The sequence below is a fragment of the Protobothrops mucrosquamatus genome, unplaced genomic scaffold, assembly GCF_001527695.2.
Source record: "Protobothrops mucrosquamatus isolate PMUCROS unplaced genomic scaffold, P.Mucros_1.0 scaffold94, whole genome shotgun sequence".
In the NCBI taxonomy this organism is placed as follows: domain Eukaryota; kingdom Metazoa; phylum Chordata; class Lepidosauria; order Squamata; family Viperidae; genus Protobothrops; species Protobothrops mucrosquamatus.
In genome coordinates this window covers 147,297-219,385 of record NW_015386469.1, presented here as the reverse complement: position 1 = coordinate 219,385, position 72,089 = coordinate 147,297, and the positions used below count along the sequence as shown (strand labels likewise).

General features: G+C 36.2%; 2 protein-coding genes across 3 annotated transcripts in view; one reads left to right on the top strand and one right to left on the bottom strand.

Annotated features, from left to right (window-relative positions):
• PPP1R12B (protein phosphatase 1 regulatory subunit 12B) overlaps positions 1 to 11,014 on the top strand; it is a 112,446-nt gene extending 101,432 nt beyond the window's left edge. For both annotated transcript variants that reach the window (XM_015812518.1, XM_015812517.1), the window contains one exon: positions 10,763 to 11,014. In XM_015812518.1, coding sequence (XP_015668004.1) covers positions 10,763 to 10,849 — 87 coding nt within the window. In that variant the 3' untranslated portion in view covers positions 10,850 to 11,014. The remainder of the gene's footprint in view (positions 1 to 10,762) is intronic.
• A 15,853-nt stretch (positions 11,015 to 26,867) lies between these two features.
• On the bottom strand, positions 26,868 to 44,314 carry LOC107284472 (synaptotagmin-2-like). The gene is made up of 8 exons (XM_015812536.1): positions 44,110 to 44,314; positions 42,898 to 43,058; positions 36,135 to 36,257; positions 35,067 to 35,234; positions 32,804 to 32,971; positions 31,976 to 32,093; positions 29,045 to 29,178; positions 26,868 to 27,074 (listed from the first exon to the last, which is right to left on the bottom strand). Exons 1-8 carry the CDS (start codon positions 44,312 to 44,314, stop codon positions 26,868 to 26,870), a joined length of 1,284 nt encoding a protein of 427 aa, XP_015668022.1.
• Between the last annotated feature and the right edge of the window lie 27,775 nt (positions 44,315 to 72,089).

Sequence of the window (72,089 nt, the reverse complement as noted above, 5' to 3'; positions counted from 1 at the left end):
ATCATGTGAATAGGAACATGTAAAAACAGGCTTCTTTCCAATATATCATCTCACATTTTATTCCACCTTTTCTTCAGCTCAAGGCACTTTATGTACAAATCTTCTTTATTTGCCCTTACAATAACCTATTAGGTGGACTGAATTAAGAAACAGCAACTGGCCAAATGTCATAATGGAAATTTAGTCTTCCCAGTCATAGCGCTGCACTTTAGTAAGTACCTCCCACAGGTTCTCTACAGTTAAAATCTGTATCTTTGAATTGGGACCAGAGACAAACTGTGATGTTGAAGATGTTTTAGTAATATTGTGATAAATAATGTCCATGATTTGTACAAAATGAAACTACCAGAACTACCAAACAGAGGTCATGATGACAAAGGTTATATATCGTCCATTTGCTGTCTTTAGAAATGTCTGCCTACCTTTCCACCTGTTTTCCAGCCAGTAGCTGTTGACAGAGGTACACTTGATCTGTAACCCTCTCTCTTGTGGATGGGAAAAGTATCAAGGGCTTTCATGTCATTACTGGAGATGCCAGTCCCGCTCTTCTCAAATGTATATCTACTTCTGAGAGTTTGGCATAAATTGAGGATTTTTTTCTTTAATTGGCCATGAAAATTCCCTGAAGGTTTCTATAAATAATCTTAAGAATTCCAACCTTCATGAACCCTAGCCTTTGGAAATGTAGGAATCTTACACAGAATATCTTTACATAGCAACTTTTCTCAACCTTTATACTCTCTAAGTTATCTGACCAAAATGGCCATGTTAAAACATGTTGTTTTATGATGGAACCAGCTGCTCACAAAACTATAGAAGCGCATCAATATTTTTTTCAAAGATCACTCAAACTTTTAGGTCCACCAAAACAAAACAATCCTTCATCCATTTCCTCTTCCAAAGGGACTATTAAAAAGGTAAAGGTAAATATTTCCCCATGGGTTTTACCTCACTAGTTGTGACTGACTTTAGGGGGCAGTGCTCATCTCTGCTTCTTAAGCTAAAGAGCCAATGTTGTCAAGAGACATTTCCACAACCATTTGGCCATCATGACATCATGCTGCTGCACAAAGCATATGGCTAAACATAAAATGCTGTTATATGCAGCATTACTACATGCTTATATGCAGTACCTATTCATCTACTCGCATTTACATGCTTTCAAACTGCTAGGTTCAACAAGTAACAGGAGCTCACTCCGTCTCACAGCACTCAGGTCTCGAACTACCGAGCTGTAGACCTGATCCCAAAGGAGAAGTTATTCCTGCATAATTCATTGAAATCTTGAAAATTAGTTTCTCTCTCTCATCTTCAGCCCTAGTCTTGAAATATGCCTATTCCATGTCACAATTTGGGAAAAAATCTCTTGATATTAGTGAATTCATTAATAGGTCAGCTATTGTCAGGCTTCTGGTTTTCTTGTTTCTTTATTGGGCTTTCAGTTCTTTTCAGACTTAACAAAAAGCTAGTTAGTGCTTGAGTGGTTGGAGCAGAAATTGTCCTCTAAAGTAGCTCCTCTTGCTTGATACCCCTCTCTCCAAACACCTGCTCTGAAGAACTGTCATTCTCCTGTTATAGCAATTTCTGATTGTTGAAGTCAGATGATATGTTTGTTATGCTGTCCTTAGTGGCCTGATAATGTAAAACTGAATTTACAGAATAACACTGCTTGTCTGCACAATAGATACTTTTGTGCCTTTGTTTTGTGTGTCTGTCTCCTGGTGCTTATTTTCCTATTATATAAGAAGGAATTACAGATTTGCTTGGCTTCTGAAATATTTCTGTTTCAAGAATAAGAATTCCTGAACCTCTAAAAACATGATAGTGAGGAAAGCAAATTCCTGACCTATTGGAGATAGTTCCAGTTTCAGAATAACCTTTAATGGAAACAAACTGATTTTACTGTGTGATTATTTTTTGAAGTTGAGTTCCATTTAAACTGTACTCTGTATCTTTAAAAGAAAACATTTCAGTAGTTCACATTGCAGTCCAGCTGCAAGAGAAAGGCTGCATCACCTAGCTAGGTATGATCATTCCACATGACTGAATGTATTTATAGATGAACTATTAAAAGAACCGAAATGGGAATGCATTTGATCTATTGTTGATAATGTGCAATATTAGAAGAAATATTAGAATGCAGTTATAGTTACATTGTGCCTTCCTACTGTGTTGGTATAACTAACAATATTTTTTTTTCTAAAAAAAGGACTTAAAATAACCTACTGTAAATGTGGACATTTCACCTCTTACTAATGAGAGATGAAGTATATAGCTGTGAAACTGACTCTGTTGGAGTGTTTTAACGCACACAATGTGTATGTGTGAAGTTATGAAAGCCGCCGATGGCCTTATTCATGAGTTATTTATTGAGGCAACTTTTTAAACAAATACAGTATCCATTGGTGGTCTGCCACTTGTGTGTGTGTGTGTGAGAGAGAGAGACAGAGACAGAGATAGAGAGACAGACAGAGAGAGAGAGAGAGAGAAAGAGAGAGAGAGAGAGAATAAATAATAGAGACCATTTTCATTATGTCTACGTTTTTTGAATGACATCCATTCTTGCATCATATGCTGTATTTGTCTGCAGCTTCTTTTTATACTAGAGTCACCTTGACTTAATATAGCAAATATACCTACATTGTACCTCAGTCTTGCCAATGCTGTTGTTTTATTTAGGCTTATCAAGCTTTCAAAAAGCTCACTTTTGAATCACATTCCTATTCTGTTGTATAGCAACTTTTTTTTCTTAGTGTCTGCAGCTCACTTACAAAGAGACATAAAAATCTAAACTGTGTCACAAAACACTTAAGGCTGTTTGTTACCACTTGTCAGCATAATAGGAACAAGATTACTGAACTATATATATTGTGATTTTAACCATTTGTGCTTCAGTGTTTTACCTCAGAGTAGAGTAAGACTGTTCTAATTTGTGCAAGCCACAGTTTCAAAGGAATGTTCTGAAACATTCAGAGGTAGTGCAGGGTGCTTTTAAAACTTATTTAGAGTAGGAGAAAATTAATTTAGTTTCTTTCCTATTCAAAACCTCTCATACAGTTCCTCCTTTAATACAAAGTTGGGAGATACGTGTGATAGATAAAATTGGCTGCCAGTACATATAAAACAGATTTTTTAAAACTGCTACCTTTTAATATGTATTAACTATCTATCAAAATAAAAGTGAGCTAAAATTGTGGTGGGAAGGAGGAGGAGTTGACAAACAAAAAGCTCATGCCCTGCCCTCCTTCTCAGGGTTGCAAATTCCAGCTAAAACCAGGTTTTTCCCCTCTAATTTCAATAGATTTGAGAGCATGGCAGATTTATATACTGTCTTCACCCAACAGGAAAATGAATCTCTTTCATAAACACATTGCAGTAATTACATGTGAATTGCTGTGATGGTATTTGGAAAAGTCCTTGGGAGATTAGGCTAAGATGGTGCCAAGGGAATGATCAGATAAGAGACAGCAGGTGACTAGTAGGTGGGGCAAGAGTCTCAGAAGAATTATTCTTTCAGATCTGCAAGATTTTGCAATGTAACTTTAAATGAAGTAGAATTAGTTAATCTGGTTGTGATTCCTATCTGATCTACTCTGCAAAGCCGAGATCTATCTTGCAAGACTGAAAGAACAATCCCCCCCATCTCCATTACAGCCTAAGCAGAGTCTCTTCTGAGCCTCTTGCCTCTCCCACCATCCAGCTGTGGGCTATGCTATCTCTTATCTGACCATATACTTGGTAGAATTTATATTCCTGGTTAGAATAGAGAGTGTTTTAAAAATATAAGAGTAAGAAGCACAAATGTTCAGATGCATTTTTGCTGAACATGAGTGGCTTTGAAGATTAGCCTAAAACATGGTTGACTGAGAAATTCTAGGAGTATGAAATAAAGTGGCTATATATGGAGCAAGATTTAGTTAATGTGTTTGAAATTGCAGAAATAATAAACAGGAGGAGCCTGTAATTTAATATAATTACAGTTATGATTTGTAATTTGAAAACTGATTGCTTCTACATGCCCTTATAAACTATTCTAATCAACTCCAAAAAAACACCAAAAGCAAGATTACTGTGTTAGATTTACTGAATAGTGATTTCTCTGGTAATTGTTATTACAAGGATATATTTATCCTGTATTTTGGGGTGTAAACATTCCGTTTTTCAACAGAATAATTTTAGCATTAATATGCTAGGGAATATAATTATAGTACCTTTTAAATTATTTTGTTCATTTGTGCATTCTGCCTCATTTACATTTTGACTTATTAGACAAATAATCTTACATTTTCTTAAGAAAACACAAATCTGTCATAGACAGGTTTAGTGGCCTAATTATATACTGCTTGAATTATTTAATTTTTTTCACCTTTTATTCCAACTTCCATACTGTTTTAGAGAAAATATATTGAATATATTTGAGCATATCTCCTTTTTAAAATATGGTTTCTTATATAAAGGTTATATCCTAAACTAAACTTTCTAAAATTCTAAAAAAAAAAAAGAAATAGACTTAGAAATCTCTTTATTACAATAGATATTTTTTGAAGAAAATAAAGGTTTTAAATTTTATTTGTATTTCTTAATAAAGTTGGTAGAAATATTCACATATTTTAAAATGGAAATTTTGCGTTTTAAAAGATTCAACACAAATGATGCCTAGTGTTTGAACAGTTTAACTGAAAAGGGCATTATAAAGCACAGCATAGACAAACTGATAGGTTGTATTTGTGAAAGATTTCAGAGAATCACTAACTTGTACAAATTCACTCTCCTTTTCAAATATTGCTAGATGTTCTGATACTTTTTGGCTCTTGCTCCTTTAATATACAAAGACGATTTTGATGGGAAGAGTCAGGTGAAGAGATTCATGAAGACACTTAACTTTTGTATCCAGCTCTTAGATGACAAACTTTCATTAATTGACAGTGGGAAAAATTTTATGCCTAGAATTGCCCTGATGCCTGTTACAGGTATAATCAAGTTTGTGTATGTGTGTTTGTGTATGTGTGCACATGCCAGTTTTGACTCCTGACAACAGCCTGGATAATCTGCAGTTTTCTTGATGAGGTTGTTTGGAAATGATTTGCCATTGCTTGCTTCCTAGGACTGAGAGAGTCACCCAGCTGGCTTTGTACCTAAGACAGGACCTGAACTCATGGTCTCGGGATTTCTAGCATGTTGTCTTAAACACTTCCCCAAACTGTCTCTATAATTGCATTTAGAGCTACAAAATTGTTTATTTCATGATGATAAATTTACCCTTAAATTTGAAAAGTGAGCAGAAGGAACAGCCCCTTTGGCTTCTTTTCAGTGTTTCTAACACTTCAGTGTGTTGTTGAGTTTCTTTTGCAATTTCACTGCTGTCCACCTCTCATTGCTGCTCTTTTTTTTCCTCACGCTTGCCAATTAAATTCACGTTTCTGTGCTTTTTATATTCTGTTTTGTCTTTGTCTATCTCCTCCATGTCTCACTTTACAGAACCTTCATCAGCTCAAACAGATTCACACTTTGAGACAGATGAATGAGCAACTGCTGGCCGAAAACAGGGCTTTGACCCGGGTGGTAGCCAGGCTCTCGCAGTCCGCTGAGCCCCCAGAGTCAGAAGAGCTATAGCACCTCCCCTTCCAGTTGATCTCACCTCTCCTTCCATTCTTCCAGGCAGGTCTTTGCTCTTATTATCTGTTCGAGCTATCTACTACGCATTCTATTTTCTTCCTAAACGTGTTTAATAAGGAGGATGATACCCCAATAGCAATGTGCCATTGAATAATTTCCTTTTCAAGTGCTCTTCCTTCAAGGTATAGTCCTTATTTTGGACTATACAGTTGCTCCTTTTCAAGGTATGCCTTTTCTCCGTTGAGTTTCATATCAGAGAAAAAATCTCCAATATAATTAAAAAAATATTTTGGCTTTACTTTGCCTTTTAAAGACAGTGCTGAATAAAGTGTGAATGAAAGAAGTAGAATGAACGATCAGAATACAGGTGTGTGGTTGTCCCAAGTGGTATAATAGATGCAGCTATGGTAGAATAATGTACTTCTGAAAGAATACATTAAAAAATTTCGCAAACTGCAATTTGTAAATGATCTGGGTTGGGACATACGGAGCAACTTAAAATTTGCTATGCTTTGAATCATTGTATGTCACACAGTCCTCAACTTTATGAGTATTTGTTTAACAATAGTTTGAAATTATGATGGCACTCAAAAAAGTGACTTGTGATCATGTAATCACAATTTGGGCGCTTGGCATCTGGCTCACATTGACAACACTGCAGTGTGCTGTGGTCACATAATTGCGATTTGCTATTTTCTCAGCTGGTTTCCCACAAGTAAAGTCAACAGGAAACTGGATTCACTTAATGACTGAATTTCACTTAATTGTGTTAAAAATGGTAATAAAATTGGGTTTGGTCATTTGATGATTCACTTAATGTCTGCAAAATTCCAGTGCCAACTGTGTTTGTATTATACTACATACTGTGAGCTATTAATAAGACAATGAAGCTATATTGAAACTACAGTTTGTAATTCAGTGTAGAAGTAGTTTAAATTCTAAACACAAGTCTAGTATAGTTTTCCTACTTTTGCCATAAATTATGCTTAATATTTTTCATATTTTATATATTAATTTGAGATATAAGAACCAGTAGTAAGTTACTTGATTCTTTTTTCATTAATATCTCGCAAACATCTAGAAAGTGACATTTCAATAATTGTAGATGTAGAATTGTAATGTGAAAGATGTAGAACTACATCTTTCACATTAACCTCTATGCCAGAGAAGATAGCTAATAATGCAGTTAAGACTCTAGATCAGTCAGGTCCTGTTCAAGGAGCAGCTGGCAGCAGTATATTCTCACAAATATATCTTGTGGACCAGTTGTATCACTAGACTACTACATTACAGTCTATGTGGATTGCCCTTGAAGAGCATTCAGAGGCTTCAATTGATGTGGAATTCATTAGCACATGCAATATTGGGTGTCATAGTACACCCAACTGACAAGGCTACATGAGCTACACTGATTCCTAGTAGGCTTCCAAGTGCAGTTCAAAGTTCTGGTTGTAACATTTAAAGCCCTGAATAGCATGATGCCAGGTTACTTGTAGAATCCCAATGATTTTTACTGATCTCACCAGATAAGAGAGTGAGAGTGAGTCATAATATCCTCGGGGGATCAGTGTCCCCCGCGATATGGACAGCATTGACCCTGATAGCCATCCAGAAGGCCATGAAAACTTCCTTTACTCCAGACACTAAGTTTAATATGTTAATGGAACTCTAGCATAGCCATGGCCATATTTAATATGCCAATAGTGGGCCTCAATCTAGTTTTCCTTTAATGGATTTGTACATTTTGGATGTTTTTATTTCTCTTCACTGCCCAGAATATCTTAGTTAGATGAGCAGCTACAGTATATAAATGTGTTCAGTGAATAAATAATGACTTCTAATTCTTGTGGTTCCAAGGAAATTCTGACGGTCATTGACTTGATCTTGAAAATCCAGTATTTCTTTCATATCCTCATGTCTCAATTCTACAGCTTTCAGTTTTAAAATAAAAATTATTGTATTTGACGTTTATCAAAGTTGTAGTTGTTGTTGTTGTAAATTCATCTTGTATCTGTCAATTAATTAAGTATAGATACCATCAAGTCAGGCTCAACTCCTAATGCTTTCATGGACAAACAGTCTCCATCTTGACTTATCTCTAGCAGTAGCCGAAACTGTATTCACTCCAAGATGGAAGTTGGATGGATAGAATCTACAGAGGTGATACCCTATATGATGATACCTGGAATAACTTTGACCCTTTGCATATCCAAGAACAGAATTCTCTGCGATCTAAGAGTGGGCAGAGGTCTCTGTGATCTAAGCTCTGCCACACGTGGATTGGACCCTTACTAATGAATATCACGGGGGGGGGGGGAGGACTGTGAATTGGTTTCAGAATGTAATCAATGCTTCTTTGAGAGAAGAGTAACTCTAGCAGAGATATCAGTTTTCCCACTCTTCAAGAAACCAGTCCTGAATCCAACAGAAAGGGTAACTTATCCTGTCCTCAAAGTCTGCTTTTGTAGAAAAAGTGCCAAGGCCAAAGTTTGTCTGTATTCATGGTAGTTTGAATTCAGACTTCAATATGATGTAGAAATCATATTGGTCCCAAATAGGACTCTCATAGGACTTGAATGGAAGGAGTGTAATCAACCTTGTCCTTCTAGATTTCTCAGTATTTGTTAACCACTGAGAGTTGGAAGTGCCAGATTACAGTGGTTCCACTCCAATCTTAGTGCATGTCCAGGAATTGTGGAAGGGGACTAAAGTAAACCTCAAATATTTTCTTATATGAGTACTATAAGGCCTTAGGCCTTTCCCTTTTCTTGTTTAGTATTTTCATGAAGGTGTTGTGAGATGCCATGCACCAGCTGAAATTGAAATTAGCATGCTGATAACCTCCAGTTGTGTAGCTTTACCCATCACTGCTTTTAAAGCCTTATATGGCCAGAGAGCACCTATCAAGGATCTCCATCTATTAGGAAGCACGATGAGAGGAGGCCTGGTGGCAAGAATTCTCTGTGAGGGATCCCCCTATGGAACAGCCTATCCCATGGGACTAGGCTGAGCTTGCTTTCATGGCCTCTATAATTAGTAAAGAAATGATTCTTCCAGAATACATTTAGCATTGTGGGACCGTTGATAATAAAATTAGTGTGTGTGTATCCATAAACATATGTACAGAATATAGGGCTTTTTTTGTCATAAAACGCCCAGAACGGAGTTCCGGCACCTTTTTTGGATGGAACCTTTTAGGGTAGGCAAGACGGGTTGTATGACGTGTGTGAATTTTGGTACCTTTTTTTTTTTTTTTTTATAAAAAAAGCACTGACAGCATATGTGTGTATGTACAGTGTGATATATATAGATACAGATAGCTCTTTACTGCCCAGACAAAGTAGATAAATTGCATAACTAAAATAACCTACAGCTCTTCCAAGAATTTTCTCAAATTTCTTAAAATCTAGTCATTCACTTTATCTGTAGCTTTCCCTTTCTTACACTTTTGTCAACCTTGCAAAGCCTCCTATTACTCCTCCCAGCCCATCCATTTGCATCAGATGCTCAAATTAAGCAAATGGTTAGTCTTTGTCTGGTCCCAGATTGACTATTCTTTTGGCAGTCCATGGTAAACTTCAAAATATATAAATGAAAGGATCCACAGTATTTTTCTTGCTCTCCCACTTTCACAGTCATACCTATCTATAGCATGTATAGTACTGTGTTACAATCTCATTGTGTAGCTCAGAGTTGAACCGCAGATTTGATAAAAACCTTTGTGTACAAATAAGAAAAACCGTATGTTATTTTTCTAACCCACTATTGTGGAGTCAGCCTTGATTAAAATAGTCTCACCAGTTCATGATTCCTTTAAATTGAGTAGATTCTATTAGCTTGTCAGTCAGGTTTTTTTGGAGTTTCTCACCTCCTGTAGAGAAAAGAATTCCTGGATGATTTAAGGGAAAAGCAGGGATTAAATGCATTTTCAGAAATATTTTTGATTTGTTTGATTTGTTGATTAATTTGGATTCCTTTCCTTCATCATGCCTTATAAATCCAATTCAAAATATTGCCTCTTCTTTTTATGAGTAAACCATTTTAAGGATTGCTTAATTTCAATATGATTGCCCTACTAAGAACTTGTACATATTTTTTTATTCTATCATATGAAAATAGAGATACATTGAGTTATTAGTGGCCAATTGTACATTTCTATTGGCAAGAGATCCTGAATAAATTTGTGTTTGTGGCTCCATCTTGATAACTTGGCATTTTTAAGCACACTTTATTAATACCACTTTTTTCTTAGTCCAAATTGTTAATCAACTAAAATGACATTTTACATTTCAAAAATGAAGAAAATGTAACCCAAAGTACCTTTTATTAGTTTATTTTGGGGAACACATAAGAAAGTAAAAGCCACTTTCAGTCTAGAAAAAAAACCTGACATTTTCCACAAAAAAGTCCATGCCATTTTCTTCCCTATAGCTATGTGAAATATGAATTTAAATAATTGAAATAATAAGACCTAGTTTTTGAGCAACTTATCATTACTGTTACTTGTATGTTTGTACTCTATAATATGTAAAAGAAGATCTACCTAAACCAGACTCTTTGATCCATAACTGATTTGCCACACAAAAATGAGATATACATATTTGCTTAAAGTGTTTACAATTAGTCAGTTTCCTTTCAAAATTGAAAAAAGACTATTGTTTTTCCAAATTTAGTTAAGTTTGTTATTAAGAAGAAAACTGGATGTTATGAAGAGGGTAGAGGTTTATTAGTTATCTCATTTAGACTAGAGAGATAAGTCTGAAGAGAGGTGCCTATAGTATTTTCTGTCTTATGCATCAAAATAACTTGACTGATTTGGGGTATTTTATGCCTTGATATGGCTAAGAGCAAGGCAACATTTGTTGCTTTGTATCAACTAGTGAAATCATGTGGGTCATAATTTTCTGTTCTGCATACATCTGGGATAATTTCCCTCTTCTGTTTTAGGAAGGTAAAATACTATTACACTGAATAAGGAGAGTTGACCATATGCTAAGCAAAAGCCATTTAATATGAATAGAGCTTACTACTGTTTACATTACTCTGTTTTTTCTCTCCCAACTTTGCCCCCCCCCCCCAGTGGCTGGAATGTTCTGGGGCAATCAGCACAGAAAGGTTTTGATGCTCTATCTTGTCTTTGAAACAGGTTTTGACAGATCTGAAGTCAGACAATCAGCGACTGAAAGATGAGAATGGAGCACTCATCCGAGTCATCAGTAAACTCTCAAAGTAACATATTGAACAAAGGATGGGCAGAAAGAGGAGATTTCTGTGCACAAGCTGTCAATCCTGCCACCTACTTCTGATGTTCCGATTGAAAGAACTGCTGGCAATTTAGCCATGGACCAGTTGGCAACACACACAGCTCCTTGCACTTGCTGGGCATTTTTATTTTGCACAGTGCTTACCCCGCCCCTTTCTTCTAAAAGCATGCCTCACCACAAGTTTATTATTTTTACAGTATTGGAGTAATTTATTCAAAGAGACAAAGAGTGATTGGCACTGTCTGAACTATTCAAACCATCTGCTGTAAACCCCATATGCATCCAACTTTAATCTGATGTAAAGAAGTATCTACTGTAATAAGTAATATAGAAGTGACTATAGTGTCAATCGAACATGTCTTAAGATACTGTCATGGAATAGGAATAGGGAGTGAAATGGAATTACTCTTCTTCCTAGAATTTGGGAGTCTGCAATCTATGAAAAACATGATAGCTTATTTCTTTGGGAGTCTCATAATGGTGTCTTGCCTTGGGAATACATATTCTACATATTTCTCAGTATTTAATATACTTTAATATTGGGGCCCAATAATTGTTTTCCCCTTCTTTCCAGCCCTCCTCAAGATGCTTCCTACTATTTTGTTTCATGGTTGTTTTCTCTAGAACTATTTAATAGATGATTACACCTTATAACTGCCACATTCTTTAACTCACATTACGGTCCCTTTTTCTGTCAAGAATTCTGGTGGAAGGACGTCTAACAGCAAACATTGCTTAGGGTGGATTTCCACTTGTATAAAATATGCAGGATGTATCTGCACAATCCATCAGCATATCTTTATGAGCAAAATAATTAATTTACCAGTGAAGTAATAACATTGCGGTACAAATAAGTCGGATTTAAGATAATGTTCAATAGGCACAAAACTGAAAAAACAAAAGTGTTCTCAGAGTTTAAAATGGAAGAAGGCTGATGGTTAGAGGTGCTTAGTCCAGTACAAAATGCTCTTTCAGTCTTGGTGGAGAGCCTTGTTAAAATTATACTAATGTTTGAGAAATTTAATGCAATGTTTCATTTGCACAATTGTAAACATAAATGCATTTGTCTTTAATATCAACAGTAAGATCAGTAGCACTCACACCCTGGTTTCTGGTCATACTGCAAATGAATACATTAACTTTTATAGATTCTCAGAATACTACCTGCCTCAGAGACTGTGTTTCTCTGGTTATAACAATGAGATTTCACTTGCAGCACTTAATATATTTTTCCAAATCCTGACTACTGCATTTATTTTCTTTCTTCCTTTGTATTCCAAAGCATGATATCTCATTTTGAAGCTACACTTTTTGATCTAGATTTAGTCAGTTTTCACATTGATTAGAACAGAGCCTTTGGGATGTAAGAAAAGCAGCTATACATAGATACAAGTGAGCAGTAGTCTTCAGACCTTTTTGCCATCATTGCTCAATAGTCAACACAATGTGGCTTTTTTAATCTATTGTGGACTACTATAACAAAGAGATGACTGACCTTTTCTCTTTCGTCTTTTTGTTCTGTGTACTCATGTATTCTTCTTGCTTTTATTAGCTACAATGAAATGCAGAATTCTGTTAAGTGCCAGGAGTTGCCACCTATGAGCTGACTAATTCAGATATTGGTTGTATAAACGTATCAAAGTCTGATGTAGTGATCAGTGCATGCATTCACTGTACTTGGAGCTTTCTGGTTTAGCTCTAAGGCTCCCAACAGCCCATTGGTTTCCTCTATTCACCTTTTTGGGAACTTTGGATATTGTCCAGGTTTCAAAGTAAGTCTAACAACTATATATGGAAGCTAAATACATTTTGTCATTGCAATGAATTTTATTCATGATATTGCTTTTCTACTGCCTAACTTATTTCAGTCCCATAGAGGATTCCAGGGGGATATGAACAAAAGATTTTTAGTAGGTCCTGTCAAGCTCTACCATAAACAGTCATGCAAATGAAAAAATAATCATTCTGTAAGAGTTCCTGCATACTACTGTCATTTTATACCTGGAATGTAGTAACTTAAACCAACCTCAGTTTTAATATCCAGAAATCTAAGGAGAAACATTAATAAGCATACTATGAAGAATTGTGCCCTATCTAGTCAAGAGTTGGAATTAGATCAAATTGAATTCTGCCTAGAATTTTCTGAGCTGATTAATCATGAAACAATCCAATATGCTCACCATAAAATGTTTTTATTGGGGGGGCAATGGGGTAAAAACAGATTATTCCATGGATGTCTTTAAGATGAATGGCAACATCTTAACAGTTTAGACCTAAATATTTTTTTCTTATATTTTCAAGGATTTCAAACCACCTTCAAACTGTTAAAATGAACCCATTTTTATCCTGATGCAAAGAAAATCTTAGTCCAGTTCCAAAAGCTGAAATATGAATGAGATTTGTTCCTTCTCTCAAAAAATGGCGAAAAGGAAAATCTTGAATGGAAGTTATTTATTTCATTTGAATTAAACACTATAACTACCAACCCAAGAACTAGTATATGGTTTAATATCTTATTCTAAAATTTTCATTTGAAACCAGGAAGTATTTCCAAGAAACTCCCTGATTTAATGAGGGGTTGAATGTGGGCATAGGCAAAAAGACCTATTCATGTTTAAATCAATTATTTTAAGTTTTTTTTATATGATCAAGTAAACTTTCCTCAAGAATTCAGGACTACTCCTTGTTTTTAAAAGATATCAAGAACAAAAATATTATTCCCGTCATTGGTTATTGCTCTGCCCTAATTAAGTTTAGATTCAGATGAATGTTCTGTTTTAATTGTGCAGCCAGCTAAAATGTTCTCTGCATAAGTTGCAAATGATAGAGGAGAATGGTTGAAAGTCTAGTCTGTGACATGAATGCTTTCAAGCTTGTGGATAATAGAAGTTTTTATTTAAAATGGGAAATGAATGGTTCTTCTTTGGTTCTTGTTTCTGAAAGTTTTCCCCTATGAATTTTTCCAAATCCTTGTGCAAGTACTTTAAGAAGCATAAGAAGAAAAACAATTTTATTCCTTTCAAATCGAAAGGAATGTTCAGTGGGATTTGGCTACTAAGAATTAAGTTTTATATGAAATTAGAGGTATTACATGTTAAAAAACTAAGTATAGGAAAACAGCTATAAATAGGGAAGAAAGTCTTACTAGCCATTTAGTGATAGATTGGTTTACATTACAAGAAGGAAGGCTGTCTTCCTAGTAATATGGATAAACTCATAGAACATAAAAGGTTGAGGGAAAAGCATTTCAGAAGACAGGGTTTTGTAAGTGCAAGAGCAAGTAGCTATGAGTACATTTGTATTTAAGAAAAGTTTACTTAGTATTTATTTGTTTCTATCCATATTATTTTACTGTTAATGGAAACAATTCATGGGTGAAATCTGGATGATCAGGGAGCATTAGATGAATCTAACTTGATCATTTTCCAATGCATATGCATTTGATTTTTACTATTGGAAACTAATCTAGAGTCATTGACATACCACTTTCTTCTTTTCTCTTAAGGGATGTTTATATTAATAATTACCATTTAAAACACTTATTCCCATGGAATAACTCAAGTATAACACTAAACATGTTGCTGTTTGCTGATAAAGCATTGGATATAGATTAAACACAACCCATGGACTATCACTGATACATAAAAGATTAAGGTTTGTTATTTCTTAGGACAAAAATGAGATACTTGTGGCCCTTCAAATGGTCCTGAAATCTCAGCATCCGTCACCATTGAACATGATGGTTGAGGATTCTGTACTTCAGTAATTTCAGGAGCCTTCACTTCCCCCATTCCTGCTTTAGACTAAAGTTAACATTTGTCCCTAACTGAACGATATAAATGTAAAAAAAATGTAACGTATATGTCCCTTCTTGGACATAAACCAACCCATACAAATATTTTGTTATTGTGAATGTAGTCCTTTGCCCCCATTTAAACCTGAACCACTGGGTCATCAAGTTCTCCTTTCAAATTACTAGGATGTGAAAAGTAACCAAAATCTTTTCCCAAAATTGTGGAGAGTTTGAGGAAGAGGACCCATTGTACACCAATAGGACTTCTACAGTGTATATGCAGATATCTCTCAACACATTCTTTTCAATTATTTTAGTGCTTACCAGAACCTAAAAATGAAGTTATTTTGACAGGATTTTTCACAAATTGAATGTCCCCTCACAAAGAATTGTCCTTGACCACTCACATATATGCATTTTTATGAAGTCCTTCAGCTTTGCTACAATAGGCTTCGTTTTCCTCTCTTTGACCTTCCAGCTCCACTCAGCCTGCTGCCATGTTAGCTAACCTGAGAGGAAAGCTTCTGACTTCGGGATATTAAATATGGGAAGCAGAAAGTCTATATCTCAAAGGCAACTATAATATCTTTGTTTCAAGCTTTCAGTTTCCCAGGACTTTTTCTTTGAATGGTGTGTTTCGATCACATTTATTCTGTGTTTGAAATATTTTTGTGTGATTCTACTAGAGGTAGCATGTTCCAAGAAGAGTTTGCTTTTGTTTTTGCTTTTTTAACAAGATTACTTCTTAGCAACTTACTGATAAATTCATCCACTCCCCAAGATTCCTTTATTTCATGGGGCAAGTTGAACTCTGGGTGAATATAACTTTGTATGTTCTTGAGCCAACAGAAGGGTCCAAATTATGTTAAAATGTGTATCTTTCCACTCCTGTTTAGTATATAATATTGAGGAAAGTCAAAATCTCTTACTGTAAAAGCTATTCCTGAAAAAAGAACAGCATCCTACTGTTGGCTCATTAACTTCCCACATGCAAATATTCTAAGTGTTTTCTGTTTTTAAAAAATGTTTTACAGTTCTTTGTAAATAACTAATTGGAGAAAAGAGTGGCTTGTGCGTGAAGGAAGAGAATGTATTTTTATGCAACTTTTTTTGAGTGGCCTTCCAAATTTTGAGATGAATGTTTTTGTTTTCCTGATTGTTACATAGTATTCTAAGTATTATATGTTTGAAAGTTTGAGAATAATATTCACATCTATAATGCTTGTAAACACAACAGTATTTATAAATGAATAAAACAAATGCTTTAACACTGTCCAAATGTCTTAACTAATGAAAGTGTATGTTTTCCTGCAGTGAGACTTATTTCCTTAATGATGAAAACAATTTCTCTTTTGATTCAAGTTTCCTCACCACTTCATATATTAGTACTGCATTTGTTTGACTCTTAAGAAATAATGCCCAAGATCATAGTGCTAAGCATAATCAGATGTAAAAATGAAGCAGCGGATTTGAGAATTTGTCTGAACAATGTGGTGAATCAAGTCAGACTAGGAATTCTGATATGAGGAAGTTAAGAAGGATTTCACATTGTGATGAAATAGCCATATGAACATTTTGCCATGCTGTTTAAAATGACTTTCTGAAACAGGATCTGTCTGCCCATTTCTTCCCGAAGTGACAAATGATAAATAGAGCTATCTGCCTGCAACTTGGTTCAATATGCAAATATGGAGTTTCAGTCTCAGTATAGAGGCACTAATCCAGTGGTGGCGAACCTATGGCACGGGTGCCAGAGGCGGCACTCAGAACCCTCTCTGTGGGCACGCGCGCCGTCGCCCCAGTCCTAGGCCTTCAGCTGGGTTTTATAAAACCTTTTCGCTTTAGGCCTCCGCCGCTGTATGCAAAAAAAAAAAAAAAAAAGGTTCAATCAGTCAATTTCAACTTCTCGCAGGAAAAAAAAAGATCTTGCAAAGTTGGAATTGATTGATTGAACTTTTTAGTCCCACCCAGTCTGCCGTTACCACCGCAGCCACGCCCAGCCAATGGGCCACACCCAGGCAGCATTCGACGATGCATAAGTGGGCTTTGGGTTGCAGTTTGGGCACTCGGTCTCTAAAAGGTTCGCCATCACTGCAGTAATCTATGGAGTTCTTGGTGTTCTCTGAGCTTGGTTGTTTTCTTGCTGATGTATCATTATCCAACTAGGTAACCTCATCAGTGCTAGAAGGGAATGGGGTTTGTTTTCTGTTAATATACCCGTGGCTTGCCCTGTCAGTGTTGATGGGAGTGCTAATTAGTGTACTTCGGAGAGGCACAAATCTGTTGATTAGCTTTTAAATACCAGAACCCTGGTAGACATGAACATATGGCCCTGCTCCCTGCTGCAGTGCTTCATTTACATAGATAGGAAAGCATTTTTCTTCCTGGAGAGGTTAAACCACTCACACAGTAGATCAGTGTTTCTCAACCTTGACAATTTTAAGGCATGTGGACTTCAACTCCCAGAATTCCACAGCCAGCAATGCTGGCTGTGGAATTCTGGGAGTTGAAGTCCACATGCCTTAAAATTGTCAAGGTTGAGAAACACTGCAGTAGATGAAGAGCATGTTGCATTAAACCAGCTTAAAATTCTACAAAGAGTGGCTGGTTGCCAGAGGAAGGAACTATTTTCTGCAGGATAGGAGGCAAGGAAAACCAGGTGACTTTGGTGTCTTTGTGTGCCATTGCATCCCAACCTGATCAGAGACAGAAACACTGTTCTATGAACTGCCATCACATACGGCAAAACTCCTGCCTGACCAAAAGCTGAATCAAAAGGAGCATTTTTTTTTTCATATTCCTTATGGTGACTTTTTTGTCCTTGCTTTATTAATAATTCCTTACAGGCAATTGCTTTTTGTGGGGGAAGATAGATAAATGTTATTAAATCCACAGGGGTGATACTTTTTTTAAATGAGAATCACTGAAGGAAAGCTACCATCAGCATTCCACAGTGTAGGAAAGGAAATAATTCTTCTTAAACAGCACCCATCCAAGGTTTTAATGCAAGAGCGATTGCCATGGCTGCATCTCAACTATGACAGCAATCTTGTGCTAAGAAATTGTGTGTGTGTGTTTTTTTTTACAGAAGATATTCAAATGTAATATCAAAAGGTTGGGATATTTTGGAGAAATCATTGTGTGTTGCAGTAACTGACAGGACTACTGTATATAGCATGTAATTGGCTGGCAGATAACTAAGGCAACTGAGGTACCCATGTATTGCAAGTTGTATTCCCCACTTTTCTAGTTTGACCACAGAGCATTTCCATCAATACCAATACCAGGATATTCTCAATCATCTCCATAAAACACATCAGTGATAAATTGGTTATTGGCCCTGTTCCAGAAGAGAACATAACGTACATTTACTCTTGCTGTTTCCAAGTCACACAAAGCTCAGAAGTCAATGGATGGTTACTTTGTTACAAATGAAATAAAATCTATTATGCAACCTAAAAGCTGAAAAAACCCACACACAATGGAATTGTCATGGGGATACATTGCTCAATAAGGTGTTTAATACTGTGCATTTTCCCAAAATAGTTAGCTAATCATTCACATACACTACAAAAAGGTTTTGGCTTTGGGGTGCTTGTTTGTGCAAAATTTGAACCATAGCCTGCATTTGTTGCAGTTTAGTTTGTTAGCATTTTGGAGAAAGATTCAACAGCAGGAGTTACCCATGTTTCTTCTCTTTATAGACAACAGGAGGAACATGACATTTTTTATTGAAAGGTTTTAGAAAAATTACAGGTACAGCCACAACGTTCCACCTGCCACCCTAATGCCTAAATCCTATACCAGAGGGAATAATCAAGCCCAGTTTCAATAAGCAAAATAATCTGGAAAACAAGTAACTTCTTGTACACAATTGAATTTATGATTACAGAATAGAAAAACACAGGTTGGAAGGACCTCTGCTGTTGATTTGTGAGAAATATGCAGTTAGCTGCTCTTATCTTTCAGATTTTCTCCACATAATTGTTAGCCCCAAACCAGGAATTCATCACAAATGTGAGCTCTGAAATGCCAGTGTCCCCACCTGTTGGCCAGTAATATTTTAATTCACAGTCAATGGAATGGCTCTTTTGTGCATGAAGAAACAGGAAAATTTAAGGAAGCATATTTGTGGATAAGGCTTTCTGATTCAGGACAAAGTCCAATCATAGCAACAGCGAACCAACCCAGAAATGAGTCTAAATGGGTGCACATGCATTTGACTTAACAAAAGTGTTTTATTTTGAATCAGGTTCAAAAGGAGGTTATTCCTCTGTAGACTACAGGAGCTTCTAAGAAAACTCACCTCCTCCCATCTTGTAACTTAGAAATGATCCAGTTTCTCCCTTAATGACCTCAAAAATAAAGTGAGACTACTTCTGTCACAACCCTCTAAGGAAGGCAAACCTGATGATACAGTAATTGGGGAGAAAATTTGCAGTTTAGTAAGGAAGGTCTGCTTCACTGCTGAGGCCAGTGAAGATTTGCAGCAATGTGCCTAGGTTTCACATACAAGTGCAAAATATTTGAGTATCCTACTTTGAAGAATTCATTTTTATAGCGGTGTGTGTGCCACCCAATCTGATCCTCTTCTGGGTTCTTCTTCCAAGAATCTCAAAGACATGCCTGTTTGCAGACATTCAAAGCTTGGGTCTAAAGCAACAGTATTATCTAAACTATATTCAAAGTGTATTTCTATGCATATTATTTTAATAACTCTTTGCTGCAACATTTCAGGTTTGTAGTTTGATCCATCAATTGCACCTAGAGATCTGAGGTACATTTTATCTAAATTGAAATAGGATTTGAAGTAAGGCCTTTTTAATTTGGATTTCTCGTTTATGTCAATGCATGTACGATTGCGCCTATGTCAGAAATACATTTTCCAAGCACCTTTAACTGCACAATTGGCAAGCTGGTTTGCTAGTGATTATGATTTTAAATATAAATATAGAAATATAAAAGGCAAGCTATGTAGATATATAGAAATATAAAAGGCAAGCTTTTAGAAATATAAAAGGCAAGCTATATAGATATAAAGGGAAGGATTGTATAGAAATCCTGGTGGTCTTAGAAAGATTGTTTATGCTGTATGATTGAGATTATATTAATCTGGTGTTTCCCTAACCATGTGGTAGTTGGACCCTGAACTCCAGTCCCAAAGGTGCTTTTTCACGAGGCAACTGGACTTTCTTGTTTTTCTTTGAAGACGTTTTGCTTCTCATCCAAAAAGCTTCAGTTTCTTTGTCTTACAGGAATAGCAATTTTTAAAAGTTGTACAATGAGACAAAATCATCATGCAGTTGCCAAAATTGTCTATAATCCTTGTGACAATCAATTTCTTGGTCTATTTATTCTTAATTCATAGTTATTAATTCTAAGATCCAACAAGTTTGTGTGTGTCTACTTTGTAAATAAACACAAAGAACATCTAGATATTTCAGCTAATTTCTTTAATAAGGAGACACGTATCATTACAAAATAACAGGTTGACAATAAAGACAGAAACAGTCCACATGAGGATAGGGAAGGGAGCATTAAAAGCAGCTTCCTGCAGGCTTAGGGGAGTTGAATTCATGTTGCACCTGAAGTAGGGAAGATAACTGGAGATGAAGACTCCAGTAAATTTAGTCAGTTTGGGAAGCTTCTACATCACAAAGGAAATATGGCTGGAATGGGAAGGAGCTGAGGCCCCACCCTACACCTGAGTATCAGAAGTCTGAAGCCTTTTGTAACCTAGCCTTTAAGTGGGTCATCATGACTATCTCTTCATACAACTGTTCTAATTTGGAGGTTGGGGTGCCATCATCTCCCTTTGCAGTTATGCCTTTAATAGCAGCCTCAAATGCTATTAGGTGGTCAAATAATGATGTGGTGATATTTGTTCATAAATATAGTGCTAAAGGCACAAAAGCACCTGGCACTTTAAAGCAGGTGGGAAAAATCCCGGATAGCACTGTATTTTTCTTCCTGGGCCATTTGCAACACTTCTGCACTGCTGCCATCACTGCTTAGATTTCTATAGTTCAAGTAGCATACAAGGAGTAGTTTAGTGGTCCCTGATGACCAAGTACACTGTCTTAATCAAAACTGCCTTGATGATCTTCAGATACTTTATTAATACTGCACCACTTTAAACACTAGCCTGTTTCTCTCAGGATTGAGTCCTGGTCCTCTTATCCATAAACAACCAGTTATAAAATTACAGGAAGTAGAGGCCTCTTTGCCATACACTCCTTAAGCACAGAAGTGATTTTAGTTAAATTATGCTAGATAGCATTCTGAAAATTCTAGCTAAAAAGTGCTACCTTCATAACATAAATCTTGATATGCTCACCAATCTTTCCTCAGTTTGAAGCTGTGCAACATAAACATTTGCACCAAAGTGTAATGTCCATGTACACAAAACATGGTTGCATCAGTTGTAGGTGTCTTAACCACTAAGAATTCTTACTGAAAAAGGCAGCCACTATTTTAGGCAGTAAGGCTGTGCAAGCTTTGAAAATTTACTTACAGTTCACTTTAAAAGCTATAGTATCTTTTTCTCAGTATTCCAACAAAAAAGGTGGCTACTTAGTAAGACAGTTGCAGCAGTGGTGTGAGAGAGCTGAAGCATTTCTTCCAAATAATTTTGAAAGCCAGGCATAAAGTGACAGAAACCATCAAACTGCTAGTATTTGCCAAATAGCTCTATTTTTTCAAGCAAAAAGGAAAGAGCTCCAATGTCAGTTACTGCTTCTCTATTCTGGAAAACTGCCCAGCATTTAAATTTCTCCCAACATGCCAGAGCAACACCATGAGAAATTCAAATGATGGTCAGCCTCCCAGGTATAGCCACTGCTATCCTAATAATTCTTGCCAAGAGGAACAGCCAAATAGGTTATGAACACTGATAAACCTGCCAGATGTTCCAGTTCCCAAATCTGCCACCAGAGCCCCTATTCACAGGCCAAGAAAAGGCTTCAGACCAATGCCATTCATAGCCTAACAAGGTCAGACCCCAGGCAGGGCCTCAGCCTCAAGCCAGCCTTATCACTCATCAGTGACCCAAGTGGATAACATAACAGTTGGACAGCAAGACAGACAAAGAAAGCAGGAACAGGGAAGCAGAGAGAGCAAGGATCACCTGTTAGCCAATCCCCGTTTCAGGATCCTGGCAGCCTGTGATCTAATATGGCTTCTAAATTTGCTTCAACAGTAGAAGGTTTCGACACCACACAGAACATTGAAGCTGCAGTGTTGTGGCTATCTGAACATAGTAAAAACGCCACCAGTTTTGCAAATATTAATTATACAAGACACTGATCAAACTTACTGCCATCTTGTTGGTGTTAAATCTTATCCCACCCCTCCCTGCTTTCACCGAGTATATATTTTAATGGATCAAGCATGCTTTGTTGCTTTTTTTTGTTTTAAAAAATTATTACTTTTTATTGAAAATAAATGTATGTTGTTACGATCATTCTCTGATTTTTTACAATCGCCCTCTATTGCATTAGGTAAAATAAATTCATTCACACCACATTTTAAAAATAATTCTGTAGCCTGGCTGTATTTCTAGAAAATGAATGGTAATCCACATATTGTACGAGTTTTGCTTTTGCATGCTTTTACTTAAATACTGTGCTTGTTGTCATGCATCATTTATAAGAAGGTTGTATTTATGTTAATATTAGATCTCTATAATCATTTTATACATAAGAACACACAAATGATGGGGTTTGAATGAGGCTTAGATGGCTTAATTGATTCATTTTCTCAACCCTTTTATACAGAAAAGAAACTCAACAAAATATATTACACTGATTGTTAAACCATTTTAAACCATAAAAATAGAAGCTGTATTCAATAAAAGGTTATGTTTTGATTTATTAGTACTAATATTTCCAGTTCCCTGCTTTCAGATAGGATGGCCTGGGTGGTTAGCAGAAGGAACCAAAGCAGGTATGCATGATGAAGTAGCCATTTTGCCATATGAACCATTAAAAATGAAGATACTCAACTGTTTATTCTAAGCTAGTGAGAGTACAGCAGCCTTCTTGCACCTCAGTGATATCTTCTTTCCATTGTTCAGCTAGAGTCAATCAAACTGACTAGATATACCTTTTAACATGAATTGCTATGTGCATCCAATATATTATTAACTAGCCAAGTCTATCAGAACCCTTGCTTTCAGCACATTTTTTTGTCTTTCTTCTGGTAGAAGTATCCATCAAATGTGAAGTAACAATGTGAGTAGAAGCACTATCCTGGGGTATAAGCACCAATGCAGTTAAGCAGTTCAGGTAGGCATCTGTTTTGTAGTATGAATGAAGGAGTGAGTTATAATGGATACAACATATAAGTACAAACAAGCAAGCAAGCCAGAAAGGGATATGAAGTTTGAGGGCTCTATAAAAAGTGTTCATTTCAGGTCAGATCAGAGTTACAAATCAACACATTTAAATGGCACATGTTTCCTATTAACATGTCTGCCTTTAAATAATGACCTCTTGAAAAGCAGCTAAGAAATGAATTAATGACAGAATGATGAGGATGGGGCCTGGGGATGTTTTTGCAACTCAGAGCAAACATTACTCTCAAACAATGGAGAATGCAAAACCAAAACTGATCCCACATTCTGTAGCTGTGGAAAGGATTCTTCAGTCCCCACTGGTGATAAAAAGGAAAGACAAAAGGACAATTGTCTCTGGAGACAATATTTTAGTTCAGTATTTCTTAAACCTGGCAACTTGAACATGTGTGGACTTCCACTGCCAGAATTTGAGTGGAAGTCCATGCATCTTCAAGTTGCCAAGTTTGAAAATCACTGTTCTAATTGATTACAGCAAAAATAAGAATTTGTTTGTCAGACCCTATCCAAACTATAGGCAGCTCTAAGAGGAACTGCTTCAATCCCTCAGTTTCATACGTAGCAGTTTTAAAGAGATGATGCCTAATTTCAGTTCTGCTTACCCTGAAAAGCAGAAGACCCAACAAGAATATGATCAGCAAAATTCCATTCCTTCCTTCTTCCAGCTAACCTTAGACATGATATGACAACAATCCCCTCAGTGGTTTATAATCTCACCAGGAAAGGTACCTTACTTGTCAAACTTTTGCTTTTAGTGGAAAGAGATTCATCCTTTTCTCAGAACATTCTCACCTTAGAGCAGTTCTGCTCTCAAGATCAGTGAAGATGCAGTCTAAACCAAAACTCATATTTGATTTCAGAGCTTCACCAGGATGCATTAATGATGCTTGAAATCTTATATTGTTGCCAGCTGGCAGTATTTAAAGCTAAGAGGCACAATAAAGGAATTGGGCACACGTTTCACTTACCCCTTTTCTTTGTAGAATAAGCTTGCATCAAACTTATTTCCACAGAAAAGTTCCATTAAGTCTAATTTTTCTCAGTAAGCATATAAACAATTACATACACTTCTTCAGAGCCAGTGATGAACAATTTCAATAGTCCCTTTGTGTAGTTAGGGTCAAAGTTCCAAGTGTGATAGCTCACACTGAAGCAAGGTAAAATTATAGCTATTCAGATGTAATTAAACAAGGAAGGGAATTTGGGGAGAGCATACAGAAAGCTTTCAACTGTCTTCTCTCTTTGCTTGGGTATACCAAGGCAGCTTATTTTGAAGCATTTAAGCAGGTAGTAATGTTTCTCCCTCCTCACTAATTGTACAGTGAGTTAATCAGGTGAAAATAGGTAGAAAAGAAAGAAGAATGCTTACAACAAATTGAATGAAATGCTTTAAGAACTAGAATCAACTGTCTGAACTCAAATTGTGCAATTTTCATCTGTATCGATCTGTCTATCATTTGCATTAATTCTTATCCTTAGAGATCTCACACAGGAACCTCAAAAATCCTTCTGACTTCACCTTCAGACATGGGTTCTTAGTTTGATTTGTTTACATTTTAGTTATAAGTGGTCCTTTGATTACTTTGGTCCTTATTTGCAGCCTAAATGATGCAGCAATTATAAAGATGACCTCACTTGGAAGGTTTTTTTCTATTTTAACATAAGAGGCGGTGAGAAACAAACTATTCTTTGAATATATTCCTCAGTGAGGAACCAGAATGGAATGCTTTGTGTATTAGCAACCTGCTTTTTGTTAGGCCCTGATCCCTTACGGGGAACACAACTAGCACAAAGACCAAGCAACTAATATCCTTGAAGGCAATGCTGGCAGATGGTTAAAGTTAGAATTTAGGACCAGATACAAGACAAATAGGTACAGCCAGAAGAAAAACTGCTGAATACACTGGAACCTTAGATTTCTTGTTTCTCTCTCCTCTTAAAACTGTCTGATTTAAAAATCTGTTCCTATTGTATCTATACTTACACACAAGTCAGACACAAGTCTGAGCTCTGCTCACTCAGCCTCATAACTGGAAACCATTCTTTTACTTCTATCAACCCCAATCAATTATTCCCCAGGGATATTCCAGATGAAAGCAATTCAGTGGTCACTGATAGAACAGCTACTCTCTCAAACTTTCCCAGACTCATGGTTTTGATGTTTCACCCTCTTTTCATTAACTCCTAATTCTATATTAAACTCTAAAAAGAAGCTTTTATTTCTATATCTTAGTTTCTAGCCCCCATTTAACCTCTTTCCATTACCATCAGTCTGAAAAGGTATCTGTATCTGGCACTATATTAAAAACAAAAGCTGGGGGGAGGGGAGGTCAGAAATCAATGCAAGCACTTGGTAACAAAGATAATATGGCTTGACTTTCTGGGATTAGCAAAGAAATCATGAATGCTTTGGCAACCAGACAAGAGAAGGCCCTGTTGCTTTTGATGTATCTTTGGTCTTTTGATTGGAATGGATTCACTTTCCCACTAATTTCTGGCTTTGCTCCCTTAATTAAATGTGACTGGTGGGGGGGGCAATGGGGAGAGGAGGGGGGAATTCCCAACCGATAGTACTTTTTTTTTTCTAAATTAAGCTTTCTTAAGATACTTATTGCACTCTACTAGCCACTAGATGGACCTTCCTGCTGTTTCTAACCCATCACCCATCTAAAATTTCCTACTCTTCAGCATTAGAAAAACACAATCCTCAGTCTCAAGCATTTTTTTCACATCATTTAAGTTCTAAATTCATAAAAATAAACATTTTCCACTAATTAATCTGTAGCACTCAACAGATTTGTGGTTTTAAAAGAAGAATGGCAGTAACAAGGCATGATAGCAAATGTCTGCAAATCAACCGAGGCCTATCATTTTTATCAGATTTGCAAAGCTGCCTGAGACTCTTGACATAACTTTTTCTGATGCATCTAAGCTTGGCACTGCTACCAATTAGATGACTATCTTAGAAAAATTGAAATCTTCACATAAATTGATAGCTTGTGAAGCCTGGCATAAATATCCCACAATGTTTGGCTTTTCTTTCCCCAAGAAAAAGGACATTTTTGCACTCTGTCTTCCACAGAAGCATGCATTTGTAGATTTCATGCTCCAGTGATCTCCTGGTACTGCTCCATTGTTCTAATTAAGAACAGAAAATTTAAAGGTTAACAGAAGACCCACTATATTAGATAGCTATTGGTACAGGCAATTATCATTTGGCAACTTGTATGTTTCAAACCTTAGTCCTCTTATTACAGAGAATTAATCCACTACCTATCCACATCTTCAGAGATGTCCCAGTGCCAGTATTGCTTTTCCTGAATATTCCTGATAGATGGCTAATGGCCAAACCTCACTGAACACAGTTTTGCAGGAGCGCCTTTTCATACACCTTGCTTTTTTTTTTTTCCAAAGCAAGCACAGTGTTATCTGGTCATCTCACATTTTCAGGCTCTGGTATCATCCTGTAGCACAAGGTCTCATTTAAGGAGGAAACTCCCAAAACAAGCAAAAGCAAAGCTGCTTTGTGCGGTTATTTGTGGTGGTGTCAGGAAGACCCAAGTAAAAAGCTTGCTGTACACTTGAAGAGAAAATACACAGAGAGATGGTGGAACATGCAGCAAACCAACTACTTGGAAGAATGAGAAAAGAAGGAACCACCATGATTTTAAACCACTTCCTCCTGGATACTCTTGAGTTCATCCGGATTCCCTTGCAGCCATCAAAGAAAGAGTGTTGCAGCTTAGAAAAGAGAACAAAAATTAAATGTTGCCTAACTGAGGTATTGATAGCTCTGGATCACTTTGAATGTTCATTAGGTGATGTTGGAAAATGGAGCTGCCTATTTGTTTTTTCCAAGAGCTGCATCCACCTCTTCTTCAGGTTTCAAGGAGTGCCACTGGGCAATGGGGCGGCGAGGGTTGGCCAGCATGTCAGACCAGTGCCTGAGCTCTGTGCCTGAAGCATTGTTGCCAACAAAGACTTTTCCAATAGCTTCATTCTTTCCCAACTTGTCATAATCCAGAACAGTAATTACAACTTGCACTTTCTGGAGAGAAGCAAGAAAACAGAGATGGTTAGTAAGCCAAATTAACAAAATAACAGAATAACAGAGTTGGAAGGGACCTTGGAAGCCTTCTAGTCCAGGTCCTTGCTCAAGCAGGAGTTCCTATACCATTTCAGACAAATGATTGTCTAATCTCTTTAAAAATCTCCAGTGATGGAGCACTTGCAACTTCTGGAGGCAAGCCATTCCACTGATTAATTGTTCTGTCAGGAAATTTCTCCTTATTTCTAGGTTGCTTCTCTCCTTGATTAGTTTCCATCCATTGCTTCTTATCCTTATTGCTTCAGGAGCTTTGGAGAATAGGTAGACCCCCTGTTCTTTGTGATAGCCCTTTAGATATTGGAACATTGCTATCTTATTACCCCTTGTCCATTCTTTTCATTCATACCCAATTCCTGCAACTGTTCTTCGTATGTTTTACCTTCAGTTCCTTAATCATCTTTGTTGTTCTTCTCTGCACTCTTTCTACAGTCTCAACATCTTTTTTATATTGTAGTGACCAAAACTGGATGCAATATTCTAAGTATGGCCTTACCAAGGCATTATAGAGTGGTATTAATACTTCATGTGATCTTGATTCTATCCCTTTATTAATGCAGCCCAGGAGTGCTTTGGCTTTTTTGGCAGCTGCAGCACACTGCTGGCTAGTAAGATCTATGATATAATTCATGGGCAAAGAGGAGAGGATCTTGAAAATATAATCTAGTATTTTCTCAGTTGTGGCTGATACTAGAAAACATGTATTTGTTCATCCAAACTTTTACATGAATTGATGCTGCTTTATTCCTGGTTGCTGTTGTCATTCTGGTTTTAATATTTTAATCTGTTGGTTTAATGTTATCATTCTAGTCACTTGCTCTAATTTTATTATTTTAATCTTATTTTGTTCCCCACACTATGACTATATTAAAAAGTGAATAATACATGTTATAGCTCATTTACTAAATTAATAAAATTAAATATTTAGAGTATTAAGAAAACCTCCAATGAGAACATTTACGTAGAAAGAATTCTTCATGTAATTATCATTTCTGGCTGAAGCTAGGCCAATGTTTCTCCAAAGAGAAAAGAAATATTATTTTCATGATAAAGCTAGGTTCCTCTACATGCTGATTTTCAGAGTACAGATTTAAATCCAAGAGGAACATGAGACACATTATGTGTGTGTGTGTTTGGCAATGGCTTTAATAGCTAGCCAACTAATCACTTGCTTGCCTGCCTACCTCTCCTTTATAAAAACTTAAACCTCCCCAATCTGAATCCTTTGTATGTGGTAAGACTATTAATTCTCCAAATTCCCAACCAGCATGATCACAGACTTGGACATAACCAAGTGGAAAACACTAAAGTTTTAAAACAGAATTGCAATATACAATTTCCTTTCCTTGGCCCCAGTATAAAGTTAGTAGCGACTTCAGAAATATATATAAATTAAACTTAAATCTTTACAATATTTCTATCCTATTGAGCTCCACAAAAGATCTGTCTGATACAACAGTTAGAATAGTGTATAAGGATCAGTGGTTTCATATTCAACCCCCTCCTCCTCTGCTGAAAAGTTCCCTGTACAATCTTATTCCAAGTAAACTTTTATTAAAGGGGCATAAAGGAAGGAGAAGGAATAAAGAGAAAGGGAATCAAGAACTGCTACAAACACACACCCTCTAGATATGTCAGATTTCAGCTATCACCATCTCCATCCAGCATGGCCAACTGTCTGGATGATGTCATGGCCATGATGATAAGTTACTTAAGATATCGGGGATGCACCATTTGAACTCATTTCCCTTCCAAGGTTCAACCATCATTGATGGAGAACTGCCTGTGTCAAATTATGGATCTGCCCCTTGTGCTTTATGAAGCAGTCAGAGACAATGGAGAAATATGCCAACCCAAAGTTTTCTGGGAACTGCCTGCATCATCCCACACCCTCAAATGAGAAACATGGGAACCTGTATCTGCTCAAAGGGAATCTCAAAGCTGAAAGATTCATTGAAATAGGGGTTCAGGGTCTTCTTTTTGACTGTAGTCTTCTTCTTCTTAAGCCTTTTGCCATTCTGCAGCAGATGAATTTTCACATAGGGATCTGAAACATAGGAATATACAATTAAAACTAGATAAATACATAGACAAGCCACTCAAAGATATAGACAAAACCTCAAGCACAGGCTATCCGGAGAGTAGATGTCATATACAAAGTGAACGAAAGGACAATTTCCTTTTCCCCAAGTATTTGAACCAGAGGTCACTCTATGAAGCTGAATCCTTCAAGAATCAGAATAGAGAAAAGAATGTTTTAATGGAATATGTTAGTGGACTTTGGAATTTGCTACCACAAGATATAGTGCTGGCTGCCAGCTTGGTTGATTTCAAAAAGGGTTGGACCAGTTCATGGAAGTCATGGGTATTCATGGCTGTTAACCTTGATGGCAGAATGACTGGATATGAAGTCTTCTGCTGGGACACTTGTTGTGTAGTTGGTTTGTTATTGTGAGAATAGGCTGCTGGAGTAGATGGACCAGAGTTTTGATCCAGGAGGGCGCTGCTTCTGTTCTTATGTTTTCTGCAAGATTCTGAAGTAATGATGATGATATATTTTTCCATCAAGCTTCAGTACATTTACACTATACAACTTGTTCTCTAGATCTCCAGGGAAGCCCTATTTATTTATTTAGCCTATTTACAGATGTTACTTTGTTTGGGTAATGAAATGTCTGCAAGAAAACAATCAAGTGAGTGGAGTTTTGCCCTATCTTTCCCCGTTTCCTTATTTTTTAAGTCTTTGCTTTAATCCAGGATAGTGTTTTATTTCTTTCCTACTTTGTTAGAATTTTGCTTTACTTCTTTTTAAAACAATCTTTCTGCTTAAAAATATTTTCCTTTTATCTTTCTTTGCATGAATACTGGAAAGCAGAAAAGAAATAATGTAAACTTTGTTAACATGATTTTTAAGTCATAGAAGACAAAAGGTTCCATTGTTCCTTAAACCTTCCAAACCCATGATTGCAAGATTCTCTAAGAATTCAGATAGTGAGTCACCAGACCACACACAAAGTTAGTTTAAATATGTTTTTATTTTATTTATTTATTCAAGTTTGTGATAAGAAAAAATGTCAAATAACAGTTGTTAGGATTCAATATAAAGCAGCACTCTTCCTTATGTTATTGTTTAAAAAATAAATGTAGAAAAACAGTCCATTTTCCTTACAGGTCCAAAATGGATTTCAGTGGTAAGAGATGTGGTTCATAAAAAGACTATAGAGAACAGGGTATTCAAGGACTGTCCATTGTAGGGACAGAGGTTTTTTAATCACCATTCAATAGATTCAGGGGAAAAAAAACCTTAGGTTTGTTCTGACATTCAGAACCAGACTTTGTGTACTTAGTTGCCAAACATCTGAAATCAGCTTTTCCTGCATATTCTATAATTTTAAACTATAGTTTTGGTGAGAGTTACTTCTACTAGATTATGAGAGTTCTGCCTTGGTAGTAAAATAGTATCTTTGCATGTTCAAAAAGGAGAAAGTGATCTTACAACTCCATCTTTCATTCCTGAAATAGGAATGAGGACTAGGACAAGAGCTCATATCTGACAGTCTTTAACAAGAAGCAGTTTTCCAATACTTGAAAGACTGTCAATAAGGAAGAGGGTGTGGATAATGTTCAAGAGTAGAACAAGAACCATAATAGCTATTAAGAGGAATGGAACAACTTGTCCCTGGCGTTGTGGGCAATCCAGCACTGAATGTTCACAAGCAAACATTGAACAACTATTTGTCTGACATGGTATAAAGATTCTTGCTCCAGTGGAGGCATTGGACCAGAAGACCCATGAATCTATGAGTAAAATGCTTCCATTAAAAAATATTCAGAAGTTGCAGCAGGTGCAAAATGCTGCACTTTTGACTGGTATTTTATGCTTTTTATTTTAAGTATTTTAGATGGTATCTTATGATGCCTATACAGAAACCTCTATACTGATTGCCAATTGCTTACCAAGCATGGTTTAATATATTTGTTTTTATTTTAAAGTCTTCAATGATTTAAAGTTTGACTTTTTAAAAGACTACCTCCTCGCTATGAAACTTGATGGTTAAGATCTGCAGGAAGATTCTTCTTCAAATGTCTTGCTATCTGAGGCCCATCTTTGTGGCATACTAATTTGTTGCATTTGCAGGCTATCAAATGTACATTTTGGGAGAATCATATTTGTTCTGTGCTCTCTCAGCTTTTAAAACATCTGGCCAGAATGATTTTAAAAGTAGATAATATGTGTAGCTAAGGGTTGGCATATTACATTGTTGGTGTTCTCCAAACTTGGTTTTTGGCTTCCAGATATTTCATTAACATATTAGTTAATTTTACTACTGTAAGAGTTTTGGAGAAATGAAGTTTATTGATTGGCAGAGATTGTATATCCTTCTGTCTTGCCTGTTCTGAATGTGCTTGGATTCTTTCTCTTGTTGAGAAAATTACAATAAGAAACTGGAGGTGTAATTTAAAATACAGATGGGCAAGAAGCTCCAGTGGTGTTGCTACTTTCACATTCAGCCTTTTGCCCACGTTCATTCTGTACCTTGGAATCTAGCTGCTATTCATGAAAATTCTCTGGCAAGCACGTATGCTGATGCCTGTTTTCATATCAAAAAATTAAAGAAGCTTTGTACTCAAAGATTTTGCAAAAGAAAGTAAGCATATTAACCAGGCTACAAAAATACATCGGCAAACACTAGATGGCAAATAGTATTTGAGGTTTCTGTATCTCTGCTACTCTCTAATGGTCTTTTTGACTAGAGAATGCCTGAAGGAGAACTATTTGTACTGACAGATATCTGAATAGCTCAGAGGTGTCATCTAGTGGGTATTTGTTGATTTTCACTTACCAGAAAGACCTCCAACATCCATCTTTTTCAAATTCTTGGCCTCCAGTATGCAGACAGTCAATTTCCCAGCAGTGGGTACATATCGTAATGAGATACAGATGTCTCCCAGTTTCTCTGGCTGTTGAGGGAAATTGGGAAAACAATGAACTCAAAGCTCCTACTGTGTCTTATAAATTATCTGTGCCTGCGATAGAAAGAAATATAACTATCTTATTTGTAATGTGTTATTTTTGGGCAGTTTTTACGGTAAGTGTGGGAGACCAGCAGTCTACTGTTGATTCTGTTACTCTTCCTTTGGCTGGAAAAGTGAACCTCCCTGTGCCAGGTACATAGGATACAACCAGATTACTTAGTTTCCCAGAAGTGCTCTACAAACAGATGCCTTTTTAGATTACCTTATCATCATATTGACTGGGGCTAATGGGAGCTGTACCACAAAACTTATTATATAAAATTGTTAGTTTTAGAGGACAACCTCCCCTACAAAGTAGATAGCTATACATGTAATACATTTTAAATCCAAAGCCTTCTTCTACAAACAAAGCAATAAGCCAGAACTGGGTTTTCTGGATGGGCCCATCACTTCCCTAACAGCTTAACAGCGGAGCGATAAGATGCAGACTGGTTAGAGATCATGCATGGTTTAACTACCCAAGCATGGGGACTTCTGGCTAGCAGGGACTTTTGCTTCTAAGTTTGGTTATCTGTAACTCTTCTCCCAAGACCACAAGACTTTCACAAACTTTACCACCTTTAGGTTCTTTGCAGAAAATGTTAAATCCACATTTCACAACTGAAGCGCAAACAGCAAGTGGAAAAAACACTTACTTCCTCTTTTTCTGCACTCTCTAGATCCCTCCATTCTTCAATGGGTTGTCCTAAGTCCACAGTATTCATGGGTACCTTGACTTCCCCAATGATATCATGCTTAGAAAATCGGTCAAAGTCATAGATGGCCATCACCAAAGTCTTCCCACCAAGCTCTTGGTATGGAATCTGTTACAACAAAGTCAAGGAACTTTTTCAGTAATATAGCATTTCTAGCATTTGAAAGGAAACAGTGATGAACCTTTTAGAAAGATCTTGTCTAGCCATAACCTACCTTGGGAGCAAAAAACCTGGATCTCCACTAGATGACAACAAATAAATAGAGAAGAGACTCTGTTCATCTAATCTAGTGATATAGGCTGCCTAATTTCATGAAATTTGATTAATGCCCTTGCAAAAGAGGAAGAAAACAATGAAAGCAAAGTACAAATGCTTAGAAGATTACAAAAAGATCCAGTGTTTCTAAATTGACATTCACATTCTGATTCTAGGATCAAAAATGGTCAGCCACGTTTGTACCAAGAAAAGAACAACTTTTCAAAAACTAGAAGCAAGTGGCTTTGGTTCACTTGCTTTAATTTCAAGTATATTCACTATTATGAAATAATGGTAGACTAAAGTACTTATTCATTAGTTTTAGGGTGGAAGCTCCCCTTTAGAGTACCATTCAATTTTTAAGATTCAAGAGTATCACATTACCTTTCAAGATAAACTGATAAAGTGTTTTCTTTAAACTACTCTTTAAAGGGGCACTTTAAGCCATGTCCCTGCATCTAAAAGCCTTACAAAAATGATCAGACCTTTTTGTGTAGAAAGAATGGTTGTTCTCCTTTGGCTTGACTTGATGCTTATTTTGCCTCAAGTTATTTCTTATTTTGCTATTGATTTTAATTTGCTGTTTTAAATAATATATTGTCTTCAAAATATTTTGAATTTTAAAGGAGGAAAGCATTATGATTAAAATCTGATTACTAATTACAAATAAAAATAATTAAAGTAAATTGAGTAAACATGAGAATCAGCTTAATAAAATGGACTAAAAATTTGCAATACAAGGAGAAAAATGCACAAACTACTTAATATCTGGATTTTTAAAATTCCATTTATTCTCCGAGTAATAAAAAAGACTCGTAGCTGTTAATGAATGGTCTAAAGACCATTCATATTAAATAGTGGAAAAAATGGATCTGCCCACTTTCTATTTAGCTGAAAGTCATACTAACATAATATTGCTTATAGTCTCACATGCTTAGAGGAGTGTATGAAACTTCAAAAGGAGTGTTTATGTCAATGAAGGTTCAGACACAATTCAAAACTGTTTGATGAAGTAATAGAGGCATCCTTGCTTCTAAGGCAAAGTGAAGCTTCTGGGCACTAGGAGGTAGGTAGGCAGGCAGGCAGGCAGTTCTTCTAGCCACGATGTCTTGGAGAATTTCCTAGCTAGCATGTCTCACTCCCATCACTAACTAGAGAAGAGTAGTATTTTTCAAAGGTAAAGGCTGAAGAGCTTTCAGTATTAGCCTTGACAAGTATTATGTCCGTCTTTATATTATGTCCATATTCCAAAACATTACCCTACAGAATTTAGAGGCCACCTGAACTGCTTTGTCAAGACAAACTGGTAGCATTTTTTCTTGAGTGAAGCAAATGAGATTTCTTCTTCAAAATGAACTGCGTAAAATGCATGAAACTAAATTTTTTAGATAACTAATCACAGCACTATCACATGCATTGGCATACAATAATGCATAAAACAAAACTTTTTAGAGAATTTAATTACAGTGCTACTAACATGTATATTGGCATACAGCATATAATTGACAGCATAATGCATAAAACTAAACTTTTTAGAGAATTTAATCACAGTGCTACTAACGTCTATTTCCTAAGACATAATTGCTAGAGTCACGAATTGTTTAGTCAGCTTTTTCAGTATCCTGGCAGTGTTGAGCCCTGCTAGCCATTTTAATTCTTGCTATTAAATTTTCAATCAACCTTCTTACTCTTTTTCTCCATTAAGTTTCAGTACTCTTTCTCATTTATTGGTAGGCTATTATAGAAATACTGTTCTATTGTTTAATATGGTTTCAAGTATTAGTTTTGCTACCTTAAGCTTTAGAATTTCAGGACCAGTCTTCCCCTTTTGAGTTCCATTTGGGGTGAGGCTGGGTATTGATCACTGATGTATACAAATTATTTTGAAGGCAAAATAACTAGGCCAACATACTAACCAAGCAAAGAATATCCAGGTTAGAAATCTTACCTTAAAGACAAAAGTCTCATTATATGTTGGATTGAGGGTCTTCTTTTGTACTTTGGTCTCAAACTTCTTCTTTTTGTCTGGAAGTATGAAGACTTTGACATAAGGATCAGACGTACCTCCAATGTCCAATGCCGGAAGTTCAGCTGCTTGGAGGATTCCAACTGTGAGCTGTTGGGAAAGAAATTTTAAAAAAAGGTTTGAAATAGCATGTTCCAATCAAAGTGGGAAACTAGCTGATTTAGTCCTTCTGTACATCTCATTTATATTACTATCTGGATCCTAATCCTCTTTTCTGTTATTTGGGGGAAGGGGATGGAGCTGTTAATGCTAAATTGAACTTCATTTAAAGAAATGCATATGATTAATGATTAGGACAAATGGAAAATTTATTCTAATATCTCATGATTTGTGCAAATTGCAGTTTAGAAATATTCCGGTAAGCCATTCACCTGCTCTATCAAGAATTCCTAGGAATTTGCCTTCTAGATAGAGAAATGTCAGCAGGTATCTCTTTCATGATATTATGGTCACAGCACTATCAAAAGTACATATACTCAGTCCTTAAAAAGAAAGAAATGGAATTTGAAATAGAATAAAAACAATAAATTAAAAATCGTGGCAATCTGATGCTTATATTCAGCACTGAGCTATTGTTTACCTGCTAAGATAACAAGATGTAGAACCTTAGTACCTTTTATGTATGATGAATATTTGTCACAGGTAACTGCATAAAAGTTGTCAGCACACCCTAGGAGTTTACCTAATAAGGAACTCTAAAAACAGACTTCCAGTACTCAGCTTCCAGTACTCAGAGAAAGCAATTAATGCTTCAAATCAATATCTCTGCGCACTACTCTTCTCTGGGTCTCCATACTCCTTCCCGCCATCAGGCTGATTCCTGCATTATTAGTGCTATTTTCAAGCTGGTCTAGAGCTACTCAAGGCCTGGCAGCAATTCCAAGTCTATTTTCTTAAGAATTTTAAAACTTCAGTCCTCATTATCACTCCCAGTGGAGGAGGTTGGAATGAAATTTCTCTTATTTACATTTATTAATGTGTATACGTTACCTGGTTAGCCTGAAAATCATAATCTAGGGAGAACTGCAGCTTGCCCAGATTCTCTGGCTCCTTTTCCTCTTCCTCTTCTCCCTCCTCATCGCCATCTCCATCATCATCATCATCCTGTTTGTTCTAGAAAAGAAACAGGAACACGTGATTCCATAAAGAGTGACTATGCATGAAGGCGCACACACACACGTACACGATACCTTATGTTAGTATAGAAACTCAGATTTACCATAGCAATAGGAGCATGGATTTCCAGGCCAAATGAAAAGTGGAGGGGGAACTGAGTTTCTTCATAACTTTAATTTAGAAAACTAACATGCAACTTTTTTATTCCTCTCATACACATTTCAAATGCACAGAGAATCTATTTCTTCTTTGTTGACAGATTTAGTGAATACTTGAATACTTCAATGGTTTTTTTTAAAGGCAAACATTATCTTACATATAATTGACTCCTAAATTCTTATCTAATCAGCAATTGTGAATTCTACATTTTTTTCAGGGAAAGCGCTGCAGCAGTGGTATTAGTGTAATTCTGCTTTCTCCTGTCTAGCAGCTACTAAATATTTTAGTGGGCAATTTCCTGGGTTCCTCAGCCAACATGGTCAAATGTATCCATATCCTGGAAGAAGCCAGGCTTGTGTAACAGCTATTGTATGTTAGCAAATGACCACCAATGTCTAATGAGAAATCTATGAGAAATGGAGTAGCCAAGGCAGACAAAGCAGTTTACATATACACTGCCCATAAAAAAATTCATTGAAGGGATTGCCAAATAAATGGAAATCTTAAATAACCCCAATGATTTCTTTCTTAATTTTTAAAAAGATTCAAACACTTATACATGCATATGCATGCGGGTTATTCAAAGCACACATTCATTATTCTTTCTCATACTTCTAAATTACATGTTATTAAGGTTGGTTAAATAAATACTAATCTCTATTCTCAATATGGTAGTGTTTCCAGAATGTTTCACAAGCATGTACAGGCCAATAATGCTGGATAACTCTTTCAATATTTTACTTGTCATACCTAGACCTTCATAGTGTCACTGAGAAGCCTTTTTGATGCTTCTTCCATGAACTTAACTCAGGCAGAGCTTCAGCTTTGATGAGATATACAGATAACCAAATAAAAGATTTTATCTATTTCAGTTAGTGCACCTTGTATTTGGATTGGACCTCATTCTGATTAGCTAATTATATTTTTTTTAGCTAGAAATTAAAGATTTTTTTAAAAAAAATCTTTCTCAGTTAAAGTATAACGTTAAGTTTAACTATATAATTTATACAAAGTCTAAGTATGGAATGTGGGCCCACTGTTGACTAATTCCCATAAACTCTCTTCCCTTGTCCCTTTTGTGCCTCAAAGGGAGTTGACATTTGAATTGGACCTACCGTGTGTTGACATCCAGGTTAGTCAGAAAAGATGGAGACAGAACAACACAGAAGGATGATCAAGAGAGCACAGAGAAGGAAGAGAAGGGCATTATAGACACAAAAACTTTACAAATTATCAGCACCACACAGTACTCCTGAGAAACTGCAGATTCCACACCTTTCAAGGCGCACTATAAAAAGGATGGGTACCCCAGATAGAATAAGTTCTATCTAATATTCTAATATTTTCTAATTTCCTAAAGAAACTGGATGAAAACAGAGATCTCACTTCCCTTGCAATACTGTATCCCTGTAAAAGCAAGTGTAAGGCCCTCAACAAGGAGCATGATATAAATACATAAGTAGGTCTCCATTATGCTTTTGCTTCAAAACTGAAGTGCCCTGTTTTGGGGAGATCATTTTCAAAAAGTTTATTTATCAAGGTATGTTGTTTTGGCTTAAGGCACATCATTATTTTTTGCATTCAGTTTCATTTAATCCAATCAGAGAAACAAAAGATAGTGTTTTATATCAGCCAATTTCATCTTCCATGTTTAATGGTAAATAGCGCCATAAAAGAAAACGGAAGGTATTAGTAGACCTGTGTTTCTCTGGAAGCCAAAAAAAAAAAAAAAAAGGCACAGAAATACATAAGGGAAGAGAGGGAAAGAGACAGAGAAAACACAACCAATTAGTTTCTCAAGGATGACCTATCCTGTGACTAGAAAGGCCCTTTACGAAGAACAAGAATGAAAAATAAAGTTGCAAAGAAAAAACACACAGTTTTTGCAAGGATCTATCCAAGTGAGGTTCTAGACTTGCAGAGGTTAGAGAGAAGAAAAGCTCTCTTGCTATCTTCTGCTATTGGCAGTCTTCCTTGATAAAAATTGGGGCAAAATAGTCACAGCAAAGGAAAGTGTTTGTTCTCCTTACAGTTTGTCACAACTTCCATTTGTGAATCTTGAACTGTTCTTACTATGACTGGAGGGCCTAAATGAAAATGTGTTGTGAAATTTAATTGCCTTTTAGTAGTCGTCCTTACCATAGTTCCTGTTTACTTAAAAAATAATGTCTTGAGGGTTGTAAATCTCAATCCCTGATGCATCTAGATATCCCACACTAATAACCACAACAATTTTCTATCTGAAATCTTGGATGTTGAAATCAATGTTTGCTCAGATATGAATAACAGAGTGATAAGAAGAACTGGAAATTCTAATTTAATAGAATCTGAGTATTATTTCATAAACTGTAGATTGCATAAATGTTGACTGTTTTAATTTGGAACATGCTCATTTCATAGAGATAGAGGTCATGGACATAATAAAAGCCTTCAGTTCTTTGGCTTTTAAAGGGAAAAAATGTAAACAAAACAACCAGATGGTTTCTGTTCTTAGGAAGCTGGGTTAAATCCAATTCAGCCATGTGTTGTCTTCTGTTTGACAGCTTGCCAGGGTCTCGGGCATTGTAAATACCAGAAGTCAAAACTGGGTCCACAACATGTAAAGAATCCAGTCCATCACTAATCCTTATGCCTTTTATGCGATATGAATTCATTAGTAATTAGAGATGTGATTCATAACACTAACTTTTCATACATCTTCTGGGGCCTTCTGCAATTCTTCAGGGAATTTACGAGTACCTATTCTTGTATGCCTGTAAAAACATACATCCACAATATGATTAGGCCAGAGAAAAGGATTCAGGTTATAGGGATCTGCAAATATCTGAAAACTGTCATGTAGAAAATGGAGCAACTTGCTCTTTATTGCTGTAAAGGGCAGGACTAAAAATAGCAGTTGGAAATAGTACAGGAAATATTTTTCAACATAAGAAAATGGCCTTGCAAATGGTAGACTCTGCCAAGGAAGTTGCAGCTATATTTTATACTGCAGATAAGTATTGAGCAGCAGGCTTGATTAGATGATCTCCAATATATTTTCAAGTCTGTGATCCTAAATCAGGAATGACTAATAAATGGCTTCCTGCTTTCATCAACCCTAAGCCCAATCTTAAATTACATGGTCAATACTGAATGGTGAGACAGGATGGGAATTACAGTCCTTCTGCAGTTGTATATCTCTTTATTAAAATGAAGTTAGTATTTTATTGCATGGTTTGGTAAGAGAACTAATTCATGCCTCAACACTGAGAAAACCCTTTGTAGAGAGAAAATCCAGCTCAAAACTGGCTACAACAGCTAGATACAGCAGGGCAATTTAAATGATGAAAAAGACTGGAGTTCTGCATCCTTAAAGTATGTCATGCAAAATGTATTTATTTATTAAATTTATAAGCTGCCCATCTTGCAGTCAAACAACTCTGATTACTGCCTGATTAATATAGTTTGAGTGATGGACTACCAAATGTTTCTCCACATTATTAAAGTAAAGTATCCCTATATGAAAGAAGAAGCCATCACCATTCATAGCCTGATGTTTGTCAAGATTAATTGCTAATGTGATTTGCTGTTGAACTAGTCTGATTTATGCTTACAAAACAGATATTATAACTCTGAACAATAAAATAATGGAATTACTGAGATGGGATACTACATAAGAATTTTTTTATGAGTTTTATGGATGGTCCTTGACAAATTGCTTCCTGAGACCATCCTTGCATAAATCCTCGCGTGCTTTTTGTGAGTGATCATTTTCCATCTGTGTTATCTCAACAGACTAAAATGGAATCATAGTTCTAATGGGGAAAAGAGTGTTGGTCATAAATAAGACTAATAGAAAGGCCTATCAAACTCATCTTGGTGTTGGGGATACATTTATAACAATCTCCTCCATCTCTTTCCTTTATATGTAAATATTAGACAGATTCTATAGGCTATACTCCCCAAAACATACTGGTTAGATCAGTTAGACTTCAAACCACTGCAGCCTCCAATAGGAAGGGATAAAAAGGATACTTGCCTGAAACATGCCTGTTTCTATTTTCCTATTTTTACTTTGCTATGATTAGAAATCTGGAAGATATAGCCAAGCATTTATCCAGAAAATACATACCATCCACATAATACTGTGCTTGCATGAAATAAAATATTGAATAACTCTATTCGGGCATTCTTAAATCTGAAGCATTCTCAGGTAAGCATCCAAGATAAGCTCTGCTGCTGCCAGTGTCATACAAATATTAGTCTCCTACTTATATTGTACGTTGAGAAAAAATATGCCACAAAATACCTTTGCATTTTCAACTGTTTCTGCCACTGGCTTCATCATGAGCCAGGCAGGGTCTTTATTCACATCGATGCAAAGACCCACAGATTGCATGCACAACTATTTTTCTCTTCCAGCCAATCATGCTTAATAGGCAATTATCTACAAAAATGTGGAGAGTTCTGGAATTCTGAATGCCTGAATATAGCTAATGATGTGCCTAATTATGCTGTCCTTTTCTTTGGTCCCTTTGAGTCAATGTTTACTCTTGGAGACTGCCTGGACAAGTCCCTGCACTTTTCTTGGCAAGAATTTCAGAAGTGGTTTGTCATTACCTAAGGCTGAGAGAAAGTGACCGGTCCAAGATCACCCAGCTAGCTGTGCCTAAGGTGGGATAGTTTCTAGCCTGGTGCCTTAACCATTACACCAAACTGGCATCTCTAATTATATTGTTTGTAACCATCTCAATTTCAGCAGAAAGAAAGCTGAGACTATCTTGTCTTTATGAGAACACTGTCTCCCAGATTTCTGTAGTGTAGCTTTTCCCACATGGCTCTTTGAGAAGTGTTGAATTGTGGGAATTCCCAGTCACTCTCTAATAAAAATATCCTCTTGACAGCGCCACATTTTCCACAGAGTCACTATTCAGTAGCCAGAATGTTGATGCTTTTCTTGATATGGATACTCTGACTCTCCTTATTAAAGATTGTTGCCAAATGAAAACCTATTTTAGAAAAGTTTGTGTTGGTACATCTTTTTTTTTTTGGCCTACATTGTTGCTGACTTGATTCCTTAGGATATCAGACTAGAGTTGGCCAACTTTCCCACCTCAACTTTGCCTGAAATGTTAAGGGGCTCATGGGTAGTTGAGGAACCAAAACACGAACAGGCTGAAAGCTAAATTGTTGTGAATAGCCTCAAGATCACAGTGCTTGATACTGAAAGCACAAAAGGATCTACTTCAAATACTACTGTATTTAATCTATATCAGGGATGTCAAACTCGCAATGTCACGTGACATGTCACGACGTATAGTGACTTTTTTTCCCATTGCTGGCAATGGGGTGGGCGCGGTTTCGCCATGATGCATCCGGCCCACGGTCTGGCAGTTTGACACCCCTATATTCTATATTTCCTCTAATAGCTGGAGACACTGAATATTGCATTCCTAGGTTACATAGAAGTTATTTTTGTATAGCAGGAACTGAGTTCTTTATTATGCTTTCTCACATGCTAAGAAGTGTAATGTTTTCACAAATTCTGAGGCAAAAGAAAAAAACAAAGTTATTTCCCTAGAAAAACCCTTGGTTAATTTAAAAAAAATTAAAATATATGCAAAAGAAGTAGATTAAAAAAAACACCATTGCTTCCAAAATTTATAAATTGGTTAGTTGTAAAAATGTTTGAAAAATATGTGTACTTTATATTAATTCTGTGTTACGTTTAGACTTGTATACCACTTACTGTATTTTTGGAATTCAGATAATTAATACACTTTATAAATTTATAAATAAATAATACATAAAGAAATGTTTGATATATACAATGGAGAACTGTAGGTTTCTGACAATAAATATTTTAAAATATTTATTACAAATGGAATTAGAAGCCCCTGGTTTCTAAGGAAGAAAATGTATCCTTATTTTTGCCTTTATAGGAGAAACTGACTGCCAAAATAATAACAACATAAAATTTTTGTGCTAAAATAAAATAATAAAGTAAAATTAAATGCAATTGCAATACTGTAGTAAACCCATACTAAAATTAAACTATAATACTGTAGTAAAGTAAGATTATAGGACAATAAAATAAAGTGACTTTTGTGGTATCAAATACAGAAAAAAAGCAACTGTTTTATGAAAAAAATGCTCAGAAAAAAAGAGGGAGCAAAGGTCAGAATATGTATTTTGTCACCTGAAACAATGCCTATCATTCTCATTTTCTGAATTCTTCAACCTGAAATAATATCCTGATCTTCTACCTGTTCTGATTTTTTTTAAAGAGTAATCATTGATTACTAAAACTACAATAGATAAACTTTTCTATCTCTTCTGTTCTAATTTATTTCTGGTTTGGTATATTTTCTAAGGCAGAGCAATCTTTATGGCCACTCTAGGCAAGCCCACCAGAAATATGAGTGCCTGTCCCCCCCCCCCCCATATCTTAAATAACTGCAGTTTCCCAACTGGTCTTCATCCAATGATATATTTTCACCTGGCCTTTCATATCTTTCATGTTCATAGCATTTTTCATCCCCTTTTTGTCCTTCTTGTTCTTCTTCTTCTTGCAACAGCATTTCTTGCAGATGCAAAAGCAGCAGGTCAGCAGCAACAATCCAGCAACGACAGCAATGGCAATCAGGGCCCATGGCGGCACTGTGAAATTAAATGCAGAACATGGGGAAAGGGGTAGCAGGAAGTGCTAGAGGTTTACATTATATGCACAGCCAGCAAATGTCATTTCTAAGGCTGTGCACATCCTTTTAAGGAAAAGTTTGCAGTCTTTGTGCAGACCCAAGCCATTTCTGCCCATGGCTGTGACTTCAAATGCGGGGAGAGGTGGCAGAGGAAGATTCTGAAGCAACTCCTCTGAGACTTCCAGAGGATGAAGCTGCCTCAACTACCTGGGACAGGCTCTTTGCAGATTGCTTCTCCTCATGTTTTGCAGTGCCTAACTTATTTTTTTAATGGTATTTTTTTTATATTTTCCAATTCAGGGTCACTTACACAACTTAGATCAAAACATTAAAAGCAACTATTGAAAACACATTTAAAGAAGCAAAGACACAATACAATAGCCAAGTAAATTGGGGTCATTATTTAAGTACAGAATCAATCTCTGCTAAAATGTACATCATCACTGCTGCATGGACTGAGGTTGGGAAGGGATATAAATTAGGTAATTCTGAACACTCAGAACATTTCTGAATGTCGCCCCTCAAATGGCAGATCCTTTGGATAATCTATTTCCAATGCAGAACTTTTTCTCAATGTAGAACATTTCTTCCCTTCTTTGGTTTTCTATAAACAGAGTCATCACTTCAGGTGACTTGTTAAATATTAAGTCAATATGTTTGCAACAAATTACTCTACATTACCTCACCTTAAAATTACCATTAGATTAACATAGCCTTTCTAATAAGTCCTTTCTCATTTTTTTTCTGTCTCTTTTCACTAAAATGAAAAAAAAAGTATTTCAGGCCATCTTCTACTTTTCTCAAGAAAGATCCTTAAGTAGTTTGGTCTCTTTAATCCAATAAATAATTATATTTCTTGCAACTGATAATAAAAGGGGAAGAAGGGGAAGTGGGCATCTAACTTTTGCATTATACACATATGCAAAATATTAGAAAAGGCAAGGGTAGAATAATTAGACCCAGAACTATATTGATACCAGATACATCCAAAATAAGATCATGTTACTTACAAGGTATTCTATTTATTTCATTCATAAACTTTTCTTTAAATTTTGCAAAAGTGTCCTCCGTACTCTCCACTGGGCCTGAGATCTGCGTTGCATTTTCCTGGGAGACTGCTGGTGCCACTGTAGCGGTAGGAGGTATTGGACCACCTGTAGTAACTGCTATTATGGGTTCAGGTTTGGGGTTTTTTTTGAAAAGGTTCCAAGTCATCTTGACTGCTTTTTAGGTACTCTGAAAATCACAGAGACATTACAAAGTCAGCCCAGACTTTTCCTAGAATGTTTCCTAGTATTGACAGTAACATGCATAATATACAAGGTTTAATATTTTGCTTTTCAAAGTAATTTACATACCTAATGTAAGTTTATTTATATTTATATTGGCACTGGTATCTCGGAAGATCTTATAAAGGATTGTTTCTCCTTTAGATAAAAAGTGGAATGACAAGGAAGACCACATATGACCTTTGCATTGCCCAATTCTCCTATCAGAAATGCCTACCACTGAGGAAAATGATGAAAAACTACATATTTGTGGCAAATGTATGTGTACTTCTAGAATTATCAGTTCATTTGAAGGAAAATTTAGAATCAGGTGTTTCAATCAAGGATGATAATCAGATGCAAGTATGGGAAGTCCTGCCTTATTTAAAGAACAGAATTCTGTGTATTTACTGTACTGTATTTACTGTACTCCTCATGGATTACTGCCTTGTCATGGCGAAGGGACTTGTGCAACTCAATGAAGCTATGAGCTATGCCGTGCAGGGCCACCCAAGATGGACAGGTCATAACAGAGAGTTCTGACAAAATGTGATCCACTGGAGAAGGAAATGGCAACCCACTCCAGTATCTTTGCCATGAAAACCCNCAAAAGGCAAAAAGATATGACGCTGGAAGATGAGCCCCTCAGGTCGGAAGGTGTCCAATATGCTACTGGGGAAGAGCAGAGGGCTAGTACTAGTAGTGCCAGAAAGAGTGAAGCGACTGGGCCAAAGCCGAAAGGACGCTCAGCTGTGGATGCATCTGGTGATGAAAGGAAAGTCCGATGCTGTAAAGATCTTTTCTCCGTAGGAACCTGGAATGTAAGATCCATGAATCAAAGCAAGCTAGATATGGTCAAACAAGAGATGACAAGACTGAACATCGACATCTTAGGAATCAGCGAACTAAAATGGACAGGAATAGGTGAATTTAATTCAGAAGACCATCAGGTATACTACTGCGGGCAAGAATCTCTCAGAAGAAATGGAGTAGCCTTCATAATCAATAAAAGAGTAGGAAAAGCAATACTGGGATACAATCCCCCAAATGACAGAATGATCTCAGTGCAAATCCAAGGCAAACCATTCAATATCACAGTAGTCCAAGTCTATGCCCCAACCACTGGTGCTGAAGAGGATGAAATTGACCGGTTCTATGAAGCCCTACAGCATCTTATAGAATCAACACCAAAAAATGATGTCCTTATCATCATGGGGGATTGGAATGCTAAAGTAGGAAGCCAAAAGATAACCGGAATAACAGGCAAGTTTAGCCTTGGAGTACAAAATGAAGCAGGGCACAGGCTGATAGAAGTTTATCAAGAGAATATGATGGTCATAGCAAACACTCTTTTCCAACAACCCAAGAGATGGCTCTACACATGGACATCACCAGATGGTCAACACAGAAATCAGATTGACCATGTGCTCTGTAGCCAAAGATGGAGAAGCTCTATACAGTCAATAAAAACAAGACCAGGAGCTGGTCAGCTGGTCATGGCTCAGATCATGAGTTTCTCGTTGCAAAATTTAGGCTTAAATTGAAGAAAGTAGGGAAAATCACTAGGCCACTCAGGTATGAACTAAATCATATCCCTGATGAATATACAGTAGAGGTGACAAATAGATTTAAGGAATTAGATCTGATAGATAGAATGCCTGAAGAACTATGGACAGAGATTCGCAACATTGTACAAGAGGTAGCAACTAAAACCATCCCAAAGAAAAAGAAATGCAAGAAAGCAAAATGGCTCTCTGAGGAAGCTTTGCAAATAGCTGAGGAAAGAAGGGAAGCAAAAGGCAAGGGAGATTTCTGAAAACCTCCAAAAAAAATATTGGTTATGCTCACCAGACTGGAAAAAATAGAAAATTATATCCAAGGAGTTTAGATTCCGTAAGTCCAATGTCTGGCAGATCATGAACAAAGGGAAGCAATTCAGCATCATTACTACCCCCCCTTAGGGTATTATTACCACTCCTTAGTTGGAGTGGTTGACCAATTAAAATAATATCAATTACAAAGTGTGTAATATTCCAAGGGATCTCAAATAACTTCAGGACAACATCTAAGGAACTAAGGCATTGGCAACAGTTTTCATGAGACCACCATCACGAGAACATTGAACTGTAAGGAGAAAACAACTACTCTTTAAAAAAAAACATTACTACCTGTCTACAGTTTGTGAAATATGTAGCTTTGGATCATTTTCCTCAATAAATCAATGTACAAATATGTTTTTTATTCATTTGCCACTTGAGTTCTTTTTATTTAATTTTAGGACTACTGAAAAACAATCTTGTTTTGTTTTTCTGTAGATATACTGAAAATCCAAAAGGAATTGCCAACTTTTAAGCACCACTGTATATGACTGTAGTAGAATTGTGCCATATGGATTTGGAACATATGAAGTGGAAGGTAGGAACAAAGGGTGCTTAAATGGCATGAGATTCTCTTCAGCCAAAGCTTACAACCTGCAAGCAGTTCTCCTGTGACAATACCTTCTGGATACAAAATTCAAAAATGATATCATACTTATCATAGATGACTAGAATGCTAAAGTTGGAAGGAAAATAGCATCTGGAATAATGAGAAAATGAAGGCTTGATATAGAAAATTAAGTAGGTGACATAGTCCTGCCAGGATAATTTGATATTAGTAGCAGTATCTTTTTCCAACAACCTAAACAACAAGTGTAATACATGGACACTGCCATGGAAACAATACCAAAATCAAATTGATTGTAAATAGTTTTCAAGTAAAATTGGACTTCTACTCTGTCAACAAAAGCAAGACCTGGTGCTAATTGCAGCTTAGATCATGATTTCTTGCAAAAAAATTCCAATCTAAGAAAAACAAATAATATCACAAAGCTAACAGTCTCCACATTATTTCATGCAAGTATGCAGTGAATTAAAGACAGATTTGATAAATAGGAAAAAAACAACCCTATACAACACATGTCTGGTTGGGTCACTCTAGAGATATTTTCTTACCTAAATAGAGAAACAGAATGACCACAGGCAGGCAAAAAAGCAGTGCAAGTGTGAATTACTTCCAACTTCCTATTGGCTTCCCCATTGAGTTTCCTTTGGGAAGCTGGCAGGGAGCATCAGAATCTTTTATCAGAAGAGCCTTTCAGCCTTTCAGAGATCATTGTTTTGGCTTTTATGCATGGGGTACATACAACTGGACAGCACAGAAAAGTCATCTCTCTCTCTCTACCACATATAAGTTAAGACCAGAGTGAAGGAAAATTTAAAGTGGACTATAAAGTGAAAAATGAGAAACTCACCACTATCAAGGTCCAGTGTCTCCATATCTGAAACTGGTTTTCATTACTCTAAGGCAGTGGTCCCCAACCCTTTGGGCACCAGGGACCAGTTCAATGGAGAGTTTTTACTGCAAGCCAGAGGGGGCGTTGTTTTGCATGCCGTCTGCATCCCATTGATGGGGCTTCATTTGTTTGCAAAGACCGGTTTCTGGCATGCCACAGACCGGGGCTGGTCCATGGACTGGGGGTTGGGAACTGCTGTTCTAAGGGATGCACATACTCATGTATACACAATTATTTTATAAGAACTAGATTTCATCTTGCTGCTCTTTGGTAGGTTTCAAAATGTCAACAATACCTCAATCACAAATCCACCCTTTTTCAAAACATGGCTTTCCATTCATTCACATAGGAGGGTTCCTACATATTTATGATACCAAATAAGAAATAACAAATGCCTCTTTTCTTGTTTTGCCCTTTTGCATCTCTAAGTGATTAATTTCAGAGTTAACTGGACAACAAAACTGGGCAACAAAAACAGATCATGCCAGACAAAACTTATTGCATTCTTTGACCAAGTGACAAAATTAGTGGACCAGAGGAATGCTGTGGATATAATTTATTTGGACTTCAGTAAGGCATTTGATAAAGTAGATCACAACCTACTACTTGATAAGATAGGGGTTAGACAGCATCACCACCAGATGGATTCGTAGCTGGCTAACTGGCTGTACTCAGCATGTGGTCCTCAATGGAACTGCATCAACATGGAGGGAAGTGTGTAGTGGGGTGCCCCAGGCTCTGTTCTGGGCCCAATGCTCTTCAACATCTTCATCAATTATTTGGATGAGGGGATAGATGGGGAACTCATCAAATTTGCAGGAATAGCTGGCAGTAATAGCTAACACTCCAGAAGATAGGCTTAAAATACAGGAGGATCTTGACAGACTTGAACATTGGGCGCTATCAAATAAAATGAAATTCAATGGTGAAAAAAGTAAGGTTCTACATTTAGGCAAGAAAAACCAAATGCACAAGTATAGTATAGGTGGTACCTTGCTCAATAGTAGGAAGTGTGAGAGGGATCTCAGAGTCCTAGTGGACAATCACTTAAATATGAGCTAGCAGTGTGCTGCAGCTGCCAAAAAAGCCAACACAGTGCTAGGCTGCATTAACAGAGGGATAGAATCAAGATCACGTGAAGTGTTAATACCACTTTACAATGCCTTGGTAAGGCCACACTTGGAATACTGCATCCAGTTTTGGTCACCACAATGTAAAAAAGATGTTGAGACTCTAGAAAGAGTACAGAGAAGAGAAACAAAGATGATTAGGGGACTGGAGGCTAAAACATATAAGGAACGGTTGCTGGAATTGGGTATGTCTGGTTTAATGAAGAGAAGGATGAAGGGTGACATATCTCAGGGGTAGCCACAAAGAAGAAGGAGTCAATATCTCAGGAGTTGCCACAAAGAAGAAGGAGTCAAGCTATTCTCCAAAGCATCTGAAAGCAAGACAAGAAGCAATGGATAGAAACTAACCAAAGAGAGAAGCAATCTAGAACTAAGGAGAAATTTCCTGACAGTTAGAACAATTAATCAGTGGATCAACCTGCCTCCAGAATCTGTGAATGCTCCAACATTGGATGTTTTTAAGAAGAGACTGGACAGCCATTTGTCTGAAATGGTATAGGGTTTCATGCCTGAGCAGGGGGCTGAAGTAGATGACCTCCAAGGTCCCTTCCAACTTTNCTTCTTCTTCTTCTTCTTCTTCTTCTTCTTCTTCTTCTTCTTCTTCTTCTTCTTCTTCTTCTTCTTCTTCTTCTTCTTCTTCTTCTTCTTCTTCTTCTTCTTCTTCTTCTTCTTCTTCTTCTTCTTCTTCTTCTTCTTCTTCTTCTTCATCATCATCATCATCATCATCATCATCATCATCATCATCATCATCATCAAATAATGTCCCACAAGTTATGTATATAATCATTTGCTTCCTTTTGTAATCATTTAACAAAGAAAAGGTCAAGAGAATGAGTGCACATAGTTGGAAAAGTGGAAGGCAAATGCCAACCTGGCAGTGGAATGGCTAATGAATCCATCAGTTCCTGCTTCTTTCCCATTGTCACTTCATTTCAAATGTCTGTTGGGGGGAGAGGCAGCTATTTAACAAGCAGGATGGTTCTTAGGTCTATAAAAAAAATGTAAGGGAAGCAACTGAGTCGTTATCCATCAACTGCTGTATACTGATCAAAACAAACATTGTCTAAGAGAGATTACTCACAGCTTGTAGACTCAGGTAGAAGATGCAGTATCCATAAGCTGAGTGCTATTTTGTGTACTTGAATTACATCGCTGGAGAATAAAGGCAGAGTACAAAAAGTTCAAGGCCAAACTCTGTATGGGTGCAATGTTAAACTAAATTTTGTGATATAGGCATGCTGTCAAAATGTAATCTATCAATTCAATACTTTTTTCTTGTGTTTTCTACTGACACAACTATTCCCATTCCTACTGCAAGACAAGGCAAAATAGGAAACAAAACAATACAGAAACTGCAGAGTAGAAAGAATTGGATGCTGTTCTAAAATTACTGTCTTCAGGGGAACACATTGAATTGTTTTAGTTTCTAGAAAAACAAAATCTCAAGTTACATTTCTTCATGCATCTGAAAATGCAAATAATGAGAAAAAATATATAGAGAAACTGTACAAATGCTCCAAATATAACCTTCAGGTTGCTGAAAAAAATGCAAAATATCTAGAAAGAATATACGTATGCAAAATATTTTCATGGTGTTGCAGAATTTTCCCTATCTTTTTAACGCCCCTCCCCCATCCTTGAATATGTAATTGCTATCCTAGCATCAATATTGCATGAGATGATAAAGAATCAGCTATTTTCAGAAATTAGGTTGTGTAATGGAATGAGTAGATGACCTTGGAGAATAAGGGGAAGAGATGCTGCCTAGGAAACTATTAGACAAGAGAGGCTGGAGCCCCCAAGTGGCCTAATGGTCAGTAACAGAATCTAGCACAGTGTTTCTCAACCTTGACAATTTTAAGGCATGTGGACTTCAACTCCCAGAATTCCACAGCCAGCATTGTTGGCTGTGGAATTCTGGGAGTTGAAGTCCACATGCCTTAAAATTGTCAAGGTTGAGAAACACTGATTTCTAGCAAATCTGAAAGCACAAACTTTCCACTGTCACTTTTAACTGCTTCACGCATTAGGGCAAAGCTTTCCCACATTTCTTTTTCTTAGTGTTAAGCTGCTGGGTGTTCCTGTCTCTCTTGTTTGAGAGATTGGGACCATAATGTTCTGCTGTTTTCCCAGTCACAGGTCTCCATGGTGATATTTGTCCTCAAGGTTCAGTCGCTTTTAAACATTATTTGAAAAACAAAGATCTATATGGCATGACCGGGTGATGGGTTTGCCTAATAAGCTAACTTTGCCCATAACATATGGAGCATCTGGTGCAAATAAAGATTCTATTTCATGTTATGTACTACCCAAGAAGAACCGTTTTCTTTTCCCGGGACTTCTCTTTACTCAGGAACCTCTGGTAATGCTCTCAAAATAGCCAAGAAAAATAATAAGTCAAATCTTGTCTCTGTAAAAGCCATGGTGGACTCTTTCAGCAAGAACTGTTCTTGACTATGACAATTTTTCTTGCATAACACACATTATATCAGTTGTTAAACTTATTGGTCTACATATAATTTCTTGTATTCTCCACAAAGCCTTTTAAAACTCATTTTGCATATGTTCCAGTCCTTAGAAACATAGACTTTAAAGTCACACTTTGGTTTTAATATCATAACAACTTGCTCTTCATTCACCTCCTTCCTTTCTAAAATTGATTCACTCTGTGGAACATTTGGATTGGTTTTAATTATCAACTGATTATGGAGTCTCAATATGTATAGAAAGTATATAGTTCTGCTTTAATTGGTCCATTTTGACTGTAATTTTTCCCCTAATCACTGAGAAAACAGAATAAAAACTGTAACAAAGATCTTTAGATCCTTTCAACCACTTTCCCTGGCTAGAATTAGCAGGAAGTCCAAATTCCTGCAAATAGTCACTAACATTTGACTTCAACATGGCAAAAATGTAGGACATTCCAGACTCAAGTGCTGAATTTGTTGAGAATTAGAAGGAGAAATGAAGTCAGGATGCATGACAAATACATTCCATCAGCACTGAAAAGAACTTTCTGATATTCGTTGCAGATTAAAAAGAGAAATATTAATAATCCAGGATGAAAATGGAATCCATTGTTCAAATATTGCCAAGACATTGAATTTTTTTCCACCAGCAGTTCAAAATAACTTTATTTTTGAAAAAGTGAGAAAAAGTGAATGGGAATGTATACAATATGTACTTTTTATAACTGCAAAGTTGTGCCATTGTTTTTTGCTCAAGCTGCTGGAGGTTGCCAGAAACCATTTCACCTTCCTCCAAATAACAGACATTTTTAATCATAATCATCTTTTAACCATTTAATTCAAACCAATATCATTAAATTGATATAAGCAGGCCGATTCTGCCTAAATCCCACAATGTAGCTGTCAAACCACTGCAAAAATTGCAGCCCTGTTTCATATTAAATATGCTCATATGGGAAAATTACAAAATATGCAGGAAATATTTATGAATCAAATTTATATGGCTGCTAGTCTCATATAAAGTGACTCTGGGTGGTGTACAAATACTTATGAAATGCACAGGAAATAATCATATTAGCATTTTTAAAAAGTCATTTTATTTTATCTTTTATTTTGGAAGCACCCACATTTTTGGACCAAATGATATTCTTGGCTTGAAAAATATGGATGCCCCTATTTTAATTGGTCCAATTAATGTGTAAAGTCTATGGAGTGTGTCCCTGCCCAATTATTCTAGATCCCCCTCTTTTCTAAGCAATAGCATGTTCCAGGACTATGCTTGTCAGAGTTTCACTTCTGAGGAGCAAAAGGGGAAGCAGGGATTCACTTTTGAGAGTGCTGGTGGAAGTGGTAATGCCTAAAGACAAGCAATTCCAACATCCTTAGCCCAAAGCTCTCCTTTTTCTCTTGGCTGCATTTGCACATTCTACTAAATAAACCATTAATTTTATTTCTATAACATGTTTACTAACAGGACATGAATCCAACGCTGATGGTTAGTAAACTATGGGAAACGGTAAAGAAGAGATTTTAACAAACTTGGCTTAATGTATGTGAATGTGGCTCCCTAGCTCCCATAAATACACAGATATACATGTACATCGAAACCTTCATTTTTCCTCCATCTGTAAGACAAAAAGAAAAGACTTTGTAGAGAGCTCTGAATCACTCCCAGCTGTGTAGTGGTCTTCTTGGATCACTGGGACTGGGGAGGTTTAGGTTCAAATCCCCACTCAATCAAAGAGATTGTTTTGCCCTATTGCTTTCACTCAGCTTAATGCACTTCACAGAATGGCCACTGCAGAGATAAAATGAAACATGACACCATATATGCCATCTTGGATTCTGTAGACAAAAAGTAAAATGTACATATAAAAACAGTGAAAAATATTCATTGCTATGGAGAAATATCCATTCCCCTTTATTAAATTACTGAGCAGTAATCTACTGTAACAAAACAAAAATGTCTCGCCAGTCCTAACCCAACATCTTACCACTACACCTCAGTTTAAGAAAACACACCCAGATCTTTAAGGCAGGATAAGACCTTTAAGAGAATTAACTCATAACTGGAAGGCATTTGAGTCAAGTGTCCTCAAAATTCATTGTAGTCTCAGTGTTATTCTTATCCTGATCATGAATCTGTTGTGATTTATTGGGGTGAAAGGCAACAATTACTAGTAGTCTGCACAGGAAATAATAGCACATGGATATAAACCACATACTTATGAAACCAATTTCTTTTTCATAATCACCATGCATCCCTGAAATACAGTTTGAAAGAGAACCAAAAGAAAGAAACCATGTTATTTTATTTTTGAATGAATCAAGTGTCAGTGCAATTAGCAACTCATAACATTAGTGGCAGGATAGATATTACTGAAAATGAAATACTGAGTGAAATGAAAGGAGTATATAGAAAGGTACACAGCTCTCGGCAAAGAAAAAGCAAATTATGTTTGACATGATCATTCCCTTCATTTCCAACAAGATATTCTTGAGTACTATATCGCAAAAGTTCACAGCTGAAAATGAAATTCAAGTTGACACAGACATCAGTACATGGGGATAAAGCCAGATGCTTAATTAGCGATTACACTACCACAGCATTGCCAAGTCATCACAATACTAATCTTGTACATGAATGTACAGTTAGAGGACAATTCTTCTTGTGTGAAGATTTGGTTGTAATAATTTTATGAATAGAACTGTACACAAACATTACTGATTTCACAATCTCATTCCAAAAACAATATCTTATTCCTTTCTGAATTGTTTTATCAATGCATATTTAAATAGGCTGGTAAAAGGTCATCATGGTAAATACAACATTGGGTGCAATTCATGGTGAATACAACAAACTCATCTACAATGAAGAGCATCCATTAAAACACACACATACACACACACACAAATGTTTCCACATATTTTAAAGAGGAATTGTATATTTATATCTATTTGGAATAATTCCAGGTGAGATAAAACATATAAGCCAAGGCTCTTATCAGAAATCCACTTTAGAAAAACATTCTAAGTTTCCAGACCTGCCGACTGGTAAAAAAATTCAACACAGCAGGGAGGTAGAAATAACTGTAGCGCACATTGTAACATGTAAATACCCATTTTGCACAGATTATTTTGTTGGTCTCATTCACCATACTTGAATCTTGCAAACTTCCACTTTGAAATGGGAAGACTTGCTGCAAACCATCATAAAATGACCATTGAGAATATGAAAATCTTCCTTCATCCTATCCTTCTTCAAAGAAAGATAGCATCATTATTAAATAGGCAGGTTTTCTTAGGCATATATGAACTTTTATATCACAGTTTCAGTAAAGAATGACCATATTTTTGTACTTATCCATACCTTATGTATGTCTATAGGCAACTTCTTTGTTAAATATATAGGTCTTCAGTTTACTGGAATCATAAATTGATGAAGAAATAATATCTCAGGTCCTTGAGAAGGTGGATAAAAATGCCAAACCTAGTCTAAACAACTGGCTGACCGACCATAATAACTGAACTGAACTAGACAAAATTGACTGAAAACAAGAGCATAAACAATAAAACATCATCAGTATATACGGCTCACTTGATCATTCTTAATCCCTTAAGAAATTATTTGTTGAAGTCTATTAGCTAAAAAAGCAGTTAAAAATTTAGTATCTATAATCAGTGAAATAGGTTATTAATGCTATTTCAACAATTTCAAAAATGCATAACTGATCTTTACGTATTACCTCAAAATCCAATCAGCTTCAGTCTGCAACTAGAGCATTTACTAAAACAAGAGAAGTGGTATTTCACTGTTTCTCTACTGAATGAGAGCATCCATGTTATTATTCTCTCAGAAACTTTTACAAATAGAACGCTTCTGGAGAGTACACTCATTCATGTCTTAGTTACTGTACAAGTACTGTGAGTACTATATTACCATGATTATTTAATTACCGTATATAATTGTATTTTGTGATTAATCACAAAGTCATTTTGATTGTAATAGTTTATTAGCGCAATAAATAAACTATTTTGTACATTATTAATTTATTTAATTTCTAATCTGCACAAAAACTGAATTTATCAGGTAAATTACAAAGTTATTAAAAACAGAAATAAAAAGTAATTAATAAACAGAAGAATGCTATAATATTTTAAAGTACTCACATGGTTGAAGAATACAAGATAAGGTCTGTTCCTCGGGGGGCGGGGAAATCAAACAATTTATCTATTTTGCTTATACAAATTATATGGGTAAGATTCAAAAACCCTGTGAATGCTGAGGAAGAAATTCAGATCAAAATATTTTAAGGAAACTTGTAGAAAATATAAATGTCAAGCACAGGAAATCAGGAACCAAGGCGGTTCAAATGAATACAAGTTTATTGCATGCTATCACTCTCTACTAGAATCTGAAGTACTAATTGTTAAGGCAAATTGAGGTAGATAAGTGTCAACGGAATTCACGGTGGTTTAGATTTAAATCTCTTGTGGGCACGAATGGGAAACTGAGCTTGAGTCCTCCCTTGGGCTCAGCCTGGTCATCTCCAACAATATATCTATATATCTATATTATATATCTATACATCTACATCTGTATCTACATATATACATACTGTAATAAACTTGGAATACACCCCAGTATTTCTAATAAATGACTAAATGTCATCTGGAATTATTAATAAGAATCCTATTGTACATTGAATGACAATATTTACTATGTTAGGGAACTATAATCTATTTATTTCATTTATTTATCAGAATTATATAGCTGCCCATCTCACAAACTTGACTCTTGGTGGCATACAATAAACAATCAGTTTAACAATTAAAACAATAGTTAAAAACAGTTAAACATAAATCTAAATCAAAACTGTGGGAGAAAGGACCAGGATCTTACACACAGTATAATCACCTTATGGTTCTCCATTGTCTCGGATAACAGACCATGCCACCACACTTTTCATTTTCACCAGTTGAAGTTTCCAATTGTTCTTCAAGGGCAATCCCATGTAAAGTGTGTTGCAATAGTCCATTCTGGAAGTGACCAAGGCATGAATAACCAGGAGTAGTTACTAACTATGAACAGTAATCAGTGAAGCTGGAGGGCTATGAAGACCTGGCTCTTCTCCCAAGACTGAGCTAGGATGTAGGCTGAGCTGTGAAGATGATTGGTATAGCTCCTGGGGGGAAGGGTACTTTTGTTTTTAATTATGTTTTTATAGATTATAATGAGCTGCCTACAATCATCATATGAGACAGGTGGCCATATAAATCTTGGAAATAAATAAACAAACCCATTTGCCTGGGTTAAATTCCCCGTGATCACAGAGTATGTATGTAGTCATTATAGAAAGGTCCACAGATCTTTGAATGCCACCTTAACCTGGTGTCTCAGGTTAAAAACCTTAATGCATCTTGGGACATGTATTTTTGCCTTCATTCACTACTTTAACCTTTCAAGTGAAAATGTGAAACTTAAATGAATGTTTGTTTGTTATTACAATTCTGGGCATTTTGACTATAATTCAGGGGGAACACAGTTTTCTTTCAACAATATGTTTAAACTAAAGAAAAGCTCTTTGAACAATCCTTGAGTTTCCCCTAAGTAAGCCCTCTCCATTCCTTGTCCAATACTGCTATAGAGAGACAATAAAGAAACCTATGACTGTAAAAGAAACATTTATGGTAACATTCCAAAGACTCCTGTTTCAATGCAACCTGAACTTTTCATACAGTTCAGTCCTAATCTTTGCACCAATCCTCACAACTGTCATCTCAGAAGTCAGCAAACAGCATCAGACACATCATGCAAAGACAGAGTTAATTCTGCAGTAGACGAGAAACAGAGAGGAAAAAGTGCTGAGTCACTATGCTACCTTTCACTGCAGTACTTTCATCCCACTTGACACAGAGAGCAATCCCTGAACAGAGCAGCTGAGCTAATCTTTTTTTTTATTTTCAGGCATATGATTCTCCCAGGATGTCACTCCTACCCTGACAGGGGCATAGAAGGACATGGGCTACACGTTTAGTCTCCTGGAGTCACAGCAGCCACAGCAGCAGAGGCTTGATGCAGCCACCCCACTTTCTGCTTCTCCCTGCATTCCAGCATTCCACGGACAGCCCCAGTGCAGACTTGTTTCAGATCCCCCCATTTATATGGAGAATGTCCTGGCAGACTCTCTAATGCAGGGGTCCTCAACCTTGGCAACTTTAAGACTTGTGGACTTCAATTCCCAGAATTCCTCAGCCAGCAAAGCTCTGGGAGTTGAAGTCCACAAGTCTTAAAGTTGCCAAGGTTGAGGACCCCTGCTCTAATGATTGTGCCTCTCAATGTTTCATTTTTAAAACATATTCAAACATATCCTACGTTTCTTTTCCCAGTTCCAACTTTTTAATAACCATGGAGGACATGTACAAAAGTGGGAAGGTTATTTTCTATGCACTTTCACATATTAAGAATTGGTCTTAGCATGCATTCACTTGCAAATACATTTATAATACAGATATAAAATCCGTATAGTCTAAAGCACAAGTTTTACTTCTGCTTTTTATACTGACAACAATACAATAATAATTAGCATCTATATATTTAAATATTCCATTCACTTGATATACATGACCTTTTTGTAAGCACTAACGCAATTCTTAAAGTTCTGTCTCATAAACATATTGTAGATACCTAAAATAAGCGTCACTACAAGGACGAGATTTGAACTGATTTTCACGATTTGCATTTAGATATCATTAAATGCACTCAAAACCCAGATTCCCTAGTCCAATTGAATGCAATGAGATTTTCTCCTGAATTAAGACTGCATAACATGTGCTGTTATACTGCACCAGCTGTCTCCCCTCCTGTAACAAGTTTACAGACTTGGCACAAATCGTGCAGAGTTGCATTGCCTTGCAGACCTTACAGCAAAGGGCTCTTCTCAGCTGCCAAAATGTGATCTCATAAGAATAGCTGTGCTAGAGCAGGCCAAGGCCCTTCTTAGTTTACATTTTATTTTCAGAGCAACCAACCAAGATGCCTTTGGAGTTGTCCCAGACAGGAAATGGAGTCATACTCATCTCCCACAGTGCAGCTAACATTTGGAGACAACACAGAGTCTTCAACTCAACAGCCTTTGACAGAATTTATCCTCTATGAATTCATCCAACTCCTTTCAAAGCCATCCAACTTAGTGACCATCACTATAACTGCTAGCAATGAATCTCACTGGTCAAATATGTAACATATGAAGTCGCATATTATTTCCCTAATAGAAATTGCAGCCTGATAGGCAGTTTCAGCCTAACCTACATTGTCCCTGTTATGTGTGATATCTATATTGTACACAACTTCCATTCTCCTTTTTAAAGCTAAAGAATCCCAAGTATTCCAGATTTTTCTCATAAGAAAGGTGTCTTAATCTGCCTGGTAATTTTGGTTGCCTTTTTTCTAACTCCACTGTATCTTTTTTTCAAATGTTGTTGTTTTGTGTTGTTATTAAATTTATTTGCTGCCTATTTGTCCATGGGGCTACTCTAGGCAGCTCATAGCCATAAACAAAAATGAAGAAATAAAAAGGAAATCTAAACAAAAGTAAAATATTAGAATAAAACAAACAAGAAAAAAATAAAGAAAATACATTGATATGATTAGTAAAAAAAAAAAAAAGATGGATGGGCTGGGGGGTGGGGAGAAAGTCAGGAGTAGGGGAGGTGGAGTCTGCTGACAATCTAACAGCCACATAATAATGACCAGAACTGCACCCAGTGCTCCAGAAGCAGATGTGTTGAAGGACAATATAGTGTCAGCAGTTTTGTTAATGATCTCAAGTGTGAACTTTGCCTTTCTGACAACTGCCATCATCTTCATTGAGCAGGGGTCTTCTTCCTTAAATGACTTAACTTGTCAGAAGCTTCCCAAACATGGCACAATTAATTAAGAATCTTATTATAAACTAAAAGTAAAACCACATCAAGCAGTTATTTGTTAGGTCCATTCTACTCCTACTCTCCCAAGTCTATACTCAGTATCTTTTCTGCTATACTTCCAAATCGTAACAGAAACTTTGCCTGCTGCTTCTCACATGTAATAATAGGTGGGATTGCTTATTAACATTTTCAGCATATTGGCCTGAGAAACTCCACACAACTTCACACCAATATCTTTTTCCTGATTACTTACACAGCTCAGGATATATATGACATTAGAGCTTTTTTGGTTTAATATGCATCATGTTACACTTAATTAATTTGAAGCATGTTTGCAACTTGACTGACAATTTGAGCAGAGACAAGGGATCTTCCCAGATATATTCACAATTACTTAGCAGTTACCACCTAGAATAGTTAAGTATTATTTGCATATCTGGCCAGTTCATTGCTTACTCCTAAATTAAGATAAATTACGAATCAATTAAAAATCACCAGTTCCAACAAATAACCTTGAGGACTCCATATCTTGCTTACCTCAATTAAGAAAATAGCTTATTTGTTTGTTTTTTAATCACTTAGGCTTCCATACAAGGACTTATCCCATGACCATTAACTTTATTCAATAGGAACTTTACCGAAGCTTTTCTGAAAACTGAAGCATATAATATTGAAGGGATCATCTGAAACTTTATCCCACTGAGCTTTGTCTGTTTAGCTAGTTCTGCTTGTGGAACAGATAACATTTCTAAGAGCACTACTTTGCTGATTCTGAATTTTTTCAAGGCTTTATGCTTTTATTTTTAGGCAAGCTGTCCATTTTCTGGATTAACTTTGGAATTTAGGTTAGTCCCATAAGGGATCATCTCAGAGGTAGTGGTTCTCTCTTCTGTCTAAAGTTTGAAACCAATAAACACATAATATGGTTGAACACTTTTGAAATTAATTATCTGTAGGAAAGTAAGGAAAAGAGAAGATCACACAAAAGAATGAGAGTTAAATAGGAAATTCAGATCTGGCTTCTATCCAACCTCACTTCTCGGTATCTTGGCTATCTGTCTGATTATATTATTAAAGACTGATGAGAAAGAGCTGGGTCAGAAAAAGGAATGCCATAGAAATAGTGTACCTGGACATCAGCATAGCTTTCAGTACAATGACTCATGATATTTTGTTTAATAAAATGTAGAATAAGCTTTGATAATATTTTCTCTTCCACTCATCGAACTCATGTTTCACTAATATGGCTGAGAGAAAGCCATAATCATATTCCTTTGTATTACACCTTTTTGACTAATTATCCTTATACTTGGAGAGTTGTCTTTAGGTTCAAACACATGCAAATATACTTTCTTCTAGACTAGGAAGTGGCTGAGTGGGAGGATGCAGTAGATATAAAGCTGTCAGACAGCACAGAGACATAGGCAACACTGGGTACAGCACAACTGATGCTGGCCTGAGCCCTTTTTCACTTCAGCCCTTACCCATTCAATGGAATGAATGCTTGAAATGGGTTATGATTTCATATTATGTCTGAACCAGGAAGTCCTATGCTTTATTAAACTACCATTAAGCCCTGGCATTGAAGCTAATTCAATACTGATTTATTGTTATATACAGCTCTAACAATTGAATAAAGTAGCAGTTCTAAACCTTCTATATGTAAACATATTAATACTTTATTTGCTTAGGGATCCAATATCAAATCTGCTAATCAATATTCAAACAGATATTATCCAATTTATGCAGCCAACTCAATCATTAAAGACAGTTCTGCTTTATGTACATTTTCCCAGAATAACAAGGGCTGAAAAGAGAGCCTTATTTTAACAAGAGTTGAAATAGGTATTGGCAACCTGTTACATCTCAATGGAGCTGGACTTGTTTCCATAGTTGAAACACAAGTTCCATATCAAGGAGGTCTCATTCTGGAAACTGTAATGAGAGAAGTATGGGAAGGTAACTGTTTCATAATCACTTTCAATTGATAATTGTGGCCATAGGACAAGTCACAATAGGAAAAGAGATGGGAGCAGAAGAATAAAACCAACAATGTAGAAATACCAAATCTTAATTTTATTTTGGTCAGTTTCTCTCACATACTCTAAGTCAGTGACTATTAGAGGCCACTGGTTGAGAGAGAAATCCGGAAGGAGTTTGCTTCTCAAGAGGACTGATGATTTCGTTTTCTGCCTTTACCAGAGAAGTTATTTTTTTTTATAATCTGCTGGTAATAAGTGACAAAAAAAAAAAAATCTCCCGTGAACATTTTGCCATGTCAGGCAGAAGATATACAGGATCAGTGCAGGTGATTCCATAATTTCCTTATTACAGTGATGGAATGAGGCCCTGCCTTGCTATGGAGCTTGTGCGATAACTATGAAAACAAGTTCTACTTGAAATTTAGAAGCAATCCATTGCATAATTTGCTGAAACAAAAAGCAAAGAAAAAATATAAATTTATATGGTGCATGTATAAGAAAATAAAACTCTTATTTCCTTTAATAATTTAAAATGACAAAAAAGCTTTGACAACTGGGTAAGGAAAACATTGCTTGACCTGTAACCTATCTCAAGCTGTCACTATGATGGAATGCAAAGGATGACAGAGGGTTAGAGATATGTCATTGGTCATATGATGTTTCCTTTATTCAAAGCTTCTCTGCTTTACATCTTGATTCTTTTCCAAAGCTTTCATTTTCACTGCATGCAGCTTTAATAGAGAACAGCTTTGATTGTTCTCCCATCACATACTTAAGAAGAGGGAGTTTGAGCCCATGCATTCGGCTACATTTTTTAAATCAAAGTTTTGAGAATTTCAGCTAACTCTCCTCCACTGGAAAACATATTCAAAGGATCTGTAAATGAATGGTTATGGCTACTTTATCTTTCCATGTTTATCCCTTCTGTCCTGCATGAATTCAGGTATTCAGAATCTTGGCTGGAGAAGAGCTGCAAGATAGATTTTTGAGAAAAGAATGGAAGACGGTTTAAATATGTCTTCCAAATACCAGCTCTTTTCTCCAGCAGGACATGCTCCCCATATAGTAAAGAAGCAATCTCCATACTTTTTAGTTACATGATTTTAACATAAATCAGCTTTCTCCAACCTTGTGATGTCCTTGTGAAGTACAGTTTCTAGAAATTTCAGACAACAGTCCCAGCAAGGCATAAACTTAGCAATAAAAATGTTACATTTTAGTAAGGCTCATAGTAAATTCTTTGCTAGAAACATCTGTCTGTTTTTAGAGGACGTGGGTTCTCCTGAAAACAAAACATGTTGCATTTTGGAATTTGCATCTTGAATTCAAAATCATTAGACTGATTTTGCATGCCTATAAATGGTCCACGTGTCTGTTTCATAAAGTTTAAATGACTATTTTAAGTCTAGGAAGTTTAAGATAAACTGATTTCTAAATGCCTATTATTTATTCCTGAAATGGTTTTCTCAATTCTGAACTACATCAACATACGCAATGCAATATTGGCACATAAAATAAAAATCAGTTTCCTAAAAGAAATGAATCCTGCTTCCTGAAAAGATTTTCATCATCAGTCAGCATTATTTTTTCAAGGTAAGATGATAATGACTAGTTTAACATTTTTGCCAAAAGGACTACACCAAAACATCATTTTTTTCCCTTTAGGGTGTTACTTACCACTACTGGTATATAAGACTCATTTTATGGTTTTACATTATCTGAAAACCCATGTAATAATATAGCAAGCTGTGCTTAAACAATGGCTTATTTCTAATGTGCCTGCAATTGAATGCAACCAAACTCTGAAACAGCTTCAGGCATATGCACTTTTTTCCCGTCTTTATCCCTTTTCACCAAAGCATTTCAATGTTTTTCCTTCTGAATCCTGAAAACTCAAAACACAGTTAGCCAGTATAACTTAAACATTAAATAAGAGTTGCCATTTGCCCACCAAACCAGGATCAACCTATTTTATATTTCTACCCAAAATAGATGTACAATCTGGGTTTGCACCAAGCCAGGAAAGAAAAGAAGGAATTATGCAATTTATAAAAGGAAAAGAAGACTGTGTTAAAGAAACACTTATTTAATCAAATCACAAATTATAGATGGATTGGTCATCAAAGTCATTGTTCCTCAATCTTGGCAGCTTTAAGATATGTAGATTTCAATTCCCAGCAGGCTGGTGGGGGAATTCTGAAGTCTACACATCTTAAAGTTGCTGAGATTGAAGAAATACTGATCTAGGTCCCGCAAATACAGCCCCAACATTTTTTTCATGCAGCAATGGACATATCTACACTGCCTTTCTTCTACAATGATGAGGGTACACAAAATTAAGAAAAGTAGCATAAAGTAACCAATCTGTAAGAATATTAGGGTTTGTCAAATGCAGAAGAACTCAAGGGCAATCGGGGTGGGGGTGGGAGGAAGGAGGGCTTTCTTAATTGCAGTCATCTACATTGGTCCTGCAGATATACAGTAGATAAACACACACTTGCTATGGTATTTTCCTCTTCTCAGCAGTTTTCAGCTGCCAAAAAGAAATCTTTCCAAATTGCATCCATGTTCAGTTATAATACTGTGTTAAGTGTGACCAGAGAGAAAGTAACATCCTGGACAATTTTGTCAGCACAATGCTTCTGATAGCCTCTAGGGGGCTCCATTTTATTGAAAAAAGAAATGGAAAAATGCTGCATAAATGAAGTTTTCCAACAGGCCAAACAGACTCAACTTCCATTAGATATTAAACAACAGCTGGCACAGAGCAGCTAGGCCCCATCTTTTTTCAAATGACATCCTCAAAGAGCATGCCAGTGAAATGATAAATATGTAATGAGTAAATGCACTCATTTCAAAATAATGTTTTGAAAAGTAAATTTTCACTTTAAATATCAAAGTTCTGCTGTGAAACCTTCAGGTGCAACTTTTTAACAAAGGTCCTCTAAATTTTAATTAGTGCCTAAATATGTTACTGATAAGGTGGGACTATAACTCACAGTTTTTTGGTTTTTAGCCTGGTGCCTTAACCATTACACTATACTAGTATTCTATATAAAAACTTATACAGTTGCCCATGTTCGAACAACAATCCTGGGTGGCACTCAAAATATTAGTATCAGCCTGCTCATGATGCCTGCAACTGATACTAGTAACCTAATTTTCCATTATTCTCTTTAATTTCTAATTTTAAATCATGCAGAATGAGTACTTCCACAGAGTTCCCACATTATACTAAATTATGATTTATGTACAATTTTTTGAATAAACAAAAATTTGCTGGTTTCACACAAAATGCTAAGACCAAATTTATAAACTACAGTAGCTGAGTTTATATAATTTCAATGAACTGCCATGGTTTGGCATGTTATGTGAATCTGTCCAAATTCTCGCTATAATAAACTCCACAATACACCTATACACTATGTGAATCCTAGTACTGTTTTTTGGTTGTTCTAAATTTCCCACATTTAGTTTGGATTACGCAAACCTTAAGTTAGAAAGTTAACATCCATCTATTCATTTTCTCTGTGTCACACAAAACTGTTATACCTCTCTGTGTACTTCCAGAAGGACAGTGTCTAATATTAGTGCACTAATTGGGAAGGGGGATGAATGTTTTTTAGCTTAGTCAAAACAATAAATTGTTCTGTGGGAACCAAGGTCATTGCTGATTGCATTTTGGTGAGCTAAAGCTTCCGTTAGAAAGCCTGCGTAAATAGTTAATTGGGGAATGTGATTTATGACATATTACTGGGGTGGGAAGTTCAACTTTGTAACATTGTAACTTTTGGGGGGAACTTCAATCTTGGGTTCACTTTTGATCATGCTGATACTATGTAGACAAATAAATACGTTCTTTAAGGAAAACGTTTTTGCCTTGGGAGTTATTTTTACTGGTCTCATCTATCGGAACCATAACAAATGGTTCAGAAGTGGGTATCATTTGCAGTATTTCTAGTCTCTTTAGTATTTCAATTGGGGGGTGAGAGGTGGGGCATGATTGGATTTCAGGCTTCCAGGAATTCTCTAGTTCTTCTGCTCTTTGGTCAATAATGGATCATGCATAGACCAGAAGAGTCAGAGATAGTTCAATAGAACTGGATATAATCTACTACTCAGTCAAGCACCTGATTCAAACCAACCCAAGAAGCTTCCAATCAGGAACCAATCCCCCCACTCTGCAATTTAAATTCCACATAAAATATAAATATTGTGATGTGGGGGTCCCTTCTGAAATGTTGTATTGAGGAAGCCTCACAGGAATGCCCAGTGAAACATCTGCAATATAATATTAGCTGCTATTTTGGTATTGATCTCCCAAAGCTCAGAGGACCCCAACTAAAAGGTATGTACAACAAATGACAGCTACTGCTATCCTGAGAAATCCTCCCTAAAGCAGTATTCTGGGGAGTGGAGCTTATGATTGTGAATTTGGATTTTTTCTTGGTACTTGTATTTGGAGTTTTATTTCTGTAAGCCATATGGAATTCACCATGAACTGGGCAGCTATGTAATTTTTTAAAATAAATAAATAAAATAATGCAAGATCCTTGGGGTTTCCCCCCCCCTAACATCCACACATATTGTATATTGAAATATATACAGGCAGAAATGTGTTAACTAGAATTTGAATAAATGACAGTATGTTGCCTTGAATTATTTGACAATTTTGAAACCTGTCAGTTGTCAACATTGCTAAAAGATACATTGGAAGTAACTGTAAGTTGCCTAAGGTATAAAGCATAAATCACACTGAGGTTTCCTTAGAGTTACTAAGTATCATTAAATTCAAAGGGACTTAAATCTTTTATAGAAATCCCTATAATTCCATGGTGGGTTTTATATCTAATGTTATGCATCTATTTTTACTTCTCTCTCTTTGAAATAATTAATAATACAATCAGTGTGATAATCTTTCTTTTTCAATCGTTCCCCAGTAAATGAGCAGAGGAGTCATTTTGCTAAAAGGTGATGTGTCCCATTACTAAAACCTCAGGGCAAAGATTCTACTTTAGTATCAAATGAATTGGTATATAGAACTGTAATTCCAAATTAAAATGCAATGTTTTTATTTTCAAAAAAAAAATAGCCACATTGATGGCAATTTTGTGTAATTACAGAATTAATCCTCTGAAGTGTGACCAACACATGCTCAATTTTTAATTACATTCTTTTATGTGCAATATTTGAATATAATCAATGACTGATATATCTTTCCTTCCTTTCTTCATTCATTTTCATTTTTATATTTGTTGCAGTTGGAATATTAAGAAGACGTCAAGACACTCACTCCTGCAGATCCATTCATATATTTGCAAAGCCTGAATAGATCTGTGTCCTTTATTTATAGAGGATGGCACACAATGAAAGGAGAGAAATGAGCACATTCCTACCAGCTATATCAGGGGTAGGCAACCTTGGCTCTTTTATGACTCGTGGACTTCAACTCCCAGAATTGCTGGCTCAGGAATTCTGGGAGTTGAAGTCCACGAGTCATAAAAGAGTCAAGGTTGCCTACCCCTGAGCTATATGGCTGAATTAAGGCTGAGCGGCCTCTTCCAGATTATACAACAGAACATAAATCCTGAGAAGCCGCTTCTCCCCAGGATTACAAAACAAGAAGAAATGAATCAAGCATTAGATATAATGTCTGTGGAGATTCTCAGTCATCCAGGTCATAGTTGTCTTAAGGGTTTTTTTTTTCTTCAAAAGGCAAATGGACTATTTTTTCCTTGAGGAAGAAAAAGAAACAGAAAACAAAACAAAAACGTTTCACTTCTCATCCAAGAAGTTTCATTAGACCATTGGAATTGAACATCCCTCCTTCAATAGAGGGGGAGGAATAAGGCACCACCTATCTCCAGTTTACAATGGTAAACAGCCCTTGCAATAGTTTCAAGAAGATTCCACAATCAATTCCTCCCTGATTCAGTTAACCCTGAGGGCACAGAGAATTACAGAGAGTGCTAATGAACAGAAGATTGCAAAGAAATACAATCCTTCCACCCACCTCCATCCTATCAGAACCTATCCATCCTATCTCCCCACCATCCAGTCTCAACTGTCAGTACCTATCCTTTCATCCTCCCCTCCCCGCCATCAGAACTGATGAAGCTTCTTGAATGAGAAGCGAAATGTTTTTTTCTTCCTCAAGTTGCACAACTCAAGCAAGCAGTGGGCCAGCATGCACACATGTGCACAGCTCAGCTTGTGCAAGTTGAACTGCGCACATGTGTGTGTCCCGTTTGGTGTCCACATGACCCGGTTCCCTTTTCCCCACCCCCAGCCAGGCCGCCAAGCCACAAAGGTTGGGAACTGCTGATCTAAGCAAAAACATCAGGAGCACATTAAGCATATATTAATAATATATGCTTAATATAATTAATATTAATCTATATAAATAAAAATGTAAATGTTCGTTTGTTCAAAATCTTAAATCTCCGAAAGTTCTTCACCAATTGCTTTGAAATTTTGACACAACGTTGCATTCGAATACGCGTGTGTTTTTATATACAGTACCTACTATTATATAGATGTCACACCTGTGACACAAACGTGCGCTTTCTCTTTTCTTTCTTTTCCATTTAACCAGACTGAGCCACAGCAACGCGTAGCTGGGTACAGCTAGTATATTAATAAATATATTAATAAATATTAATATATTTATTAATATGGGCAAATATACATAAGAAATAAATGTAAATCGCCTAAAATGCTAATGACAAAATATATCAAGATTATAGATTATTTACAAACTACCTAAATCAAGGTCTAAGCTTCCTCCAAAATAAAGCTAAGACCAGGAACACAAAATGCATTTGACATTATATTCCAGTCACAAAGATAAAATCAAAGACAAATTAGTTTCAAATTGCTTTTAAGAGACAAAAATACTTAAAAGAGAGACAAGTTACATCATTCCTACCCAAACGCTTACAATCTCTTTCTCAAGGTTCCAAGAATAAATTACACATCTCTATTTCCAAGCCATAAAACTGAAAACTAATTTTCCACAGAAATTCACACAGATAAGGAAGAATTCACAGGAGCAGAGAAGTATAAGCTGCCCAGCAAAAATGTAGGCATTTTTGCTCATATGTCAAAGGCATACAAGTACCCATGACAAGGAGCAGCTATCTCTGTTTGACCAGCTTTCACCAACCTGGTATATTCCAGTTAGCCATAAATTTCCATAATCACCACCAGTATAGCCAAAATCTTAGAATAATAGAAGTCAGCCAACACATCTGGAAGATACCAAAATGAAACCTGTTGAATTTGATAAATAGATAGATAGATAGATAGATAGATAGATAGATAGATAGATAGATAGATAGATAGATAGATAGATAGATAGATAGAATTTCAAGACCTTGTTCTATTATTTCAAGTAGCAAATAAATAATTCTTGACTGAAAAGAGAAGATCAAAATATGACAGGCACAGAACTGGAATTCCATAACATTATTTTGTAACAGCTCCTCTATTGTATCACTGTTGATCATATAGTCAAAATGGAACATGGGAAACTGCTTTGTAAAAGACCAGAGCACTGTTCCATGAATCCAGAACCACCTGTTTTCACTAAATGAAACTGTTTACTTCAGACCTTCAAGCACTATCTCTGTATTACTTCCAAATCTGTACTGTATCAAAACTCAGTATGTTTTAACTGCAAGGACTGAAGAGAAATGGCAATCAACAGTGCTTTTTAGAGTTGCTGGTCCTACTTTTTAAGACTATCTTTTTCTTCCAATTCTACTCAAACCTACTCCTGATTTTCCCTACTGTCAGGCCCTATGGTCAGGTTCACAATCTACTTCTGCTTCCATCTTGCATTTCCATACTAAACATTTTCCTACTGGACCCTTTGCTTGCATATTTCCAAAATCAAATCTGCTCCTTATCAAACTTCCATCCAATCCTGGAAAAGTTTCTCAACTTTAATCTGGACTTGCTAAAACTATTACTTTCTTCAGAAGTAATAGTTACTATGACCAATGGCCGTGGACCTAGCATACGTATTAGTAAATAAATAAAATAAATAAGTGAATAAATTCAGTTTTGACCTACAGCAGCAGCAGTTTACCCTTCTTCCATTCCATGAAACTGTACTTATGTTAACATCACATTTAAGCCATTTGCTGAAATGTTCAAGCCATTTCAACTGTAGCCATTAAAGAAGATAGCCACATATAAAAACAGCAATCAGCCTATTCTCTGCAGTGCAGTCCTCCTCCAGGTAGAAAAATGACCTTTCTGTCTCTCTGGTAAGTCATTCTCTACAGTTTGCTCTCTTTTCATACATAAAAGTTCTGATATTATTGCCTTATAGGCTCCAAATCCCCAATCAATAAGACACCAGGCGAATATACAATCTGACAATACAATACAATACAATAAGCATCTTTGTTTCACTCAGTGATTTGGTAATTTGTTTTTACTGACTATGCGGAGTTCCAAGCAAGCAATAATCTGTCTGGAAAAAGCATAATCTTAAAGGCACTGTCAATGTCTTTTGCTTTTCATGCATTCTTTTAGCTTCTGGATAAATTTTAGGGGATTAGCTTTACACACACACACACACACACACACACAGAGAGAGAGAGAGAGAGAGAGAGAGAGAGAGAGAGAGAGAGAGAGAGAGAGAGAGAGAGAGAGAGAGAGAGAGAGAGAGAGAGAGAGAGAGAGAGAACTTGAGAACTTTATTATTATTTTGGGGGGGTAGGTCTAAATATATAGTAAAAGTATGGTGTTCCTCCAATAAAGGATAAAAAATGAATCACATGGCATTCCCACTTTATTTTTATGAGAATACTAGCAGATTGTTAGGTATATGCCTTGAAAATAATGCTAAACCTGCAAAAGGGCCTGCATATAATTGCCTTTCCATATTTTTCTTTTTTCTAACTTCAATTAATCCAAAATGCTCAAGAGGGAACCCAGGGGGATTCTTCCTTTCCAATGACTATGGAACAATCTCAGAATTGAGATTATCCTCACCAATGAATACACATTAGTTTTTCACAATTTAAGCAACTTATTCTACCAATTAATCTGGGGATGTTTTTATTTCTTATTTCTATCTAATAATTCATATACATGTAGACTAACATATACCTGTGAAACCTGTGCTCCTGTGAGAGGACAACTATGAAGGCCATACACTAATGGAAAAACATTAATACCGTTAATTGATAAATGAAAAGTAATCTTCTACTTCCTGTTTTATTTTTCTGCATTGCAGATTCACTCAGCATATCAATACTCAGTGATATCTTCCAGGAACTTTAATCAGATTTAAAGCTTTTTTGGCTTGTAAGTCCCAACATCTGCAGCCAAATGGCAAATAACTGGAAAACACTATGTTGGGTAGGCTTGAAGAAGATGTTCACCAATTTTGTGGTAGTCCACAAATCAAAGTCACTGGGTTGGGTAAACATCCAACATTATCTTCTGAAATTAGAAGATGTTACAGGAAATACTAGAATCACTGCAATGTGCTTATGCCCAGATCAGACAATTAAGGGAGAATACAACAGTCAGTAATATAAACATAACAGTCATGAAAGACCAAGGAAGCAACATTTGACATGCATGAGAATTATTTCAATGTTGAAATGACTGGTCTGAGGATTTTGAGCTTCTAAGAAAACACATTTTTAATAGTAATAACACTTAGACTTATATAGCACTTCATAGTGCTTTACAGCACTTACAATGCCATCATATTATCCCCAACAATCTGGATCCTCATTTTACTGATCTCTGAAGGAGGTCAACGTTGAGCCCTGTCAGGATCAAATTCCTGGCTGTGGGCAGAGTTAGCCTTCAATACTGCACTTTAACCACTGTACCAACAAGACAAAAAAAAAAGGGTCCGTTTCATTCAGCACAGTTTTGGCTGTCCCCAAAAATATCAAGTTCCTTCATTGGCTTCTATTTATACATTATAATTGGGTGGAGGTGACTTTTGTGTTTAAAAATCCAACCTACCTGTTAAAATGGAAGGTGTTAGTGGTTGAGAAGGGATGGAGGTAAAGAAAAAAGCAACAATGATTTAGATTTCATTTATTTTAAAATTAATGTATTGACCACATTTTTATAGATTGAATGGTTTAAATAGTTATTAGCAGGTATTATCACTGCATCTATTTTTTTTGTTTCAGAAATGAAAAATGAATGATTAAGGTTGTTTATTTCTAGGCCCCATCATTCCCCCACCCCCACCCCCAAAAATCAAGTTTTCTGTACAGCACACTCAAAGAATTCAGGATTTAATTCACCTGGAACATAGCCAAGTTAGAATATTCCAAAGGAACTATCTGAAAAAACTGTTTTGTCTTGACCTGAAAATAAAACTTTTTTTTTCCATTTATGCATACTCCTGTCATCAGAAACTGGAGCAGTCAAAGTTGTTTCTATTCTTTCTTCTCAAAATTATCTGCAAGTGAGGTTAGAGATCAGACAGTTGTTTTCCAAATTTGACTGCATTACATGTCTAATGTTGTATGAGAAGATATATCTTCTTCTTGATAGGCCAAATTAAGGCAGCATGTGCTTAAATAATATCTCCAAACACATTTACTTTGAACCAAGCCACACCAATTTTTATTTAAGAATAACAGTGTCAGTTTCATAGCCTAACAGATAATCCTACTCATGTTCTTCTTGAACATTTAGTGGAATTTTCTCTACTCTTGAAATAAATACAATATTATGGTTATAAGCCATAATTATGAAGAAAGCTACATTGTTTGAATATACAGGGGAGAAAAGTATTAAATTGACCTCTGCATTTTAAAAACATTTATTTTTAAAATGCAGAGGCCAACTTTTGATTTGCTTTTGATTTGCTTTTAAATTCATAGAGTTA

Bases quoted from the DNA above. Each gene is read 5' to 3' on its own strand.
- LOC107284472 (XM_015812536.1), bottom strand. From the start codon at position 44,314: ATGACTTGGAACCTTTTCAAAAAAAACCCCAAACCTGAACCCATAATA. The intron at 36,258-42,897 runs GTGAAAATATAT...TTTCTTTTCTAG, and splicing joins TGAAAGATATGAAAGGCCAG to AACAAACAGGATGATGATGA. The intron at 35,235-36,134 runs GTAACGTATACA...CTTTCCCAACAG, and splicing joins ATGATTTTCAGGCTAACCAG to CTCACAGTTGGAATCCTCCA.